Here is a 72089-nt window from a genome sequence, read left to right as displayed (position 1 = left end):
TTTCTACTAGCACTTCTTGCTATCCACCAGATTGCTCCTTTAGGATTTATTGCCCAGAGATCCTGTTTGGGAATACATTTTCTAGGCCATCTTAGTTTCTTTCACTAGTGATATGGGGTTCATAATGGAGAACAGTGGGAACAATGACCCAAAATTTTTATGTATTCTCGCTACTGAGAAAAGTTGATGTTTTGAGATTTTCAGACAAAGGCAGTATTAAGTACAGTATTTACATTTCTGGTTAGGCATAAAGGTTTAACTATGAATCTTTGGATCCTTTCACTCAACTTGTATAGCATAAAAAGTGCTAACAGGTGACCATCTATTGCAGCTAGTAGGTTTTTTTGTAGTGGGGAGGTGTGGATGAGGGCAGATGGTTAGGTTCCTGAAGGTGTGGAGAAGAGAAAAAATCCATTATGGAGTGTAATTTTCTATCCCAGTTGTTTTGTAATTCCTGTAACGAAAAAAAAGCCCAAATTACTTTACAAATCTTGCAAATATTTTCTTATGAAAAAAGTTCAATGTCAACTATACAAGCAGTAATCCCACTGAAAACATTTGATAACAGATTTAACAGAGGTTTTAGAAAGCCATTAGGTATCCTTGGCTTGGTTTTTCTTTTCTGCTGGTTCAGTAACAAATCAGTCAAATAATTGTAACTTTGTTAATTCACATATTCATATACAACTGTGTTGTCTTGCAACGATTTTGAAAAAAACCTCAGCTAAAATATATTGATGTTCTAAAGAGATTCTCAGTTATTTTTGATGGAATGATTGCTCTAAATATATTTTAGGGCAAACTCTAGCTGAACAGTTTAAACTATCTGCAGTCCTTGTTTCAGTTAAGCAAGTTCAGATATTTGCTTTGTTTTGAACTAGAACCCAGGTAGAGCTAGAGCTCAGCTGGGAGGGTGTGAATTACCACTGACTGTTGTTATGGCCTCAAAAAGGATAATAATTGAGATACTTTAAACCCAATCTCTGTATATTAAAGCTACAATCCAGTCAATTAGCATATGATTTGCTGGCTAATTATGGAACTTGACTAGAGAATTTAAAATACAGAATATATTAGGGAAAATTTGTAAAATCCTTTCTCCAAGTCCTCATATAAAGGACTTATATAACAGCATGCTTTGTTTAAAGAAAGACTCTTAATGTTGCCTCTCCACCTGGGCAAGGAATTGTATCCCACAATTCTAAACAGGTTACTGCTTTTGAAGCCAAGGTAAGGCAAAGCCCAGTCAGACCTTAAATGTGTTTTGTTGAAGAGATGTAATGCTATTGAATGAAAATGTCCCAGATGGGCACAGTTCCTCAGTCAGCTAAATTCTCATTATGTTACTCTGGAAACCAATAATTAATTGCAAACATATTATGAGCTATAGTGAGGTCTTTTATTGAAGAATTATGCGCAGTAGCTACTGAGGTATATTGAAGATAGTCTGAGAAGAGAACTGTAGAAGCCATGAATTTATGCAAGGGAATATGTTCATTCTTGACAGTTCCCTACAGGAAATTTTACAAGAAATAAAATTCCCAGGTATCTCTCTTTTAGGTTAGTTCAGTATATCACTGAGTATTAGAAGACTATTTTGTAACATGATTTTATTGAGCCTTTTTAATTACTTTTCCTTATATTGGAGTTATTCAACTAATCTACAGGTAATTACTCTCTATCTGCCTTTGTAAACTTCTGCATTTGAACTCATGGCAAGGAGATGTAGATATTATCTATCTCTATTCACAGAGTATCAGTGGATGAGCTATTTTACAGTAAGTACCAGGTGTAAAAGGTATGATGACTTAAATTTAGAGCTATCTCTTCAGAAACAACAGTATAAAGTCACCTTTTTAAAGAAGTGTACCCAGAGTTATTAAAAGGAAATGATTTTTGAAAGAATAATATCTTTACAAAGAATCCTGAAACTATGAATTAGCAGAGGCAGAAGTTTTGAATCAGTTTACATCATGTCATAGGAAGCCAAATCAGGTGACAACCTGGAACTATTTAAAGACTAGATTCACTAATCTAAATATGGTCCCTGTGTGCCACTCAGCTGATCATCAGTGGGTGAGATGCAGAAAAAAACTGTAAGAAAAGATCCCTGGCATAAGGCAAACTAACTAGTGCCCTCAAGACCCTTGAGGAGTTGGAGTAGTGTAATGTTCATGTGTGGGGGTGACATGCTGCTGTGTTTGTCAGTCCTTCTTTGCACTGAAGAGTCTGGCAGTCAGATGATAAAGAGTGCCTTAAGGATCCCGCAATGCTCTATGAGAAAAGCTACTAAATAAGAGCTCTGAATGGTGCATAATCACAGTGGCAGAACATGCTTCTGCATTTCCCACTGAGCTCTGAGCACAGACAAATACCCTATTGCAATTTAGTAGTTACTATTCTTCATGGTTTAACGACATTGGACATTGCATTACTCTCTCACCATGAATTCCAGATGATCAGTTATTAATGTTTATTCTTGACATTTCAGTGTATAATGTACTATGCCCAAAACATCTCAGATATAATGTATTACTCTTTTATTTAAGTACTTACCTTTTTTTTTTTTTTTAAGAAATATCACAGCTAAGTATGTTTGGTTCTCTCTTCCTGAAATGGACTCATATGGATTTTCTTGGTAGTGGTTCTGAACAGGTAAAAGCTTTTTAGATCTTCTCAGTGAAGGGAAGGTATGTATTAACCTAGCTTTTTCTGTGCTTTTGAATGCTTTCCCCCCCTCCTGTGATGACAGGGAGAAGGAAGAAGGACAGAAGATGGATTCTGGCACTTCAGTGCTATGAGAACTAGGGATGATTCTCTCCTTGAACAGCCTTCCTTACCCCACTCTGTTGGGAAAGTAGCAGACACTGGTATCAAAGATGGTGTTATTACAGCATCAATTATTTCTCCCTTGTTTTCTAACTGCCTCTGGCTGCAAATCTTGAATATGATTTGATTTTCGTCTCACAGCTCTGAAAACCTGTGAGTTACTCTGAGTTTCAAGCATCTTTACTTGCAATTGAAAGTCATGTTGGTTTGACAAGAAGACATTCTGAAGTAATTTTGTTAAAAACCTGTGAAGCCCTGTGGGTATTTAAGAAAGTTTTACAATATTGATTTAAACTGGAATTAAACTAAATGGTATTGATATGACCTAGATTAGATTGAATCATAATGTTCATACAAGGTTTTGTTGTGGTTTAACAATGCATTACTAAGCTAATATAAAAAGTAAATTCATTTAACTTTAATTATACGATAAATATTTTTTAAAGCCATATATGCTCTGAAATTTAGATAAGGTGCCTGGATTCCTTATTGTTTTTCAGCTCACATTTCCTTCAGTCAATGGGTCAGCATATTCCTTAGATAGTCTATTTTATAAATGAACATTAAGTAAATACTTTACTGACAGGTCTTAGAAATAATTAGAGGCAAAGAGGTGATTTAGGAAGGAAACCATAGTGTAAGAATTCTGACGAACTTCATCAGAATGTTAAGAAAGCTAACGTTAAAAATGTTAAGAACTGGTCTTCCAGATAATTATTTCATAAAACTTTGTAGTTGGAAAATGCATTGCTTTTTGGCATTTTTCTATTTCAGGGAATTTTTTTAATTCTACAGAAAAATCACCAGCCTTTAAAAAAAACTGAATGAAATATTTCCATTAGGGAAAAATTATGTTAATGATTTACAATGTTTAACATTTAGTGAAGAATTAGCAGCACTATTTATCTCTGTGTGTGTGTGTGTGTCTACTTTCTCTACGGACCAAAACCTAACGATACGACAGATACTCCGTGACATGAGGCTGTCAGGATCTATAACTCCCCAGAAGCTCATACACAGGTTACAGCTGGCAGGTATCCCACGTGCCTGCACTGCCTTGGAGAAAACCAAGCAGAGCCTTGAACATCAGAGCTAAAGCCTTGGCATTGCTAGATGCTAAATCCAGCATCTCTGGGTTTGCTGATGCACACCTGTATGCCAGGTCTCTAATGCTCAGACTTTTAGGCCCCCTACTTGGTCTGATGAGGCTGCCAGACCTTTTTACATCAGGATTACAGATCTTGAAGATGATGGTCTTTTGGGAACTCCCTATATTAGGATGACTCAAAATGGTGGGTACAGATTGTCAGAATCCCTCTTTTTGCTACAAGAGTTTTCAGACCTGTGTTTTTTTGGTGCTATGTGATACAAAACCAGTTCTTTTGGGGTGTCCTGTTATAAAACAAGTTCATTACAATAGGACAGCTGATTTTCCCTTTCCTGGACTCCCAGCCCCATCTGAACAAATAATTTTAATGCAGAAGATTAATAGATAAACATTATTACCAGAAGCTAGAATTATACTTTAGGCCCTGATTCAGAGATAAGATCTTACAGGCAGGCTATAACCAGAAAAGATGTGATGCAATGCTATTTAATTGTTGACCTTTGAAATATATTGGCCATTACATAACTACTTCTTTGGCTGAGTCAGTTCTTCCCTAGTTGGGGAACAGAGAAGGGCAGGGGTGCATAAATGCAGAATCTCACTTAATCTTCCAAGAAATAGTGAGGCTGCAGGGAGTGTGGGGTGCTGTTGGGAATCTGACATCCCTTCAGTCAGAACAATACAGCATGAAAGCAGTAAAGGTGTTTTTACTGCACGGAGGCTCGGTGAGCAGGAACAGATGATCTCACTGGGAAAATTACTGTTACTATTTCACTATGAGCAGGTAGCCACCTTCAGAAATGTATTACTGTCATAGTAGTTGATATCAAAATAATACCTAATTCACAGTGAATTGCTGTCTTTAATGACGATTCCGAGAATGCAAGGGTAGTAAAGTCATAAATCCTATACAATGATGATTGCAGAACAGTGAACTACTGTCATTGCAATGGCTCTTATCTAATCAAGCACATAATTTGTTTGAATGTATTAGGCCATTTTAAATCCATTGGGTTTATTGTGCTTGCCAGTAATCTAACCTATAACTTGACTCTCAACCTAACCTTGTTGTACAGTGTAGTATAAATCTACTACAATAAATAAACATCTATTTGAAACAAAGTCTCTAAAACCAGAATAACTGGAAATGGATACATTTCTACTCTTGGATATTAATACATCTTACTTCGAGAAACAGGAACTGTACAGGATTCATTCTGGACATGGTGTAAATAGGAAACCGAACTGAAACCTAGATGTCTGGAAAATCTGAAACCAAGCAATTACACAGTACACTGTGCAAGGAGATGCAGTTCTCATTAATTCATTCCCTTTAGCTGAGAGTTAACCTGTGGCAGACAAATATCTCTTTTTTTACTGATCTCTCTCTTTTTTTTATTTCCAAATATCATCATATTTGGTATTGATACAGTTAGTTCATCAACACTTTAATCTGAGAAAAGATGAGTTTCCTACCTAAAGTCTTCCCTGTACTCAGAGCTAGCTGCAGCATTAAATAGAAACATTATTTCTGTAGTAGTGGGTGATGCTCTGTGCATTTAAACTGCTGTTTTCTAGCTGTAGGCACATGCTGGTATGGATGAAGTGATTTTTTTTTCAAGAAACTTCCTTTTAGCAGTAAAAGAAAATAACAGCAGGCCATCTCATCCTGGTAGTTAAGTGTCTCCTTATATTTCCCCTGCTGAAGAACTGCTACACATCTGGAAAAACATCTTGAAAGGAAAGTTCTATATCCTTTTAATATTTTTTACATAATTTTCCAGTGCTATCCTGTATGCCCTATTTTTCAAAGGATACCCAGGCAACCATTACAGCTCATTTTCAAAGACAGATATTAATTACAGTTGTAACTAAATCTATTGGTTATATAAAAGAAGAGAAATCTTTACAAATAAGAAAAAACACGCAACTGCAGCAGTGTGAAAAGGCAAAGTCTGTGCTGCAGTAGGTTGGAAAGTGAAAATTATAAAGCATGTAAGTAAAAGGAGTTGATGAGTATCAAAGAAACTACAGGACTTTGCCAATGGGAAGACACAGATAACAAAGCGTACCTTTACACATTCCTATGGTGACTTACTAGTGCATGATCTACTGTTTGCTAAATTCTGGCTATTCCTAATGCAACATCACTTATTGATAGCAAAGTTTAGCTAAACTTTAGCTTAGCAATCAGGGCTATAGGAGGCTTTCACATTCCGCCAGTGACTTCTCTTGTCTAGGAATTTGTTTGTAATCTTGTTTTCTGGTAACAGCTTAATAACCACCTTTCCTTGCAGTCACTCTTCAGATAAAATGTTAATGACATTTCACACTTTCTCTCCTTCCCTTTTTAAACTCAAGTTGTTCAAGAAAGAGGGTAGGGATTCCCTTAACAATAGTCCTTTCTTCTAGTGTGGCTGCAGGAAACTAAACTCAGTAACTGCTTTGCGGTTCATACTGATGACAAACTACCTCAAATCTGAATATTTCCATCTGTACTTGTTTCTGCCTGGTCAGGATCATGAAAGATCATTGAAATCTAAAACTTTCTCATGATATCTCCTATTCCAAAGATCCTTAATGGATTCAATAATGTCTTTGTAAAATACTGAGAAGTAGGTAAATCACCCTTAAATCCTTATAAATCCCTGGCAAGGAGGTATATCTCTACTATATGTACACTTTGCCTGTGAATTCAGGATCTTGGAATGGCACTTTTTAAATTTTTTTTCCTCAATAGATTCACTAGACATATTTATGCCATATAGAAGTATATTGAATTTATCTTGTGTCTACATTTCTTCACTATTTTTATTAAAGGATTTGTTATGTTATCAACATTTCTGTCATCTTATTATACCTTATTGACTTTTTCTCAGCCTAGAAGTTGTTCAATAAAACTTGTCACATTTAAAATGTATTCTTCCAAATATAGCATTTCATTGAACCAAAGTGAAAAGACATCTCAATTTTTGATAACACAGTAAATACATTGCACAAGACTATAATAAGTATCCAAGAAGTGAAATATGCGTATCTGTTCCTGTGCAAGCAGAGAGCAGCAGAACAAATTAAATGGTGGTATTCTGTGTTACTGAGTCTGTCTAAATGACGCTGCGAGAAAAAAGAAGTTAAACACCACCATAAATGGTGTATGAATTCTTAAAAAAAAAGAAATGGTTGATGGGATTTAGAAGCCAAAGATTTAGCAAATAAAATTCTAAATAATCCCATTTTCTTTTCTGGAGGCACTGATCCCCTTTATGCCTGTCCACAGGCGTGCTGTTCTGCCAGCAGTTCAGCTGGGGTGCAAGTGCACATTGCTGGCTCATGTCCAGACTCTCATCCACCAGCACTCCCAAGTCCTTCTCGTCAGGGCTGCTTTCAATCTGTTCATCACTCAGCCTATACTGATATCGTTGCCCGACCCAGGTGCAGCACCTTGCACTTGGTCTTATTAAAACTCATGGGATTCCCATGGACCCGCTTCTCGAGCTTGTCCAGGTCCCTCTGGGTGGCATCCCATCCTTCATGTGTGTCAACTGCATCAATCAGCTTGGTGTAGTCTGCAAATTTGCTGACACTCAATCCCTTTATCTGTGTCATTATTGAAGGTATTAAATAACACTGATCCCAGTATGGATCCCTGAGGGAGACCACTTGTCATATACTTAAAAATGAAGCAGAAAAATAGTATCTTCTACCCTGTCTCTATAAATAACAAAAATATGTTAGATTTTGAGGCAGAATAAAATTACCAAGTAATTTGAAGACTCAGTAGTGATTATTTTAGCCTTTTAAAAACTTCAGTATTTAAAAATTATCTTGGATAACTTAAGGTGGAACTGTGAAGTCTCCTTTCTCAGTGCCAGTGAAGTCAACACTTAAACAATAAAGAGTTCTGCCATGCTTTTCTCTCAGTCTCTCTTCTGCTAAGTATTTTGCCATGATTTAAATAATTTAGTCAAAATGAATGGGACAAAGAAGAATCCTCTAGTCTGGTTGCTGGCAAATGCAAGTGGATAAAAAGTAGGTTATCCCCTTTGCTTAAGGGAGCACCTAGTTATTTATACAGAATGTAACACAGTGAAGAGGAGAATGAGAGCGTACATACCAGTCCCCAAGTATCCAGTATGACTATTGCACTCATGAGACGTGAAGACCATTGTTCACATATTCATAAGAAAGGGAAAAATTTATACAGATTTTCTAACTTCTATACAGGTACTACTGTACACTAAACTCTCAAATGGAAGAAAAACATTCCGATTTCAGGAAAACATTTTTTCCTGATAAAAAACATTTGGTAAACAATTACCAAATTCACAATCTTGTGATGACTTGACTTTTGTTGAAATGATTTTCAACAAAACTATTATTCTCATTCCCTGAAATTAACCTACTTGTAATAATAAGTCTTGTAAGGAGTGCGGTGCCACTCAAAGAAAATTTGATTGCACTTAAGTTGATTGTAAATAGAAGTAGACTTTAAGTAGTACAATTTTTATCCAAAATATGTAACATGCATCCTAGAAAATGTACAAAATAGTGATATGTTAGCTGCAGTAAATACTATTTAAGATCATTGGTTTAGATTTAAGTATTAAGATTTTAGTAAGTTATTCAAGAAATTTTATTTCAGTGTTCTTCTGAAGGCATATTTGTTATTTTAATAGAGTAATAAAACATTATGTAAAAGCAATTTACGCAGCTAGAAGATAAACAGGATTTTACCAATTAGGTGGTCACATGATAAAATTATACAAAAAAGTTTCAATTGCTTGTGTACATTTTGCATCAACAAACAATTAAAATCTGTACTAGACTGTCAGGTCTTCGATAAGGATATTTCTGGGATCAAACCTTGAATTTCTAATGCTGCCTCTGAGCAAACTATTGAGAAATCAATGAGAAATCAATGAAACTTTATTGGTTGTTTGCAATAAACCAAAAATTTGTGAACAACCCATTTCAGATTTCTGTTTCTGGAAATTTTAGAATCATTTATGTGTGAATTACAATAAACATTTTCTAAATTCCTTCATGAAATAATACAGGAATATGGTTTGAAACATTAACACCCACTATTTTTAAAATAAACTCTCAAGTCACAGCATATTGTTCTACGAAAACATGATGGTTTTCTTTTTAACTAGGAAGCTCATTAGGATCGCTGAATGTATGTCTCTGAAAAAATAGGAATGGTCAGCTATTTTCAAGCAAAGATCTGTGGGATCCCTAATCTAACATCAAGAAAATCTGTCACTGAAATACTCAGAATGGCAATGATTCTGCCTATGAGAGTGGGAACAACCGACAGAGATTTCTTTTGAAGTCCTGCTTTCAGTGTGGCAGCTATCTGAGTTTTGATAAATGTTCCAGGCTTCTTCCTAGGGTTAACCAACTCTGACTGCTGTTTCCGTGTTGTACCATCCTTGGATGAGCTAGTGCCTTTCAGGGACCTGTGTCTGCTTGGAGAAAGTAAAGAAACATATTTAACTGAACTTCCTGAACTTGCATTCACGTATAAAAAAGAATTTTCATTCAACTCCTGAGATCTTTATTCTTCACTAAATCTCCTGCTGTGCTTTCTGTTATAAACAGTCTGTAAAAAGAGCTTCAAATTTTTTTGTGAAATCATATGGAGAATTTAGTACTTTGAGATTTTTAAAGAACTGTCACTCTTAATTACTAGATCATTAATTTAAAAAAAAAAAAGGGGAGGAGGGAAAGGACATTGAGTGATCTCCGTGTAACCATTTTAATTGTCCATCCTGGAAAACAATGCTGATCAGCAGTCTATGATGGGATATTAAGTATTATTTGTCAAAAATATCCTGTGATCCTTCACAAATCACTTTGTAACATGAGGGTGCCAGTACTGCCTTGCAATTTTAGTGAAGCTAACATAAGTATAAAGACTGTACCAGAACATGTTAACTTCTTCAATAACTTTATCATTAGGAGATGAAGTTATATACACAATGTGGTAGATATTGGGTATCATGCCAGGTATAATCATATTATAGCTGAGAATTAATTCATTCAATGTTGCTGTATGCTGTTATTATGAAGAATTAAAAAAAGGGCACTGGTTCCAGCTGTCACCAATATCAGTAAGGTTTAAAAACTGCAATCAGCAGCCCTGAGATAACTCTTTGTTTGTTTAATGCTGATCAGAGTAGTTCTTTAAAGGTCAGAGAAGGATGAGATCCTACAAATTCATTTCTTCATTCCTTGGCTCCATAATTCTAATATGAAGACCATAACTTAATACTTCCCTTTTTTATAGCATGAATGCATAAAATAATAATAAAATTAAAATTTATAGGCAAATAACACTATGAAAATACTAATTTGCAACTAAAGTAAATAATATTTGAGGGTTGGACTGTTGCAGTTATCTCTATACTTTCTCTTTGTTCGATCATAAGTTTGTTACTTATGAATACAAGTTTTTTGGTTTTTTTCCTTGGTATAAACAAAATTAACTACGTTATGACAGCAGTCATAAACATTAGACTGCATATTATAATGGCTGAAGGAAGTATATTTTCCATTCTCCATCAGAGATTTTTTCATGCTTAAAAAATAACAATTTTATTTATATACATTTTTGGAACATATTTTAAGTTATTACTTTAAGTTATTTTATTTTCATCAGAAACAATTCTTAAGCTCTGACTTCCTTACTGTTTTTAATATGACTTCTTGTTCATCATTTTTTGAGTAAAGAAAAAATTTGTTTTGTTACTAATAATGTACTATCAAAAATGTGTCTTACTAGATCATCAGTCTTTGATCTAGCAAATAAATAACAATCTACATATTTTTCCATAACAACTGCTTAATACAAAACATGAAGAACACCCAGCATTTAGCTGTGGAAGCTATTCAATCTCTTGCCTGAGCAATCATAACTCAGTTTTCAGTCACACTTCTAATCTATTGTACTTTATCGCAATGAATTTAAGCTTCATAGTTCTTTATAAAGAAGATTATGTATAGCAGGTAAAATAGCATATATTCCACAGGGTAATTTTTAGTTCCTAATGTCAAATCACTACCCGTTTTAAAAAGCAAGTTATTCTGGAACAGAATTATATGAGGTGACTCACTGCTAAATTTTATCTCCTCTAAGGTGAAGTTCTTTCAAAAAGAGGTAGCTGAGAAGGTGTAATTACATATACTTTATTTTTAACCCATTTTCTTCTAATTTCTTTGCCCACACTTCTCTGCTCTGAGTAAGCACTGTCGCTTTTATACCATCTCTAACTTTAATCTCTTTAGGATCTAAATCTTAAAATATTTAACACAGGGATTTAGGCAAAATTTCTGAAACACAAGCTCTGTGAATGGTATGGGTGAATGCTGTATTACATTGTCCAAACGCTGACTTTGTATCCACTTGTTTATTTCAAATAACACCCTTGGTCTTGAGCTTTATTTAGATGTCTCTTCTAATATTTTTGAGACATCATAAAAAAAGAGAAATTAAGACTTCCATGGAAAATAGTAAATGGTCAGACTCTATATTTAAATATACTTCCAGGTTTTTTGGGATTTTCAAAGATTCTTTTGCTGGCTGGTAATTTCTTTCATATACATCTTCTTTTCATTGATCTTTACCCTTCCATTTTCAAAGAATCACAGAACTGTAGAATCAACTAGATTGGAAAAGACTTCTGAGATCATCTAGTCCAACCCATGACCAAATACCAACTTGTCAACAAGACCATGGCACTAAGTGCCATATCCAGTCTCTTCTTTAACACCTCCAGGGACCGTGACACCCTTCCCTGGGCAGCCCATTCCAAAGCCCAATCACTCTCTCTGTAAAGAAGTTCTCCCAATGTCTAACCCAAACCTCCTCTGGTGCAGCTTAAGACTCTGCCCTCTTGTCTTGTCACTAGCTGCCTGGAAGAAAAGACTGCCCCTAGTTGGCTACAACCTCCTTTCAGGTAGTTGTAGAAAGTGATGATGTCTCCCTTGAGCCTCCTCTTCTCCAGGCTAAACAACTCAAGCTCCCTAAGCAACTCATCAGAGCTCCAGTGGTTTTCAAAGGCTGCTAAAGCCTATCTCTGTGCACAGGTAACAGTGTAAAAATGCAAATTTTCAACCTAAAATGAATGAACCTGCCTGTTTATTACTGTATTTTATGAATACAGTTGATCTAAATTTAGCTGTGCTTTACAGAAGAGTTGACATTGCCAAATGAGAGGATTCCTCTGGATAAACCACCTATTAAAATCTTACCAACTACTGTTACCTATCAGTAATAATATTGGACATATTTACAGGCCCTTGCATAGTAAATTCTTCTATTCCTCCAAAGATCTGGTAGTAGACAGTAACTGCCTCAGGAGAAAAGAACAATAGTGATGATTCAATGAGTCTTGATTTTTAATTTTTTAAGTCTGAGCCATGAGACAATAGCAGTAAGGTAACTTTTTAATTTTCTAGTTCTTTCTGTTTTTCTTGATATTTTGACTTCCTAAATCTATACAATTGATGTTACTTGTGTTGATAATGCAGCTGTGCCTTCAAAGGATTGCCCACTGCCTTTAACACAGCTTTGCTCCTGACAGACGTCTGATTCCTAACAGTTATTTCAATATATAATTAAAAAAATAAGAATTTTGTATTTCTATGAGAATTTCTCAAACCAAGATGAGACCCGAAGTCGTTCTAATGATTTTCCACAATGCTGTGTGCTTTTAGCTTATTAGTAGTTGACCACAGCTGATGAAATTTAAGGCTGCACTTAAATAACTGAGCCTCAAGAAAAGGTATCTTTTCTGTTACATAAACTTCATCAGTTGTAAGATGTAAACCTTGGCATTTTGCTAGATCCAGTATTACCTATGAAGTATACATATCTGCCCATCCTATTGTACTTGCTAAATACCCTGTTATCTCTTCCTACTTGACACAGATCTATTCATAGTCGTGCTGATGGCACCTCACAGGGAGCCTACTGAATCTGTTTCACTCTGGGTCGTGTTTTGACACTGTTTGAAAACAGCTGCAGTTTCAGGGTGATTATGTGGTTTCTACTCTATTTCATCCTGGAGAAAACATGCTACACTGTTCCATAGCGCTTCTCGTTTGTTTCAGACAGCTATCTGTGATTTCAACAGCATGGAAAACCTCACATTATTTATTCATTTCAACAATACTTTTAAATAACATTTTCCAACTGATGTCTGCTAGATATTAAGAAGCTGCTCACCTTACTGGTGTGTTGTTAGCTTGTATCTCAAATCTGATTATTGTCTTAAGTATGGGTGAAACTATATTAAAGGTGAGAGATACTAAAGATATTAAATGCTTTACTGTTCTTTCTATTCTCCATGATCTTGATTACTTATCAATCAGAATCAACTAGTTCAAATTCCTGGTTCTTATGTCAAAAGCATTAAATAGTTGAAGATGTGATTTGTTTCTTCTTTTATTGGAAATTTTTCTATAAATGTACATGACTTTGTGCTGATAACACTTACAAGTGAATCTTGAGATTTTAGAGTCAGTATGCTGTGGAACAAGGGGATAGGTTTTTTGCCATTCTTTTGGTAAGACATAGCCTCTACATATTTAGTATAATGCCATACTTGTTAACATCAATACAGACAACACGCAGTGGTACGATGCTGTTGTCTTTGGTGGTGGTGCTTGCAAAGTTTGTTAGCCTTTCAAGTCCACCTTGTTCTCAGTAGTCCTCTGTTTTGTTTGTTTGTTTGTTTAATATTTTTATTCAATAAGTTTTCCGGTATGCTTATATAACAATGTAGGGGTGGAGGTCTTGGGGGTAATTACGCCACAATCCTCCTAGTTTGAAGAGTGCTCCTTATTCAATACATCTGATGTCTTAGGTCTAAGAGTCATCTCTAATTCACTCCTCAAAACCTCCTACTCTCTTCTGCTGGAATATTTAGAAATACTCCCTTGGAAAATATACTATTTCCCCCTTCCATACAGCAGTTCCAGATTTCTTATTCTACTTTTCCTCCTTTCTGACCATAATGCTAAATTAGTTTCCCACCTCTAGTTTGAATTCCTCCATTGTACCCTTCTTTTGTAATTTGAAATAGCTTTACTTAACATGCAAAATACTGTGGGGAGGGTGGATATGCTATATAAACAATGTATATATATATTGTATACTGTATATATATATATATACTGTATATTTTAAAAACAAATGTTCGTTTTTTTTTCTTCCTTGCTGCTGGCTCTAAATCCTATCAAGCATTACCTTAAATGTCTCTCAAGTGTTTATGCTTTCAGGGTTGAAATTCTTCTGCATTTTTGTGACCTATTGAACTCTGCTTCCCTGTCTTTCTATCTTCTTAATGGTTCCTGGCATGGCCCTGTCAATATTACTAGTCCCCCTTGGCCAGCCTTGTTGCTTGCCTCTTGCATTTCTTCTGCATCCATCACGATGTTTCCTTCCCTAATTTTCTGCGTTGATGAGCTGCCCATTTCTGCCTCACTAGTACCAAAAAAACCCAGAACCCAAGTGACTGTCCCTTTTGTCCTGTGTACCTACATAGAGAGTAGAAACATAAACTATTTCAAGTAAATAGAATAGTGAGTTATTTGAACTGATTCTAATACACTGAGAAACTAACTAAATTATCAGTGTATGTGAATGACTCAATAGAGGCATGGAACCAACCTCTTAATTACCTGTTTTACCTTTTCGTATTTATAGAAATATAGTATGAGGTACTTGAAACAATTGCTGATGCAAGTGTCTAAATTCCTCTTGGGAACATTGTTGTGTGCTTTTTCTCAATGTCTTATGACTTGTGAAGAATAGATGAGCAAAATTTTAAAAATCTGCAGTTTCAATTGATGTTTTTAAATCATAGATACTTGAAAAAAAATCATGTAATATTCAATAGAAAATATTTCTCATGTTTTCTCACACTTGTGTGGTTTATTTACTTGGAGTTTTTTTCTGCACTGGTTATGGTACATAGTTCCTGTATTGGTTTTGTGCATATGAACCTTCAGAGTACAGAAAGACAATGCTACACATTAAAAAATGAAGTAGATTTACGTGCCATATTTTCTCAGTTAAATCTTCCCTTGCAGAGGAAGAAGTTATAGATTCGTCTTCCCCAGCGTTCTGGGTTCTCTTTAGTTTGGGAGGTTTAAGTGCAAGGATGTAAATAAAAGAAAATGTAAGAATGTGCTTCTTTGGAGGGGTTATTTTTGTCATCTTTTTCAGTTGAGAGCAGTATGATTTAGTGGCTTAAATTTGAGCTAACTAAATGGAAATTCCAGCTGACAGCTAATGACTTGTGAAACTCACTTGAAAAAGTCTTGTATGATGTCATCATGACAACTCTTGGCTTTAACTATGGGTAATAATAACTGGTGCTTTGGAAGGATGTCTTCCTTCCAAAATTACTGACTGCGACTGTGAATGGAATTTGGTAGACTCCACTTCACAGGTCTTTCTCTAATTATTGACTGCTGGCCAAAAGACTGGTTCAGAATCAGAAATAAATAAGGCTATAAGGAGGTGATCAAAAGCATTAATAGTTCTACCTTTGAATAATTTCTATGGACCTTACAGCTCCTAAAGCCGGTACACAGACAAAATGCACTTCTGGTCTGAAGAGTGGAGCTTGCAGACATACCATCCTATCACCTGAAGAGTACTGCAACTGAGGGCATGAACTACAGTCCTTTGTGATTGCCTTCATTTTCCACTGAAAAATCAGTACCCAAAGATATGGTCTCCTGCTCTAGCTCTTAATTTGTGGGGAGAAATACCACTGAAATGGAATTCTGATGTCAGACCAATAAATAATATTGTCCTTTTCATACTATCTGCATTCCATGTTCTTATGTTATAAATCCTTGTTTTTTTCACTTGAGAGTGTTCATATAACAGGCAGTTCAAGCCCTCTTTAATTTTACATTTATGTCTTGGCCTGCAGCTGAACATGTAATTCTAGATGAGTCATCACTCAGATGAATAAAGTTCACAGTTATGTGGAATACCTAGTGTCACAGCTCTTTGAGAATAATATTTCTGAAAATGCATTTAGTATTAACTCTCAGCCAATGTGACATAAAATTGTGCTGGTTTGCTGTGAGAGCAATCAGTTTAAAACTTGGGTCTTAACCTTTACCATATTGGAGGGAAGGAACCTTAATATGACAAAAATTGGTTAATAAAAATTATAGTCTTGTATTTGTCCAAATTAACATGTGAAGAGAAGAAAAATGATTAATTGGTATTCAGAGCCACTTGGGTTGCACCTATCAGTACAAAGTCACACAGTACCTATGCAAAAGGATGTGCTGCTTCTGAGTCCAAACTGCTGCACTAGCTCAGGTGTTTCTACAGCAGCTGGGCAAGACCAGTGCTCTGAATGCCCAGGTGGAACTGAGGAATGCTTGAATGGAGGAATGGGTTTGTGCCTTATGTTTTCTTTCTCCAGTAATTCTTTAAGGAAGACTTCAGTCAGCATTTGTATTTCACCCTTGCCAAATACATATCAGAGCACTTTGAAAGCCAACGTGCTTAACTTAATTCAGTTTCATAGGTTTAAGACAGGAGTTTCGGTGAAATCTATAACAATCAAAAGTAGGCCTGGGCTGATTTGCCTTGTTGGACTGATGGAGAGGCATGTGTTGAGAGGGTGTAGCCTAGACTGCCTGAAGAGAAGCTATGTGCTTTTGACAAGAAGTGCCAAGGCTATGAATGGAGCTTCTGTGACTGTCTCACACTTTCAAAGACTGTGTTCAAAAGCACATTTACGGATTCCGCTGTAGCTAAAAAAGGCAATGGGAAATAATTAATTCTTTGAAAAATGTGCAACCTATGCTGACATTGAAGATGGCTATAATTTGCCACTTTAATAACTTTTATTATATTTGCCACAAACACTACATGATAGAAGAAATTCCTTCTGGATTACATAATGAAATTATTAAAATAACTCAGACATACTTTTAGATGAAATATTAAAAGTGCAAGATTTTTTGGTGCAGGTAATTGTCAGTTTAGCTTAAAACAGTTACAATTTTAATAATTAGGTTTTATAACTGATAGCATGGAATGAATTATGAAAGAAAATTTGAAAACTGAATAAGAAATTATGGGAAGTCCTTTGTATGCAAATCCTTACCTATATGCAACATTATAGACTCAGTCTTTTCAGGTCCTGGCTTTTGAAATCACAGATCTGGAAATGTGATAGTGACTTTTTTTTCTGAGACTGTTACATATTCCATGCATTTCTGATAACGTTGTAAAATCTCTTTCTAGAGAAATATACAAATAAATATTTGAGCTGTCACTTGACTTTGTTCCTGGACATAAATTCCTGAGAAAAAGAACAACACCTGTTTAGATATCAGATGTTAAACAGTGATAAATTTAAATGGCAGGATAGGATGTCTATTTTAGCCCTTCTGTAGTTGACTTTGCTCTTTCTGCCTGCATTAATTTCATGTAAAAATTGCTTCTGTCCTATGAAAATGTTTCTTATAGGCTAAATTCAGCTTAGACACAATACTTTGCAGATGTTGTAGTCATTATAGACATTTCTAAACAATAGTTTTGCAAATGCTTTTATACTTAATGTTTAATATGTTCTTCATTTTTAGTTGTTCAAAATGAGAATGTGTGTTACTTTATATTCTACATGTAGAGTAAGGGTAAACCTGAAGGAACCAACACATCCTCTTTAATTCCAGATTAAAGAAAAAATCACACAGAAACACAAGCATAGGAGACTGGAAGTGGAATTTTGCAATAAATAGTTTTTAATAGACTTCAAGTCTTTCTGAGGAGCTTGACTGTCGGTACTGTTGAAAACCTATAATTCTGTTGAACTAGTCTTTTCACTGTGCTTGAAAATCTGTGAACAGAATTCTCTGCTTCTGTCTAAATCGTGTTTCATTAAGGCATTTTGAGAAGGTGGTTCATGTGTACTTGGGAGGGTTTTTTGTTTGTTTGAACTGCCTGGATAGTCAAAATAAAACAACTGAGGATGATCCTCCCGTCTTTACCAGGACATGCAGGAGCTATCAGCTAATAGCCTCTGTGCCTTCTAAGAGAAGAGGTTTGAAAGAAAATGAGGAGGTTATCCTGGAAAGTTAAGTTCTAGAGAGAAGGTAGGAAAATGGATGCAATCTAAAAAAGGAGATAGAAAAAAGAAATTGGTAGAAAGGGAACTTCTGAAGAATCTGACTGTAAAATTGAGCCTGCAAAATGTGAAGTTTGAAAGTTTAAGAATGGGGAATCTCCTTTGCCCATTCTCCAGGAAAAATAATGGTTATTTCTAAATGAAATAAAAGAAATTACTTTCAACTCATTTTCTATCCCAGGTTAAATGAGAAGCACACATCCTTTGTCTCTCCTAACATTACTGTTTTTTAAAATACCAATAACGTGGAATCCTTGTAATCTCTATTTTTGGGTTCGCATAGGTACAACCACACAGATGAGCTGGTAGGAAAAAATACATGCCCTTTGTTCTGTTGGAGAATTTGTTGAAAAGGAGTTATCACTCTGAAAATTGAGGATCTGAAAAATCCTCGTCTTCTCCCCTTCCAAGTTTCCAATGTAATGTAAATAGGTCATGCTTGTCAGCATGGTTGAGCAAAAGCTTATGCCACTGAATGATGCTTTTTCCTTGTGTTAAATGCAATCAATAAAGAACTTGTAAAAATGGCTGGTGGGAGAAGTGTGAAGGGAAAATATCAATCAGTTTCTCAATTTAATGGCTCTATGTTAAGAGAAATTAAGTACAGTAAACCTCACAATCATTTATATGAACTTGATTATTTTTGCTTCTTAATGTTAGCACACAGATGGATAAACACATCATGTGGTGGGTGAGCAATTGGCTCACAGTTCGAGCACAGAGGGTAATTAATAGTGAGTAGGGGAAACATCAGACTTGGGACCTAAGTCTAATGAGGTTCCACAGGGCTCCATCTCAGGCCCTTTGCTCTTCAACATCTTCATAAATGCCTTGGACACAGAACTGGAAGGGATATTGAGCAAGTTTGCAGATCACCAAAACTGGGAGGAGCTGTTGACTCCCTCAAAGGCAGGGAGGCCCTGCAGAGGGACCTTGACAAATTAAAGGAGTGGGCAGTTACCAACCATATGAAGTTCAACAAGGGAAAGTGCCGGAGTCTGCACCTGGGATGGGGCAACCCTGGATGTTTGTACAAACTGGGGAAGGAGATGGTGGAAAGCAGTGCCATGGAAAGGGACCTACGGGTCCTGGTTGACAGCAAGTTGAATATGAGTCAGCAGTGCCCTGGCAGCCAGGAGGGCCAACTGTGTCCTGGGGGGTATCAGGCAAAGCATTACCAGCCTGTCGAGAGAGGGGATTGTCCCGCTCTGCTCTGCACTGGTTTAGCCTCACCTTGAATATTGTGTGCAGTTTGGGGCATCGCAATATAAGAAAGATATTGAGTTGTTAGAGAGCATCCAAAGGAGGGCAACGAAGATGGGAAAGGGCCTTGAGGGGAAGTCATACGAGGAACAGCTGAGGTCACTTTGTTTGTTTAGCCTGGAGGAGACTGAGGAGAGACCTCATTGCAGTCTACAATTTGTTTGTGAGGGGAAGAGGAGAAGCAGGCACTGATCTCTTCTCTATGGTGACCAGTGACAGCAGCTGAGAGAAAGGCCTGAAGTTGTGTCAGGGAGGTTTAGGCTGGATATTAGAAAAAGGTTCTTCACCCAGAGGGGGGTTGTGCCTGGAACAGGCTCCCCGGGGAAGTGGTCACAACACCAAGTCTGACAGAGTTCAAAAAGCATTTGGACAATACTCTTGGGCACATGATGTGACTCTTGAGGATGGTCTTGTACAGGGCCAGGAGTTGGATTCGATAATCCCTGTGGGTCCCTTCCAACTTGATATATTCTGTGATTCTCTGATTCTATGATTAGATGAAACCATCAATACAATTCAAAAAATATGCAAACTACAATGAGTAAAATCATAAAGGTGTATTTAATATATTTTTTCTCAAAATTTCCACTGACACCTATTCAACAATTAAGTTATTTTTCAAACAAGCAACAGGTATGAGTTGTCTGGGAATATTGAGATAACATCCATAGATGCCTGCAGGAATTGTAGTCGAATTTTTGTATGTAACTGGCTACTAAGAGGCCTTTCAAGTTCCCTGCACCTTGCGGCTCTTGTGGAATAGCAGGGTTTTTGGATGTGTTTTGAACCAAAATGTGCTGGTTCCTTATGATCCAAGTAAGAAAAACATTCAAACTCTGTAAAGTGTCTGGTGGGGTTTTGAACTAACACTATTAAGAGAGAAAAGTATACAGAATTTTGCTTCCTTTTAGATATTGGGAACCCTGAGTTATGCAGCATTGAATGGTTTAACTATCAGGGCTCCGCACACCATGCAAACCCCATCCATAAAAAGAGTTATCTAATTTTGATCATTTGAGCTATTATAGGATTTTCTTACAAGAAAATAACTCTGTTCATCGCTGCCACCCTTTCAAAAAGAAAGGGTTTTAATATAAGAACTTCTTGCTGCAGTTTTAGATAAAAGCAAGGATACCAAGGTGGAGTAATTGTCTTTACCACCTGCAGGTTCCTTTTTCAATGAGCTGGCCAAGCTCGTTCTGAAGACAAGGTCTGTGGGACACGAAATACAGCCAGAGGGCCAGGGGCAGTGCAGCTCAGCCCAGGTGGTACCCAGAGGTACTTCTATTAACTGCTGTGTGGGTCGTTAACTCCTTGATGTACGATAGCCTCCCAGTCAGGATCATTGCAACATTTTATAGGGAATCATTGGACTGAAACAGGAGATGCCACATGAATGAAGAAGAGATTTGTGTTCATGATAAAAAAAAATCAGCTGTAGTAAAGAATTACAGGAATTAGATCAGTTTTGTGGTAAGTGAATTACTTGTCTAGTGGTTAGAACAGAATTTATCAGCTTGTAACTGAAAAAAAAAAGAAATTAAAAATCTCTTTCCCTCTAATATTTGTATGTGAAAGCCTCTGAAAGTACAAGACTTCCCAGCTTTCACTGTCCAATAGTACTTGTGATTCTGTTGCCCTATTTTAGGAAAATAGCTATTGTATTAATAATAGAGTATGAAATAAGATGTGAGTGGGAGGATCAGTACATCAAGAATGCCAAAACTTGTAAGAGATAACTATAATTAAATCTTAGGCTATCTTTCAATATCTTTGCAGTCAAAATGGGATCAAATACGACATAAACATCAACATTGTTGGCTGCATAACCTAATAGCCTCCGGAATCTAAGAGGTGTGGCCCAGTAATAAGGTTCTGAAGAATAAAGATTCTTTCCTAAAAATGTTAGTAAGATGTCGTGTGTGGTGGTTTCACTCTAGGCCTTCCTGGAGACCAACTTGTAACCAGGAAGGAACTAGAAAAGTGATCACGGAAGTATTCCATGCTATTCCTTTACGTAACTTGAGGTATAAATAAAGCCAGCGGGAGGCATCTCGCTCTCTTCCTTTCTGGCGAGGTTCGAGAACGGCGGGTCCCTGTTTTGGTCTGGTTTATCTGGAGCCGAGGCCTACAGTGACTACCGTTATCTGCCACGCGTGAGGGGAGAGCCTTGGGCCGTGTCTAGCCATCCTGCCTGTTCGAAGGGAAGTGGTGAGATTTTTGCTAGTTTGCCTTTGGTCGGCTGGTTGGCTTGTTCGGTCCTTGCCCCTTTTTGTCCTTCTCCCTTCCCCTTTCCCCCCCCACCCCCCCCTCCTGGTGTGTGGTATTCTCCTTTTGTGTATCTGTCTCATATGTAATATATATATATATATATATATATGCTATAGCTTTGGCTGCTTGTTTTTTTTTTCTTTTCCCTCTCTGGGAGGCGGGTCCTTGTTGTTGAGTTTTGGGGACTTGGCAGGAAGCCAGCTCGAAACTTGCACAACATTTTTGGTGTCAGGAGTGGGATTGAAGGAGTCTTCCATATTTTCCTCGATGGTTCTTATCCAAGCACACATAGTGTCCACGCTTGGTTCCTCCATCTTTGGATTATATACAGGTATCAAGCAGGAAATATATGGTTTAGGGGCACCTTGAATTACCTTTTTCCACATTGGTTGCGTGCAGGGAACATTCTCAGGAACTTGGATGTCATAATAATCTGGATCAGAATAGATGATCTCCAGCATGGCCAATTCCCGTAGGTATTGGATGCCTTCTTCCGCAGTCCTCCACCTTCTTGAAGAACTCTTCAGGGACTCCTTAAATGGGTATTTCACTCTCACCGCGTGGAGGATTTGGAGCCAAAGACTGGACGCCATTTTCTCTCTCCCCATTTCTTGCTCTATCACAGGGTCTCGAGCAATGGATCCCAACTGTCGTGCTTCATCACCTTCAATTACATGACTATCAGCTCCCTTGTCCCAGCATCGCACCAGCCAGGTGAGGACTTCTTCACCAGGCAAGTGCATATAATCTCTCCGTAAATCTCGAAGCTCTCTTGTGGTCAGTGATTGTGTAATTTCGCTTTCTCGCATTATTTCTTGTCCATCTCTCCCACGTAGAATCTTTTCCACCTCTCTCTTTACTCTTCCACTCCTACGTGGGACTGCTCCCACTTCCTCCCTATATCTCTCATGTGGAGGTGGAGACTGAGCATGCCGTGGGGATAAGCTTCTATATTGTTCACGCCGCGGAGATGGTTTCCTATGCTGTTCATACTGTGGGGATGGACTCCTACGCCGTTCGCACCGCGGAGATGGACTTCTGCGTTGTTCACACCGTGGAGATGGACTTCTATGCCATTCATGCCGTGGGGATGGACTCCTGCGTTGTTCGCGATACCCAGTGGGTGGAGGTAGTGAGTAAACTTTCACGTGCTGAGATAAGGGCCTCCTCCTCCAATCATTCACACCTCCAAGAGAAGGTTGGGTCTGGAGGGGTAGGGATAATTCCCCCTCCAATTGAGGGGGATGCTTTGGCTCCTTCTTTGCGTCTTTTGTTACACTGAATGTGTAGTCAGGATATAAATCATCAAGCGACAATATACCACCGGCCGTTTGTGCTGTTGCTTTCTTTTCTCTTGATGCTGTTCTGTATTCCTTTGGGTGTGCCCCTAGTTCTTTTGGATGTGCTCCTTCCCGTGTAGCCGTTTCTTCCTCTCTGGTAGCTGCTTCTTCTCTTCCAATCGCTCCTTCCTCAGTCACAACCACTACTTCCTCTCTCGCAGTCGCGCCTTCATCACTTGCTGTTGCTCCTTCTCCCATTGCTGCCGCTCCTTCGTCCACTACGTCTTGAGTGAATTGGATAGGTTCTTCTGTTCCTTCTTCTTCTTCTTCTTCTTCTTCTTCTTCTTCTCTTTCTTCTGTGCATTCTGGTTGGGGAGATGGGTCCGTAAGTTCCTTGATCTCTCTTACCCACGTCTTCTTCTTCTTCACAGGGGCAATGATGACCTTCCGGTTCTTAGCTTGAGTCCCGGTTCTAGTGGGCTTAGTAGAAATGGCATTGACTTCAAGTTGTGTTTGGACCCCAACTTCTGTGGACCTAATAGGGACATCCCTGGTTTCAAGTGGCGTGGTTTGGGTTTCTGTGTCGACCTTAACCCTTTGAAGGTGGTCTATGGCAGCTCGATAAGCATTAGCCAGGCCCCAGCACAAAGCGGAGAATTGCATATTTGGATCTTTGTAGGAAAAACACCCTTCTGCCAAACAGTGGGCCATCTCACCAGAATCAAACATTTGTTCTGGTGTGAACTCCCAATTAATGGGGGGTGACACATGTCCTACTAATCTACCGAAATCTCCCCAAGCTCCATACCACCTGGGGACTGGCTTGTCTGCAGCCCTTTCCAAAGTTCCAGCGAGTCCCTTTGAGGTGTGATCTTTCCTACAAGAGGGAAGGCAACGGAACCCCATTCTTCCAAGTTTAAGTAGCACTTCCAGTACCTTTATCAATGACAGTACTGTTGCAATAAGATTTATATAGTAATTAGAGCCGATTTTAACCATGGGGATCTCCTTTACCAAACCTTCGATGTCAAAATTAAAGGATGGAAGCAATTCGTTCCATCCATCCTCAAGGTCTGGATGTCTCCCTATACGGTAGCCTAACACAGGTGTAAAGATGGCTAGAATTATAAGACAAATTAATAAGGTTCTGAAGAATAAAGATTCTTTCCTAAAAATGTTAGTAAGATGTCGTGGCTTTGGAAAGTCTATGTTTTTGTTTCCGTTTCCTGTTCACAGACCTGTTTGGGAGCTATGCTGTTAGCTTTCTCCAGCAAAGCTCCTACTGCAGTCTCTTTAAGAGACAAGCCTGTAACCACTTTAATATGTTAAAACTTCTTGTAAGCAGTTTCAGGTCTCTCAATCACTTGCACAAGTTCTGATTTAGGTGTGCTGTGCAATTTGTAATTTAAAATGCAATAAATATGCAATAAATGGACTTACCACATGGACCACTTTCTAAGTAATTATCGAAATATAAATATGTTGAAATTTTAAAAACCCCAAAACCAACTTTTTTTTTATTAGATTTAATTAAAATGTGATAGTTTCCTTCTGAACAACTTAATCTTGAGGAAGAGCTGCAAGTAGTAATTTTTAAACTTAACAACCATACAATCTACTCAGAAACTATCAAATTACTTCTGAAATTAAAATCCCATCTATGGAATTTCAAATAAACCAAATAAGACTTGGTTTTATCAACTGTTAGACATGGCTTTTAAAATAGTGACAGGTATTTTGTAAGGGAATTTTCGACAGAAATTATAAAGCAATTAATATTTCATTGCCCAAGTATATGCCGAGGGGAACAGATGACAAAAGGGATGAGTTTAAATAAAAATTAAGCATCTTCAATTCATCTTTTCTGCTATAATCATGCATATAACAACATAGTTTTGGAAGTGAGATCTCTGGTGTTACACTGGGTATAAGTAAATAGCTCCTAAACTACAAAACCAGTTAAGTGAATAGAAAATAAAGACTTGAACAGAGCTGTTAAGAAAAGGAAGGTATTGTGAACATGTCACTGACACGTATCTCAGTAGGTGCATACAACTCAGGATGATAGTTCTGTCCATCTGAGACTTCTTAGAGAACATAAGGGCAGAGGAAACTTCTTCAGCTTCATCAGGAACTTTCTTGTGATGATTTTTATGAATGCTAAAGACTTCATGAAAGAACCAGATGTCAATTACACTAGAATAAACCCTGAGTAATAAAAAGTTATTTCAGTTTTATATTTATGAAACTGTATTTTGTATGTTTCTATTGTTTGCTGCTTATCGTGTGCTTTCTAAAAGCACATATACTGCTTGAGTAACAAACGATGTGTAAGAACAAAAAGTCTGTAAGACAATGCAGCAAAAATTATGCTAAATCTATAACTGAGAAATGAGTACAGATACAGTGGGATGATGGAGCACATCTATATTTAATAACACCTAGGGGATTTTGTGTCTTAAACTATATGACAATTTGATAGGAAAAGGTCATACTTTCTTTATATATGGTATCTAATTCATATAACGTAATCCGCGTTTGTGAGCTTCCAGACTTTCTGGATGGAGAGGAATACAAACATTAGAGGAAATATTTTAACACGGATTTAGTGCAGTAGCTGGAGTGAGCAAAGATGTAAACAATGTAAAATGGAAGAACAAGCAAAGGGCCCTGTTCTCCCAAGTACAATGTTCTTTCCTGCTGCAGAAGCAATCTGAGGAATAAATATCCACTTAACACCAGGAATTTGATCTTTATGCAATTTGTACGTGCAATAGAAAGGCATCACATACAAGGGATGGAATAACTGGTGTAGCCTAATGCTTTTTTCTATCAGAGCTTGGGAGAGGGCTAGAATTAGAATTCTGGAAATCAATTCATACAAGTACCACTAATCTAGCTGAAACAGGGAAAAACAGAGTAGAGGCAAACATATATATCATAATGCAGATCATTATCCATGCCTCATCCTGAGTGATAGAACAAAGATTCTCAAAAAGTATTTCAAAAGGCATAAAACAAGAGCCTTCAAACATTTAAGTGTAAACTTCTAACTTCAACACTTAATTAGTATAAAAATAAATTAAATATAGATTTTCGATTTTTTGACTGCAATAATGTTTTTTGTGTATCACATCTTATTTTCTTAAATTATTTACAAATTCTTAACATTGTCTGTATTAGCTATGCATTTAGAAAACAAGTAGGTCTACCAAAACCTGGTAACAACTGTCTACTACCTAGTTTAATAACTAAAGTATTTGGAACCTGAAGAAGTTCCTGATGTAAACTCTTAGAGCAATATGGCCTGATAATTTTGGCAAAACACCTTGTCCTAGTTCAGTCTAACTGGACTTGATTTCCTGGTTGTTTTTTTTTAACACCTATTTGCATCTACTTTTGTGTATTACATTCCACAGTCTATTTCATTTGTAAACTTAGCAAAACAGGTATTTGTGATAATCGTATACTACAAAGTTAATATTCAGTTTATTTGATTCTATAATTTGCTTTGATTTTATAATACATAATTTCCACTGGTAGGTTTGTTTGAGTGCTGATTTTCCTCTCAAGAACACTATTTTTTAATCAAATGGCTGTAAGCTAGATTATTATTAAAATTATTTTTATACAAATCATGGCTATTTGAATTTTGGTCATCTAACACAAAGAAGTTATGTATAAAGACTGTCATCTTTGCTGTTCTGATATGATTTCTGCAAAGGCATTTTCCTGTTGAGAGAAAGTCAAGCAACATTATATATTCTTGAGGGACCATCTGATATGCTCAATAATATCTTGTTTAACATCATATCTACAAGTATATAAGTCAGAATTGCAAAGACATTTTCCCCTATATAGGAAATGGTAATTTTTTTCTTTTTCCTCTTTTTATAATCATTAGTATTTGTATGCAGGTTTAGTCTTATCATTCAATCCTCTCCAACTGTTTCTCTTCATAGATTCACTTCTCTTTGTATCAACTTCATTGTTCCCTATAGCTTCCCGAGGAGGGGAAGTGGAGAGGGAGGTGTTGATCTCTTCTCCCTGGTATCCAGTGACAGAACACGTGGGAATGGTACAAAGGTTCATCAGAGGAGCTTCAGACTGGACGTTTAGATGGCATTTCTTTACCATCACTGAGAGGTGGTAATATACTGGAACGGGCTTCCTAGAGACATGGACAATACCCCAGGCCTGTCAGTGTGTTAAAGGCCTTTGGATACTGCCCTTAACAAATTTTCTTTAACTTTTGGTCATCCCTGAAAGGTCAGACAGTTGGATTAGATGATTGTTTTAAGTCCCTTCAAACTGAAATATTCTAGTCAAGTCTAGTCTACCTTATTCATGTATTCTTCTGCAGTTCTGTTTATTAATGTAGACACAAATAGTATTCAGTGGCCTTGAAGCCAACTGACAGAATGGTCTGATTCCTGGTCTAGGATGTTATCCTGTTTTACCATCCAAAACACAGTGACTGACTCGAAACTTTTTTCCTACTAAATACCAGATGTGTACAGGAATTGCTTGAAGAGTGCTAGTTCATCTGAATAAAAATTGTGTCTGGGGCAATCCTAAAAACTTAACAGTATTGATGATCAAGTGCCAGTGCCTGAGAATGTTCTCTGCAATTCTAATTTACTGATCTAAGTAAAGCTTTAGAGTATTTGACTCTAGGGGTGTACTTTGACTTTAGAGTAGGTGTACTGAAGGGAACAATTCCATAAGATGATTCCCCTTCTTATGCACTCTATTTTGAGGCTGACTACTTATTTATTAGTATTAATTGTAGGGATCTAGCTAAATGAACATGAGAAGGGAAGGGACTGTGTCAGCAAGTCATAGTGAGTGTGAGAAGTGCACTGTACCAAAGCACAGACCATGGGTCTCCTTTATAATACTGGTCTTCCAGCTCTACTGGAATAAGGGCAATAAGGATATTAAGGATCTCCTATGAAGCATTTAGCTTTATAAAAGATCTCATACTTAAATCAAACATGACTGCTATCCTAATACATATTATTGATGTCTTTATTTGATTTTAATGAAAAGTTCCCTTCAGACAACAAAAGACTGACCTGGCTTTTTTTCTTTTTTTTTTGGTCCTTTTCTGTTTCGCTTTATGTCTATGATGTTTCTTCATTCCTTATTTTGTTTTGTTGCAAAATACGCCTCTTGGAAGACATTCCTTCATGATATCTGCACATGAAGTGTCTATTATTTTAAGATCCTGATTATGAGGGAGACTTTAAGACACTCAGGTGTTTGCTAAATAATGCAGTGTGGATGATGGCCTGAAGAATGGAGATTTGTGTCAGAAAAATGCTTATTTGTCAAAAAACCCCAGGATGTCAAGTGATGTTCAGAATCATACTTATTTTATCAGTGATGGCACTTGCCTGACCCTGAAGTATTCAGCCTCTTGATTCAAATTATACTACAGTATGACTGTTGGTGTTGGTAGGAAGTTCTCTGGTACCTATGAACAAGAAATGGGAAGATATATGTAGTCATATATATATATATATATATATATATGTATATAGGTATATATATTTATCCTAAAACATTCAGCCCTTTCTTTTATGCAATAATCATTGACAGAAAAGAATAATACAACACCAGATAAACTAATAGGATGGTACAGTATGGCAATTCCCAAATTTTGTTCCTTTCCTCTTCCTCTACACAGTGCAGTCTACAGGAAAATGAAATATCTCCAGTTCCACCCATGCATAACTTTCCCTTGCGGGGCCTGGACATTTGTAATGGCTCTGCTCCTAGAAGTGATTCTAAACACTCATAGGCAGCCATTTCTTTGCTCTGTAAAAGCCACTGGCTGATTCATGTCTTTGGTTGTGTAACTACTGATTGGCATTTTTAGTAAAACCCTTTTAGCTTAGCCTTTTTCCTCTGATTTGTGATTTGGCCCAAAGAAAAAATGTCCTAGTTTAGCTATGACCTACTTGTAGTTAAATTGACAGCTTGCTCTTTGCATAGGTTTCCTTATTAAAATCAAAGAGTGTCCTCAAGCCACCAAGTTTTGAAGCAACCCCTAAAGGTGTCTTAATATCATTGAGGGAATTACAGGGCAATTTCAGATATGTAGCACTTCTAAAGCATTTTGCAGGACAGGAAACTGTAGCCAACTCAAAATGTCAATATGCATATCATAAATATTAACACAGGAGCTAGTCTCTGTGGAAGGATATACTCTGTAAGAGCATCAATAAGAAATATATTGTAATCTTTCTTCCAAATGCAAAGTTAGCAAATATCCTCAATTAACATGGATGATTTTTCTTCTAGTGACCATATGTAGTGGGTTTCTGTGGCTGGGTTTTGGTAGCGGGGGCGGGGGATGCTGCAGGGGTGGCTTCTGTTAGAAGCTGCTAGAAGCTTCCACTGTCCGGTGGGGTCAATGCCAGCCGGCTCCAGGATGGGCTTCCTGCTGCGGGCCAAGGCCAAGCCAATCAGGAGTGATAGTAATGCCTCTGCGATAACATATTTAAGAACAGAAAGGTATTGTGCAGAAAGAATTCCAGCCAGGGAAGAGTGGAGTGAGAACACGGGAACAACAATGTAGACACCAAGATCAGTGCAAAAGGAGGGGGAAGAGATGCTCCAGGTATTGGAGCTGAGGCCCCTGCAGCCTGTGGTGCAGACTATGGTGGAGCAGGTGGGTGCATGAAGGAGGCTGTGACCCTGTGGGTGGCCCAGAATGGAGCAGAGTCCTGCCAGCAACCTGCAGGCCTGGAGGAAGGAGCCAACACTGGAGCAGGTTTTTCCCAGGGTAGGACTTGTGGCCCCTATGGGGGATCCACATCGGTACAGCACACTGGTGAAGAACTGCACCCCATGGAGGAGTGACCCACGGGACAGCAGTTTGGGAAGAACTGCTGCCCGAGGGATGGACTCAGGGTGGAGAGGTCCATCAAGGATTGTCTCCCGTGGGAGGGACCCCACAGGAGCAGGGGAAGGACTCCTCTCCCTGAGCAGCAGCATAAACAACAACTGATTGTAACTCCCATTCCCTGTCCCCCTGCACCGCTGGGAGGGAGGAGGGAGAACATGGAAGGGAGGAGGGGTGGGGGGAAGGTGTTTTTAAGGTTATTTTATTTCTCACTCTTTTACTCTGATCCTGTTAGTAATAAATTTAAGTAATATCCCCACTTTGAGTCTGTTTTGCCTGTGAAGGTAATCAGTAAGTGACCTCTCCCAGCTGTTATCTTAACTCATGAATCCTTAGCCCTATTTTTTCTTTCTCCTCTGTCCCGTTGCAGAGGAAGAGTGAGAGAGTGGCTTTAGTGGGTATCTGGCATCCAACCAGGGTCAACCCACTACACCATGACTTTGACAGTTTTTATAGTACTTTTTGCCATACTCAAAATTATGGTTTTTTTTTTAAATTTAGTTTTTGTTTTCATCTTGCTTCAAAGAATATGAAATATGATGATTTTCATATTTTAATTGTTTTCTTGTAGAGTAATTTTCTAGTGACAAAAAAAATTCCTCCCATCTATTTTTTCTTGTATGGTAGCAATGTTTTCCTTTTTGTTTCTTTTCTTTTTTCTCTTCAGCACTCTCCCTACATGAAATTTTATCACAAAAGAAAACTGAATGCATAATGATCAGGTGGTACAGTGTAAGCATATTCTTCTTGTATGCCTGGATTTTGCACTGCATAATTCAGAGGATTTTTGAATGCAGATTGATTGGCATGATATTTCCTTTAGTGAGCTCAGCCTTTTTTTTATTATTTTTATCCTATAATTCGCTGTTAGCAGCTGCATATTCATTCTCCTGTCAAAGAGCAAGAAAAGAAGCATTTTCTGTGGTGTTTTTGTTCTTTTTTAAACTCAATGTCTGAACTGCAGTTGAATATTGAGGTATCTCAGTTACTAGGTCAAGAGAAAATATGACTATTTTGGATACCATAGCATCCTATTCTCTGGTCTCTTTTCAATAACAGTTTAAGATGTGTAAAACTATATTATTTATTTAACTGGGAGAAGGAAGAAGAGGGGGATGCTCTGCCCCAGAAGTGATGAGGTTTATGGTCCTTAATTTCTAGGTAGGTTGGTTAATTAGTCTTGCACTCAGAAAGCCAAGAAATTCTTCTTTTGACCCTTGAAAAGGCATTCTTGTTATGACGAGTCCAACAGTGCTGGGAAATACAGGTGTTAAATTAGGTTTATTTTAGAACGCCCAGGAGTCTTCTAGGTAGTCTGGATTTAGGCTTTGCTAAGTTGTGGTTCCTGCTCTGGCTAAATCTTAAAAGGGTAGGTGAGGAGCAAGCCCCATACTAGCATAGTGCTACACTGACTGAGGAGGGTTCCTTACTAATGTGGAGATGGCCTAATGTGTGTTTTTAGTTACATAGAGCACAAACTTGTGTATGTCCCATGTGGTTGTGCTTACTTCTTGCTTTATTCAGTGGAAGAGCAGGAATTAGAAAGCAGAGATATACGCGCTCTGCATCACGGAGGTTCCAGAGGGAGTAGAAGTAAAGTCAACTTAAAGCACACCCTACAAGGAAGCAGAAACATTTTAGCTTTTGAAAAACTCCAACTTACAGCAGCAATAAGAGGTGTATTGATATTGGTTGGGGTGCCTGACACTCCAGAGGACATCATCTACCCACTTATCAACTGTTGTTTTGCCCACTGCAAGGTGCTGCAAAGGCAATCTGGGCTTTTCAGGACTCTATGCCAGTTAAGAAAAAGAATTTGCAGTTTTCAAGGTGATGCAAAAAGCGTAAAAGTGTTTTGTTTCTAATCTTTTGAGTCCTTTTAAATTCTGATCACATATTGATGGCTGTAATGTATGATGGGTTGACTGTATACCAGGGACCCACCAAAGCCACTCTATCGCTCCCCTCTGCAAGTGGACCTGGGAGAGAAAATATCATGAAAAGCTAATAGTTGAGATAAGGACAGAGAGAGATCACTCACCAATTACCATCACGGGCAAACCAGACTTGACTTGGGGATATTAATTGAATTTATTACCAGTCAAAATCAGAGCAGGATAGTATGAAGTAAATCAAATCTTAAAAACACCTTCCCTCCATCCCTCTCTCTTTCCCAGACTCTACCTCCTCTTCTTCAGTGGTGCAGGGAGAGTGGTTACAGGAGTGGTGGTTATGGTCAGTCCATCACAGGTTGTTTCTGCTGCTGTTCTTGGAGAAGACTCCTACTCCTGCTCCCTGTGGGGTCCCTCCCATGGGAGACAGTCCTCCACGAACTTCTCCAGCATGAGTCCATCCCATGGGCAACAGTTCTTCACAAACTGCTCCAACTTGAGTCTCTTTCCACGGGGTGCAGTCCACTGCTCTATGCAGGTTCCCCACATGACCGCAAGGAAAACTTGCTCCGGTGTAGGTTCCTCTCTCCATGGGTCTGCAGGACCCTGCCAGAAGCCTTTTACAGCATGAGCTTCCCATGAAGCCACAGCCTTCTTTTGGGCATCCACTTGCTCTGGTGTAAGTCTCCTCTGTGGGCTGCAGGTGGATCTCTACACCCTCGCTGATGTCCGTGGGCTGCAGGGGGGCAGCCTGCCTCCCATGGTCTGCACCACAGGCAATCTCAGCTCTGGCACCAGGAGCACCTCTTGACTCTCCTGCACTGACCTGGGGGTCTGCAGAGTTGTTCCTCTCAAATATTCTCACTCCTCTCTTCTCTGGGTGCAATTATATCTGGGCAATAACGTTTATTTGTTCTTAAATGTATAAGCACAGGGGTGCTATTACCATTGCTGATGGGCTTGGCCTTGGCCAGATGCAGGTCTTGTAGCCATCTGGCATTGGCTCTCTCAGACATGGGGAAAGCTTTTGGCAGCTTCTCAGAAAACCAACTCCTGTAGCCCCTCCATTACCAAAACCCAGCCACACAAACCCAAAACACAGTACCAGAAGCTGAGAAGCATATTGCTGCTACTGTACTCATAAAGTACAAAACTATAAACAGCTTCAGAAATATTTATAGCATCAATTTTGTTTTTCCTAACAAATTCCACTTCCTCCAAGTTTTGAGAGTAAGGAAATGGTTCTGTCTTTATTGTGCCATCTGTTCATGACAAGGGATAGAAAGGACTTGAGAATGCTGAGCTTTTGTTGTAAGTGTCAAGCTAATGCTACCTTGGGGAAAAATATTTTGAAACTATCCTTGAAGTTACCTTGATGGATTAGAATTGTAACAACTGAAAAGTTACATGAGAGAGCTGACAGGCTGCTGACCTGCTTTGCTGAAATAACAATGATCAGAGAAGCTATTTTCAGTGGTTAATTTAATTCTTCTGACAAGTATGAAGAAGTATAGATGTTGAAGGTCAAATTCTGCTAAGAAGTTCTGATATGCTGCTTATGTCCAGAGATCCACCAGCAACTAGAGATCAAACTCTTGTGTCTTTCTCTCTGACAACAGAGATATGCACCTCAAATATATAGAACCAGTTATCTAAGTGGATGCAGAACTTTGCTGCATTATACAGTTACAGTATCACTGAAGTGTTGTCTTCCCCCTGAAAAAAGGTAATCTTATTTCGAAATTGCTTAACAGCCCCCCTAAACAAAAATTTTAAAAATCTCTTTCCTTTATTTTTCTTTTTACCTTCATAAATTCACTTTCTCTGACAATAAGTTTTTTTTTTAAGGGAGTTAGAAGACTTCCCATTTATATTTGTGAGGGTTTGATGTTTGATTTTTGTTTTGTTTTGTTTTGTTTTGTTTTCATTTTTGTATACCATACTTTCATCTTTGCATACCATCCTACTGATCAAGGTCAGACGCAGAACCTTGCCATCAGACTGGCTTTATGGACACTCAAGAACCTAGCCCTTTCTCCTAGTTTTTTCTTTCTTCTGTTTCCTGTCCTCTGTTATTCTCCTTTCCAGATTTACCTCTGCTTATGTAGCCTCTCCTATCTTGAAATTTCTTTGTTTATCAAAATCAAACTAAAATTTCATATTACCTCACTGGAAATTTTTTATTTGAGATTTTTAATGCTACATTGGAATGGAGGACGTGGCAGTGGTATCACCCTTTATTTACAAAACTCTTCCTTTGTGAAGATAAGAAAAATATCCAAGAAAATAAAAATCTTTTGTCATCCATCAGCAAACTTACAAGTACTGTGAATTTAATTTTTCTCAATCTCTCCTCTTGGATTTCATTTCTAAGAAAATATTGTGATCCAAACCTTAAAAATCTTTGTGCTGTATCTCTCTGGTTTTTACTCTTTTCTTAGTTATGTTAGTTTTCAATGTCACTGCAGTATGAACCACCTCTAGGTGATATTCAAGAGGGATCATATTTAACGAAGTGATTGGACATTACAAAGTAGCTGAATTTAGGCAAATATTTATTTCATAGGGGTTTTTCCCCATTTTTTAAATTGTTCATAGCAAGAACCTGATGAGTTTTGTAAAACTGCTTGAAGACTAGCAAACAACATCTCCTGCTCAACTTTCCAAGATAATTCCCCTAATTAAAAGAAAAAAAATTAAAAATAAAGAACTAAAATGTGTATGAGAAATAACAAGTTGACTTGTGAGTAGTACAAATCATAGAAGTCTGTGTGGACTGGAGAAGCAGAATCTACTCTCCTGTATTGCTTCATGCCCACATTTTTTAATATACTTAGATATATGTTTACTTATATCAATTTGAAATTCTGTATGTTTATTTTTCTTTACTTCTTTCACAATTTCCTAGGCCCCTCACAGGTAAAAGAGAGATAAAGTTCATGCTTAGAAGGTAGAAAAAATATCTACTGAGCATTCTGTAGCTGATATGTATTTCATTCTTGTGAAATACAGGGTTTAGGGATGGATGCCAAAGGAACTCAAGCTTTTTATCCTCTTCCCTTTTTTCCTGGATTTGGACCCAGACTGTAATTTCTAACCTGAGGCTGCAAAGATATTTACAAATGAATGCCCAGAGATATGTTATTGACACTCCAGTCTTCATTTTATGTGTTACATGAGAATTATTGACCATATATTGAATTAGTACTGAACACTCAGAGAAAGCTGCATTGGTAAGATCCTCCAAGCCTGCACAAATGTGAAAATAAATTTGGTTTCAAATACAATTATTTGTTCTAGGCAACAAACAACTGCCTCTAAGGATTTGCTTCTGAGGTTGGCTTCACCTTTTTACACTGGTTCAACTCTGCCAAGCACAGTTAGCCTCTTTTCTCCCAGAAGAAAGACTGTGCTTCACATATCAATTACAGAATGTCTTTGAGTCTCTAATTAAATTGTCTCTATTGTAATTATATGAATTTTAAAAATAAATCTTGAAAACCTCTTTGAACATCTGTGAAAAATCCAACATTTTATTAAGAGTTTAGCTGCAAATTGTTAGAGATTCTTATCATTAGGTATGACACATGGCTTATAACAGAGTAGGTTAAATGAGTAGTGCTGTGTTACACTTGATACACACTTAGTAGGAACACTGTGGTATGATACTTATCTGTCTCATTTTCTTGTCAAGTCAGTTCATTTCAAGGGTGACTGTTAGGGTTTTTCATTGTACCCAGAAAGTAGCTCTTGGGACACCATAATGGAACAGAAGGTGTACTGCATGTGTAGTAATTCTCTGTGACTAATATTTTTAAGCTAGGAAAAGTTCTTGAAATAGTAAAAAAAAAACAGATGAGAAACCAAGTCCACATGTGTTGAGTCAGAGGAAGACTCATTCAACCTACAGTCCTGCCTCTGCCCCCCAATGTGTTTTGAAAAACCCTGCGAGCATGTAGCGGAACTTTGGCACTCACTGGTAATTTGGGTTGAAGGGATTAATCAGCAGAGAATTCTTTGTGTTTGCTTTTTAATAAAAATTTAACCTGGTTGAATTCTTAAGCATGCATATGTATTAGATTTTGACACATTAGGCACGAACTGTGCCCCATTAACCATTTTGCAGTCTTTTTGTTCTAAGGCATTTTTAGTGAATTTTACACACCACAAAGAGCTTGTTCATTTTCTGGTCTGGTCAAAAACTCTTTAAATACCTTATAGACCTCGTGATTTGCTGCTGATCGTTTTATGAGTTTGCTTTAAAGACTTTTCTACTTACATTTCAATCTAGTACAGATATGTTCAGCATCTTCCCTGGAAATAAATGCTTCTGGCATGGGAATCTCTCCAAATTTCAGCAGAGCAAACAGGGAAGATATATTTCCCTTCATACTCTGGTGTAGCTTACCTCCTCCGAAGATTTTCTTTATATTTTGATAATCTATTGGCACTCTACCCCCTGGTACACATTTTTCTTCCAATGCATTTGGAAAAGGATTTAGAAGCTGTGGATGCTTCATTCCTGAAAGTGTTTAAGGCCAGTTTGGAGGGGGCTCTGCGCAACCTTTTCTAGTGCAAGGTGCTCCTGTCCATGGAAGGGTGATTGGAACTAGGTGATCTTTCAGGTCCCTTCCATCACAAACTGTTCCATGATTCTATGAAAATATTTTCCCCCAAGAATCTTTCATAATTTCTAGTAAGCTTCATTATCTTACTCATTAGGAATACTGACAGTTTTTAATGTGAAATTGTTTCCTGAGACGTGCAATGTATCACCTCTGAGATTCGAATATCTGGGCATTTATTTTATATATATATTTGTCAAATCCTGTAAAAAGGGATTTTCATTGAACAACTACTCAGAAAACCCTCAGAGGAGTAACAACTCTTTGGCTGATTTTTCAAAAAATACAAAAATATTCAAAATTCCTGACACTGAAGAGATGGATTTTATTTTTTTATTTATTTCAGTTATAGTTTATTACAAAGAAATAGCTTAAAACCTTGAATAAAGTGTAATGGATTTAAAGCTATATACAAAAAAAAGAAAAAAGTTTATTTTATTTTTACTGGTACTTAATAGATGCTATTTAATCAGAATGGGAAAAAACTACTTGAATAATATTTATAGCAGATACTTCGTAACGTTATTCGATACATAATAATGCTAAATAACTGTACAAATAACACCATTAACAAAGCCACTGAATAGTATTCAACTACATTCTAATATGAACTCTCTTCTATAATTGCTATTCTGGTTATTAATGGTCTCTAAATTAATTACTGTGCTACACTGACAGTCTACTTAGTGGTTCTTCCTCTGTTATCTACTGCCTCTTAGATTACAGTTTTGCCAAAGGCTCACTTCTGCAAGTATTTCTACATTGCAATATGTCATACATAAAAATTCTGTTGTAGCTACAAATTCATTTTTATCAATATATTAGAAATATACTTCAAATCTTTACAAATTGCTTTTCTTACTGCATCTGACATGCTTAGCTATAAAATCACTTTATTTTTTAAAATATAGTTGTTTTGGGTTTTTTTCCCGCATGCATTATATTTTCTCATAAAACAGAATTTAGAAATAATGTATTATTTATAAAAAGCCAACCTTTGTTACCAAAGGTGTGAAACAAAACATTGGTCTTTTAGGAAAAAAAGGTTACTTTCTTACTTTCCTGGTTTGCTTTCCATTTCAGTCATTGTCATTTGGTAAAAATTTATCTTTCCAAAGAGAAAGAGATTGCTCAATAATCAGAATGTAAGGATAATAATTTGCTAAGTAGAAAGGACAAATATGAAAAGAAAATTAGTGGATGAGTTTTCTATAGTGGAAAGAGCATTATTCTGTTTTGCTGTGAAGTACTGTCGGCTTCATGTATCTTTTTTCACAAAGATAATGAATTAACTGCAATTTAATTAATGCAGAAGACCAGCCATGAAGTTTATTATTGAATACTCTATTAAACTGTGGCAGTTTGAGCCACATTAGAAATCCAAAATCCAATTTCCAGGTTTCGCCCCACCCCTTCCCACAATTTATCCTTACACCAAACAGAAACTTTCAGGCCAGAGTCTTCTGTAGGGGAAGAGGAAAGTATATACATTTATTTACACAAATAAATATACTGTACAAACTAAAAGCAGCTATATACATATATATATATATATATTACATTTCTATCGGTCCTTTAAGCTCCTCCCTTTAACTTTAGTCCAGGACAAGCCTTTCAAGGCTGCTGGGTAACGTAGTCTCTCTCTCATGGGAGTGTTCAGGGCCCGAACACTCCCCCCTCACCAAGCTCCAGCTGTTTGTGGAAGTTTTGCCTCCTCACGAAGTCCAAGAAGGTAGTTTTGAGTCTTTTTTCCTCCGTCCTGTGTCATTTCTGCTGTGTGATCTTTCCCTCTCGGTCTCACACCTCGGTTCGTAGGCTGCTGCAGTGTAGTTCAGCTTATCAAGCGTCCTCCGAGTCAGTTTTCGGCTGCCCCCAGTCAGCTTTGGCAGGCAGCTCCCGAGCTCTTGGCCCGTCTCCAATTTCACCTGGGATTCTTCTCCTGAGCGCCGAGCCTCCTCCTCTGGCCCATCTCTTGGATCAGCTTCAATGCTGAGCCTCTCCTCCACTTTACAGTGGAGGGAAAGAAAAAGCCCCCTCAGCTTAACTGCAGAAAGGAGGGGAAAGAGAGAGCTTGGTTGCAAAGCCTGCCTCTCTTCTCTTACCTCAGGTGCTGTGAATCCCTTCCTTCACAGCACACACTCCAAATGCTGCCTCTTAACTCCGGCCTAGGCAGAGCTGGGGGCCGCAGGGCTCCCCTTCCCCCTCGAAGGGGAAAAGAGGGAGCCCAGCCACCCCCTGACATTCTCCACCTACACGCAGCAGACACCAACAGCAGAACTGCCAACAGCTTCCAGTGCTGTGTATATATGATTTTCCAGCAGAAGAGAACAACATGAGTGGTGATTGGCTCTCCAGGGAACACTGTCCTAGCACCCAATCACCTCTGAGCCCCCCGAACTCTCAGGGGGGACCAATTTCAAACTATGACATCAACATCACTCTGTGCTTATTTTTTTTTTTTATTTTTCCTCACGTGTTAAATGTAAGTTGAGGCAATGAGTTCTTCAGCTTGGTGAATTCTGGTTTGAGTTGTCCATATTTTGATTGGTCATTTATTGGTGTTCTTGAATATTATCTGATTTTCTCTAGAGTGTGAAGAAAAGAATCATGTTCACAATGACTGGACTGTTTCTCAAGTTGTAATGAGTAGTGAAGTCTTAGGTGCTTTCAGAAAGGACTGGACAAATAAATGGAAGGAAAAAAAATCACCAAAACTTATTTAACATGAAGTCATTACATGGTTAATGTGCTGATTGAAACACTCATAACTGGAGCAGAAGGGGAGTATTGCTAATCTGTATTTTACATTCTTGTCTATATATCTTCTATTTGTGATCTCTAGATATAGGAAGGTTTGCTGACTGGACCTTCTTTCTTCTATTAGAATTTGTAAATTGGATTGTTGACAAAAATTACTTAGACACTTGTGGAAGTGTTTTTGAATTATCATTATCTGGTGGAGGTTTATCTTTAAAGTGAATATCTGCTTCTTTATTTAGTGTCTTATTTAGTTTAGCTTTCTGGACATTTGAAAGTAGACATAAAAGTCAAACACAGCTTAAAGTGGCTAATTCCACTTTTTCTCATAATCAGTAGGAATAATAACAACAGAAATATCTGATTCCTGGTTCTGGTGCAACACAGGAATATTGTACTTTTAAGACGAACAAGTTGTGGGAAGAGTAAAAAAATCAGAAATATTTATATCTTTGAAAGTGTATCAATTTTATTTTTCCCTCTTTAGCACAGTAAGACACTTCATATTTTGTATCTCCTTTGACTTTACATTTTCTTTCATTTTTTTTCCCAGCCCTAAATATTTATTTGAATTAGCCTAGAATTGAACAACTAAATTCATTTGTGTTCCTCTGTTATTTACACCCCGATCCCTCTTTATCTCAGTTGGAAATTTTCAAGAACTCCTTTCTTTTTTAAGTTTCACTGGGGACAATGAGGACAACCTTGGGACAGGGGAAGGGTTTGTTCTCTTTCTTTTTTTAATATATGCATTTATTTTCTGCTGTACATTATACTTAAAAAGGGGTATCTGTTCTAAAAAGGGTATTGAAATTTTGAGAGCATAAAAAATATCTTATCAGTATGAGCAACAGGACAGGGAGAATTTAGGGCCTGAACTGCTGGTTTTCTATCATGTCTATCATCAAAGAAAGTAAGAATTTTTTCTTTTGTAATTTATAGAGACACATATTCTTTTCTTAGCTTTATTCTTATTTGGTCTTTTCATCCTTGATTGTTTTGGAATTAACAGTATTTTAGAATAAGAAGGGAACGAACAACCATCTCACTTTAAAAGAAGTACTCCACCAGAAACACTCCTCTGAACTTCCATTAATTTTAATTCTTACTTTGTGCTTTTTTTTTCTTGATTACAGAATTGTATCAAATAACCTATTCCATTACTTAGTGCAGCCAAAAATATTTGTTAAAAAAGTGAGACTGTGTCATGTTCAAACACACGTCTGGTTACATTCTTACTCATATCTGTACAAATGTCTATGAGAGATGTTTGTATTTGCTAATTATTTTTGGAAAAAAATAATGTAATGGTTCAATTCTTTAATTGACTTGTTTTTATATCCTACTGACTGTTATAATTCGAAGCACCTACTGCTTTAATCTTCTCCTGAAATTGAACCACATTTTAAAGCTTCAGTACTTGACAAAATTTTTATCAATTACATGCCCTGCTCTTCAAAATATCTGAAGAATTCATGTCAACATCTGACCTGGAACTGTGGTAAAGGATTTTAAGCACAGCAACTGACTGACAAAGAATTTCAGGGACCCTCAAAATACTAAAATTCTTCAAAAATGTATATTTATTAATATTTTAATGTCTTAATCAACAGTGAGGCATCTGAACATGGTACAATTAAAAGGAACAAAAACGTAGCTTTGGAAACCTTAATTCCAGATTCAGACTTCAAAATCTAAGCTGGATGACTCTTTTAAATTACTCAAAATTGAATAGTGTCCTGAAATATAAAAATATTGTCCTGTTTATATAGGGTATAAAAATGCTTGCTTATGGGCTTAATATTGTTTGATTTTTTTCTATATAATGCTTTAGCAATTCATTGGAGTTTGCATCTCTGAAGTAATGCATATAAAACTATACTTCTTAAATTTATTGGTATCATCCAACAAATTCTGCTAAGGTGTTTATAATATCTTTTAAACAAAATTGTGATAGGTATTCCACAGTATTCTGATCCAGTGCTCTTTGCCATATAATCAACAAAAGCAACATGTTTGTAATGGAAGGCTGATCAGAGTCCCATTTGAATCAGACCTTCACAAAAGTTTTCTTGTGAAGGTGGAGAAAAAATATATTAGTCAGGTGATCTCATGGCCATGCTGTTAGTGCCTTTGACCAATTACGTCATTGATTCTAGCTTGTTTATTATATAATGTTCAAGGAGGTCAGATTTGTGCAGACATAAATTACTCGGGCATGGTGCATGCTGCTTGCTCCAGCTGAGTAATGTTGAACATCTGGGCAGAGTCTCTTTGTGCTAGTCTGTTGCACAACAGATTCAGAAATGCTAAGCAGCAAGTAAGCTCTGCCTCAGGATAGTGGTGTTGATGTTGATAATATTGGTGTGCCCAAAGGAATTAGCATGCTTTCTTAGACTCTGGTCCAACACGTTTTTATTCATGTGAGTAAAATTTTCTCACTGGAATATTCCTATGGTAATCAACAAACCTCATGGCAGTAAAAAGATAACAAACCCAACTAACTATTAACCATAAAGAAATCCCTCCTCCTAAAATTCCCATAGTCAAGAGATGTTTTTTAATGTGTCTCCCTAAGCAGAGGCAGTTAAGGCTTATGCAACTGTGCTTTCTCTTTCTGTTTCTGTCTCTGGGTATCTTCTTCCCTACAATTTTCAGTCTATTCACTATGTTGGTTGAAATTAGAAAGAATGGCAAGAGGTCCCTGAGTATTACAGGCTTTATAGCTATAATCAGCCCAGTAGAAAAGAGATTAATGAGTCTGAGCTCGTACCTAAACCTTCACTTCAATAAACACCAACGCTCTACACGGGCGGGACACCAAGAATAAAAAACCTTGCTTGGTACGTACTTAACAGTCATGTAAATCTAAAACATTATTCCTAATATGGGACACCAGTCATTATTTCTCTTGCTCACTGAAATACTCGGTTTGCTTAAAAAATTGGCACTACGTGAAATAAATTGTATGTTTCTAACTACAAATATACTGAAAATTTTTATGTGTTCCAATGTTATCAAAATTGCAAATATTCTCTACATTCTTTCTAGACCTTTATTTGGAAAAAAAAAATCTAAATAATGAGTAGTTGCTAGCAGGTTACTGGGAACTTCTGGACATCCCAGTGGAGAACAGGACTCACAGCCAAAATATATAAAGGACAGACAACCTTTAAATTTGCATAAATCAGTCAAATTTTGTATATGAAATGCAACTCCAGGCCCCTGTAAAGTAGGGGAAAAAAGGAATTGAGAAAAGGTGCTCTATTCCTCCTGGAGATGTAGGACTACCTTGTGATCTCAGTTATGTATGAAATCTCATTTTAAAATGCCATTTAGTTCAGTAGGGACTACGGTGCCTAAGAAAAACAAAAGTAGAATTTTTAGGCAATTTTTCATTCATTCTCATCAAAATTAAATGATTGGGTATTCTTTTACATATATTATTATATTACTACATGTATTTTTTTTGTCTTGATTTCTCACATTCCCCTCTTCTCCCTCAGCCCTCACTTTTTCATGTATTGCAGTAATCAAATAGCCCTTGGCACTAAAAACCTCTTGAGCAGGTTTTGAAATGTGCAATTTCAAAAAAGAGTTCTCAGGGGACCTCTTGTATCATGCGTACAATAACATTTTCTCTAAAAATTTTGAATCTTGAAAAGACTTTATACATAATACCTTTTTTCCTCATTTTTATATTACTGTTCTCTACTGAACATAAAAATAAATAGACAAGATTCCCCAAATCAAACATTATTCTTTTGTTTTCAGAACATTCATGCACTGAGCAGTTAGGCAAAAACACCGTTGTTGGTAATTATTTACTTTTATGTTTAAATAGCATACACTTATGTACCATAAGTTACAAATAAAACCTACAAAGTATATATGGGATAACTTTGGCAGAAAAACATGTGAATTATTAAAACAAGTCTTAGTTTCAGTTTATATTTTGCAAAATCTTGGCTCAGCACAGCAGCATATGTGATATGTGTGTGTGTGTGTATGTATCCCTAAACACATATATAACACATTCATAGACACATAGAGACAGGTATACCTGTGCATGTGTGTATATGTATGTATATGTAAAACAATACTATCTACAAAGTTTGTGGAGTATATACCTTCAATGAGAAAATCTGGGTTTAAAAATGACTTGCAGGTTTGAGTATTTAGCTCAGGAATTTGTTTCAAGGTTTCTACTCTGAATTGAGAGTTTGACTTTGTCCTTCAGAATGAGATTTTCTCAAACTGGCCAGTTCTGTGTGCTTTGTTTCTGTTTATGTTTTCCCTAATTCCACTTAAATTGGCTTAGTTGTTCAAAATTAAGCTACCTTATGCTTATACAGTAGAGCAGTAACCATTTACTTGGAGCTATGTGAAACTTGTCCTTTCATCTGCTCTTTTTTTGTGCAGAATAGGAGTCTGAATGTATCTTTGAATTATCCTCATAGCAATTAACATTTTCTTGAGAGGCTGAAACAACTACTTTTGGAAGCAAATTAAGCAGCTATGGGAATTCTTTTGTTCCTACACCATTATGCTATTCATTCTAAAAAGTGTTTTATGTCACTTTGATTCACAGTAGGTATGAAGCATCTCCTCATGTCTAAGAATTCCTCTTTGTTGTCCATATTTCATAGCATTTGGATTTCACAAATATTGAATTTCAGTTTTCATCCTTCTTTCCAAAAGATTTGGGAGAAGAAAAGAAAGGACACGGCTCCATCCTAGCATTGACAATGATCTTAAGGAAAATATGCAGACATTTTATACATGAAGGAAAGATTCTATTCAGAATTCCAGTTTAATTTCCCTTCTCTCAAAAAGAGAGAACAAAATAAAAGCTATTAAAAAAAAAGGAGAAAATAAAAAAAAAGAAAGCATAATTGTCTCAGTACAATAGTTTGAAAAAGACCTTTAGAAGAACACTTCCCATTTCAGGGACTTCTGCTTGTGGTCTGTTTATGTTCATGAGCCATCTGTTAGTCAGCTCCTCCTGTTCTTTTAGTTCCAGCAATGTTGACAATGTCAGGAGTCCAGCTTGCTGTCCACCTCCCCTCAATATGTAGCAGTATTTGTTTGACTTGAAAAATCATTTATATGAAACATAAGAAAAACTTTGTTTATATGACTGAGTGCCTGATTTGGCATTTTATTTGTTCATTGACTGGGAACTACTGAACAAGAGTGCAATCACGGGCAGTTACTTTGACTTAGAAATTTGAGATGCTTGTTCTACAGTCTGCATCTTTTATTGTTGTTTGTTTTTTCTTTTAAATTTCAATTTTCTATTCTACTACTTCCTCTTCATTCTCCTCACTACAGGGGTTCCATCTTTGTTTTACGATTGCTCATTTCGTCCTTTTCCAGTATTGCTGCAGCACTTCACGGTCTGACGTCGTTGTTTTGGAGTTTCTTCTCAATATAAATCTTCACCTCTCAGAATTCATTCCATCTTGTATTCAAATCTATGTCTCACAATGAGTTTCATAATTATAGATAAAACTTATGAATTTTAGGTAAATGTAAACTTCTGCAAAGAAGCACCTCTGTCGCAGTGTTAGGAGATATTTGTCTTTCAGAAGCGTCATGGCCTTGGAAAAAATATACTTACTGTGCTGTCTTAGCTAGGCTTAGCTTCACACTGTTTCAGTTGCTTTATGTACAATAACTCATCTTTTTGCTTCCTCTTTCTCACATTCCACTACATCCATGATTGAATTGTGCAGTGTGTCCAGTGAATTTTGCCTGTCAAAGGGCTTTAGATGCTTCTGTTTTCTCACTACCAACATTATCTTTCCAGAGGCTCATTTTTTCTGTAATTTCTGTCCCAAGTATCTCTGTGGATACCACCTCTTACAGAATAGGATTTTAGCTAGCCCCCTGGTAAGAAGAGATTTATTAGCAATGTGATTTCTTATGTGAATTCAGTTATGGGTTGCAGCTCCCAGCAAATTCCCAGCATTCCTAGGAGAGGCTCTGATCAGTTCTGTTAAGAAGGCCATACTGTATTATTTAAAATGTCATAGGCTGATAGTAAGCTCCTCAAATAGGGGCAGCCTCTTTCTTGAAGGACAATTCAGTCCTTCATCTAGAAATCACATGTGAATTTTGTTTAAGCTCTATGTACATTACTGTCATGTAGTCATCCTGGAAGAGAAGAATAGCTTAAGTAGAAAGCTATATATATAATACAAGAGAGATTTTCTTTTACAGTAAGCCTTACAAAATTTAGGAGGAATAGAATAAGGAACTTAATATGGTGATAAACAATGTAAACTAGATTTTGAGTTGATGCGCATACAGGATATAAAGGTAGAGATTCTGACGCATTAATGTCTTGTGTCTCTGCCTGCAATTTCTGATTCTGACTGAGCAGTTTCTACTGTGCAGTGGTGTATTGAAGCAACAGCCAGTGGTACCCAAGCTCTACAGTGTTTTCAATTTGAAAATCCACAGCTAGCTGTGGGATGGATGCAAACGCAGAGTGGGGTCAGTGCAGACTGCAGGTGCATTGAAATTGAGCTAATTATATGCAATCAGTAGGCTTATATAGGTATGGAGTACACCTACACAGTGAGTGAGTGCAGTGTTTACTCAAAAGGGAAGTGTCCAGGTAATCCTGGAATCTGGAGATTCCTCTAAGCAGTACTTACAAGCACAGTTCTGAGAGCTTAGAATTGCAAATCCTGTAGGAAAAGAAAGTGTTTTTAAATTCATAGCTATATCCATGGCTCAGCTACGTTTGAATGCCCTTTCACTATTAAAAAGCATACTTTTCAGAAAGAAAAATGTATATGTTGGGGAGACTGGGCTTCACTACAGTGTATCACTCTTGTAAGGCTTAAAAATAAACAGACCATAGAAAAACAACTAATAATGACCCTGCTTTCCAAAGAGTGGAAAGCTCTTGGTTGTCGTAAAAAAGCCAAAACCTGATCATTTTATTCTTCTATTTAAGCTCTAATTTTCTTTTGCTCCTTTTCATTCTTTGATTCAGTTTTTAACTATTGCCTCTCATTCATGTGCTTACATGAGAGTGATTGTAAAGTGGTTGATACTGACTGTATTCCTTATCTCAAACTCAGCCAAATATCTAAGTAGATTCTAGCGTGAGCAGCAGGAGTGTAGAACACAGAAGCAGAGAAGAGGGGTCGACCTACAGAAAATAAGGTTTGCATGACTTGCAGTAAGTAGTAGCAGGGAAATACTGGTTTCTCAGAGATGTGCATAAAAAGACAAAAAGGAGCAATAATCAATTTTAATATTTATTATTGTATATTTTTTTCCATTGCTTTGAGTATATTGAGCCAGAGGCTTTTTTATTCTTCAGTATCTGTACACATGAAGAAGGAGCACAGAACATACTGTATAGATATTGAACAGTATAGGTATTTATAGGTCTCGTAACACTTGCAAGAATGTTTCATTAGCTAACAGGCTTAATTTTAAAAAGACTGATTTTTTTGTTATTATTTTTGGTGGGAATGATGCATAAGAAAAAAAATGCAGAGAGAGAACTATCTACTGTTTACATGTTTTTCCATATACGAAAATATTGTTTCTGAAAATAATTGTTGACTAAGTAGCAAAACAAGGTAAAACTCAAATTACTTATGCAAATGTCAGTTGAAAAAAAGTCATTAAAGTGAGCCACATGAACTGTCTGAATTGCTGAGAGAAGTGAACCAATAGAATGAAACTTTTACTGAACAGTTTGCAGCAAAACCAGGCCAACATACTAGTCATACTAGTAACATTTATGTTTCAATATCTTGATATTGATTGCCAAAGAATTCAAGCATGACATCTTTCACTCACAGTATTTTTTGAGACTATTATTATTCTTTTATTACCTTAATATTTCTGTGCATTTATCATATTCATGTGACTTGAAAAACCTTCAAAAAAGTGGAACTGATTTAGTCAGTTTAAAACATTTTTGGGAAAAAAACAAAGATAAGATCCCCTTACCAGAACTCATTTGAATTTAAATATGGCTGCAAAGATAAAGAATGAAGACGGAGATAGCATTGTTCTCTATAAGCACACATTGCACAACAAGCATTGTTTGAAATCAATATAGTACTAAAGTTCCAAGAAGACAGTGAACACTGGAACTGAGGTTATTTGTGAAGTCCTATGTAGTTTCTTGTATCTTCCTCTGCTTACAGTGGCTATATGTTATGACATACCATGTAACTAACAAAATTTTTCTCTCCTATTCTTCATCCCCAGAAAAGAGGATTTCTGCCTCTTTTAAACTGCAGAATAGATAGAGTGTTGTTAATGAGTAGGTATTTCATAGTTCTTTTTTGTGTACTTGTTCTACATCTCTCCTCCTGGAACTGTTTTCCTGTTTTTCCCCTCCTCTTTTTTATTTTATTATAAGGCGGTGGTGGAAAAACTTGTTTGTAAAAATGATTATTACATCAGTCTATATGCATCATTACTCTGATATCTAAGAATTTCAGAACCGTTATTTATCTTTCTTATCTCTTCTTACAAGGGGCTTGTATTAGATGATTTAAAACAAGTGAATCACTAAAAAATGTATAATATATTTATGATTTTCAGTGCAATACACAGTTTCTGATATACTCTGCAAAATGAACACTTTATCTAGCACTTTATATATTTTAACGTTGCTTCTGTTGAGTGCTACTGCAAGCAGTAGTGTAGTTCTCAGCAGTAGCGCTGATTGGGTATTTGAGACTTGTATTGGGCATGGAGAAAGTGTGGAATACAAAACTGATAAAGATAAAAAGACCAATGGTTATGTCTAATAAGTTTCATGTACTGCTTTATTGTTGCTTTCAAGATATGAAAATAAAAAGTTAAAATGAAACTAAAGTTGACATTGAATTGAATTGGCAATGATATTTTCAGAATGCAGTACTTTCCATGCAACCGTCAAAACTGCTTCTCATACTTGTGGGGTCTTTTTAATCTTCAAAATGTAATTTATTTTTTTTAAAAGTATTTCAATTGAGACATTTTTCTTAGAATTTCCATTAATTAAAAAAAAAAAAACCAACACAAAAAAACCAAACAAACCAAACCCCAAACCTGACAGTAAAAAAAAAAAAACAACACCCAAAACAGAGTCTAGTAGTCAGTTGGTTGTGGTGAGTTCTTGAAAGAGAAATTCACTCCTGACATATGTGCAGAAGCAGCCTCTAAATTTATACTTGTATACTCTATGAAAACAAAAGATAGGAAGTGTAAATATGCCCTATGGGTTGAGCAATAGACATAAATAAATTTCTAATTGCCCATGATTGCAGGAAGCTTTCAATTGTCAGGAAGACTTTGACAGGTTACAGACATGTTGGGTTGTGTGGCTCTGTCCCCAGCTGTGCGGCATCTCCCAGTTTCCTGTGAGAATGTGAGACAGTGACAAGTTTTAAGGAGTAAGGTGGTGCAGAGCTCCTTTTGACTACGCCATGGGGACAGTCCTGCTGCCTACAGGACCATGATATGGTATGGGCTGGGGCTACGTGTGTTTTCTTAATTTGGTCAATGTCCTAGTACAAAAGTACAACCCTCTCAGTCTGACTGATAGAGGGGGAGATCCAGAGCAAGTCATGATCTGATCACATTCTTGTCCATAGCTGATGCTGTCAAAAACAGGAGGAGAATCAGCAACCACAGCTGATACTCTCTGTCACCACATGCAAACCCTGTCTCCCTGCGCAGACTCTCTCACCCTCAGGCCAGGAGTGTCCATTCCACATCTCTCAGACAGGCAGGAGATACCCTTCCAGGGCCAACCACTAACCTCCTTGTGGTATAGGACACCTGAGGTATTCTGCCAGCTGTGACATGGCCATAGAATCACTAAGGTCTATGCCAAGAACTCATGTGTGGCCCAGCCCCACCTTGGTCACCCACGAGAAAGGTTGGGGATCTCCCTTTGCCCAAGGCTGTGGGGAACTTCTAGCCCCCTGCAAGATAATGACAGGGGCTGCCTTATCTGTCCTTTAGAGCACTGTCCTCCATTTAACTTGGTTTTGACGGAGGTAGAAGACAGGAGCATGGTCATGTCCCTGTTAAGGCATCTGCCTGTAGTATACAGAACAAGGAAAAGAGGAGCAGCCTGCCTCTCTGTTTGCTTCTCCACGCCTTTGTTCGTGTGCATATCGATCTGTTAGCCTTGACTGGTGCATCCCTTTTTATATACATGTTGGGCTGGCCCCCTCACCAACCCCTGCCATGTCATGGCCACCGTCAGTATTCTGCCTATTGCAGTATGTCCACAGCATCACCAAGGCCAGTACCAGGAGTTGGTGGCATCACTCTGTGACATGACAATGACCCTCTGAATATCAGGAAAAGTTGCTTTATTGTGAGGGTGACTGAGCCCTAGCACAGGTGTCCCCAAGAGGTTGTGGATTCTCCATCCTTGGAGATATTCAAAAGCTGTCTGGAGATAGCCCTGGACAACATGCTCTAGGTGGCATGGCTTGAGTAGCAGAAGGGTTGACCCAATGACCTCCAGAGTTCTCTTCCAGTCTCAAACACTGTGTGATTCTGTGAAAACCCAGAAAATACTTATTTAATTACTTCCCTCTGACATTGCAAGTCTCTTAGCCTTTGTCTTGGAAAAAATAATATAAATGATTTAACACAAGAATTTGCTTGCAGAATCAAAGTTATCATGCTGTCTGAATGCCCAAAGTGCTTAAGTGGGAGTCACTTTTTTTCAGTAGGGTTTTTTTCCCCTCCCCAGAATTAATTTTCTTGCACACTATTTGACCTCATAATCTGAGGACTTAAATGTGGTTCCACAGACAACAATATTTGTTATAAAGGACTTTGATTAATCTTCTCAGGATGGTCAATGTCATGCAGCAAATTTGATCTTGTACAGATATATGTGAGCACTTCACCTAAAAGCTTGCTTTCTTTAATAATTTCTTTACTCAGTGTTCTTTGAATACAGTGTTTGAGCATTATGCAGATTCTTGGCTTTAAGGAAAACTAACTAAAGGAAAAGCACAATGTATCTAATCATATGACATACTGATACACAGATGGATCCTGAGCATGGATTTGTGATTTGTATTCGATATTACAAATCTTCTGCTACCTCAACTGAAAGAGTAGTGACTAGTAGTATGGGTAATCACTCTCTGGTACATCAGTATTAACAAAAATTGCATACTTATGTTGGACTGCAAAAGTTACTGCTAGACTTAGAACATTTGGGATTATGGTCAGGAAAACCAGTGTTGCTGTTGAGAACTCCTCACTCGATCACAAAGTACTTTTGTGAGACAAACTTCTTGCTGCACTGTCCTTTCTACCTGTCTTAGCAAAGCTTCTTCCCTTTGTCCTTGCTCTTCACCTGTTCTCTCTCTCTCCATGAACCATAATCTCCAGTTTAAATCTCTGTTCCAAACCCATACCAACCCCAACGTTCTTTCTGAGTAAATCTCTCTAGCTTCTTATGTGAGCTGTGCTTTACCTGCTTTACTGTTCATTGACTATGTTCATTTTCTCTGCCTTCCCATTCAGTTACTGCTTTTCTGGTGTCAATCTCTTTTAATTATGTAGGTAACCCCAGTTCTTCCCGTACAGTTATCTTTCCTTATCCTGACTTCCATGCTCTTTGTTTTCTCATCTCCCACCCCAATTATCAATCAGATTTTTTATTTCTTCCTTCTCAATCTCATTCTTAAGGTATTAATGCAAACAGACCCATCTGTGACACAGTGTTAGTCCTCTTTGAAATTTAATTGTGTTTTTTGCCTTAATTCTTATAAATAGGGATCTTTATGAGCACAAGTGGAAGGTGAATTTTGGTCTGATTTGGGAGGTTTTTAGAGACGGAATTAAAAAACTTTTCAAGGTAACTCAAGGTTTGCCACTCTAATATGCAATTGAAACCTAGGGATTTATACATGTGTGATTTAGTCAATACAAGACATTTGAAAATACTTAGTGATAATACAGTGTTTGGTGACCTTTTTTTCCATCAAATTATAGCAAGTTTGCACTAATTATGTGTGAAACTCGATTCCCCCAGACCCTAGGCAGCTACGTTTCACCAGATTGTTAAATGGAACATTGTTAAAGAGACTGATTCACAGTCCCTAACTCAAAACACAAAACTTCTTGCTTATTTTAAAATAAATTTGTTAAGATTTGTTTTATATGGGCTATCATCTCCTAGTTTCACTCACAGAAGATGGACAGAGGTAACTGAAAAGCAGGATATTAGAAAGATGGCTGTTGCCCAGACTTCATTATAGGCGACTCTAACAATCTCTTTTATGATAAAGTGAAGCACACAGGAAATTTATCTATGCAGCCATTTATAAACAGATCCAGGCTGGCTTTGGCCATCATCCCAATCTGGCCAGAGGTAAAACCATTCCAATCCAAAATATATATAGCTGCTTGAGCGTGACACTACCCTGACTAGTCACTTAGCCTGGGCCAATTAACACATGATGAGATGGCTATCCTACATCACAGAAGTGTTATGTTCCTAAACAGCTTCATGCAAGGTCAAAACAAGCTAGGGTCTTTTAATAGGGACTGCTTCAACTTCACAAGGCTTGTGGCAGTGATATAATAAAAAGCACAGCTTGTTCTGGATAACCAGTGCTATTGTTAGATGAGGATAAAAGTGCAAGAGCCAATTAACACATGCTCTCATCTCAAGTGTTTTACAGGCTTACAAAATGTTAGGGTTTTTTTAATGTCAACTGCCAAAATTTACCCAGGTGCTCTCAGAGCAAATGATAAAGTAGGCCATTTCAGGAAGCTTAAACTCAGTTTTTCCATACTGTAAGCTGCTTAATCATGTACTCACCAGTGAGCATGTGTCATCATTGAAATTTAGTATTTACTGAGTGCCTTCCTTTTTTAAGAAATCTAAAATATAAATTTGCATCTAGGGAAGAACCCCTTGGAATGAAAATCTGGGTAGCTAAACAGGAATTTTATTGTTTCCATAGATCTTTATGCTGACATATGAAATGTAAAGTGTCTTTTTTGTTTGTAATATGCCTGCTAACTCATTGCTTCTATCTTGCAATTAACTGCAGTGGTAAAAATTAGAGAGGGTAAAAAGTGGCTTTCCTATAGAAAAAATATACACTGACCCACTTTCATTCTGCCATACCAGTGAAGGGTTTTTTCCATGATTTTGTAAGAAGCAAATACATATCTGAATCTCAGAGAATACCTTTGTTGGTGCCCTCATAATGCTCCAAGCACTTTTTAGAACCGAACTGTAGAATTTACTTCTGCTTTGACAAATCTCTCTTGGCATTTTTGAGACCTACTTTTAGGTGTTGTAGTGTTACATATGGAAGCACCTGCTTAGCCCTACTGTGGGACTCTGTGTACCTTTCTTATTTGCCCAGTCTTGACACATGATTGATATTCTCACTTACCAACATGCACACCACTGGTACCTTTGAGGTTTTTATTTTTCTCAACCTGAAGATCAAAGAGAGTTGTTGCCTCAAACTGAACCATGTTAGTATATATCAACTAACTGCTAATTATTAGCTAAATAGCTAATGTTATTTCTTTGCATAGTTATATATATACAGGTACCTTTAGGCTTTTTGTTGCTGTAGTGATAAGGGATAAATCAGATCTTTAAAGAAAAAAGAAAAAAACGAAGGGAAGTGAATTGGGGAAGTATTTAGTGTTTGTTATTGAAATTCCAGAATGGATTATTTTAGCTCTGTGAGCTACGAAGTCTTTCAGTGTATGAATAGAATCACATCTTTATATAATACAGAAGAAATTTTGCACTAGCCAAAGAAATAAAAATATTAAATGATCAATGGAAAATGGTTGAAGTCATGTTGATATTCCATATACATATCATAAAACTAATTGTTCTTATATGCAATTTGTTTATAATTTAAATTCTTCCTCTTATCCCTCAATGATGTTGTAATTTTTGGACCCTATATGTTATTAGTTTTGCCAGTAGTGTGGAAAGTTGCTTTGGAAGGACTAGCTGTGGTATATTAAAAGAAAACAGTAAAAGTTGAAATGTTTTGAGGAAAGAACGTGACAAAGGAAGATATTTTTGCTCTTTGTACCATATTTTCCACTTTCTTTTCCTGCTATAGATGACTGATGTGTCAGAAAAACTCACGATAAAGAAATAGGGAATACTGGAAGAGAAAAGGAGGAATGAAAGAGTATAGTGTTTTTTGAGAAAAAAAATCTCCTAAGAAAGCATTATTTCTCAAAGATTGACTATATTATTTATGATTGTCCAAAGCGACAAGGGGTACAGGTTTCAGCTAGGATCACTAAGACAGTAGTGATTCTTGAAAGCTCTTTGAATTCAGGAATTATTCAAAGTTAATGGTGGGCAAACAGCAAGCAGAATAGCTTTTCAGTGACTTATTTTGTTGCTTAAGCACTATAAATTTCTCTCCTAAGAAACATGCTGTTATTTTATTTGATTTAAATGAGAGACAATGACACTTATGGTGAGTATACAGAGCATTTGAACAAATTAGCAAAGAAGTTGCTGCATCCGTATGTGTGTTACTTCAGGGATTAGTTGAATCCAATCAATGAGGCAAATGCCTAGATTTAAATATCCCACAGATTTGAGGCGATTTATGGAGTTGTCTATGTTCAGAATGGACGTTTACCAAAAGAATAAAAAACTGAAATAACCCAGTGCATTTTAAATCTGAATCTGAATACTCGTTTCAGTGCAATGTAACTCATCTTCTAACAGTAGCAAAATAAGGTGCAGTTTTCAGAACTAGTAACTTAATAAGTAAACTATGAAGATTTGTAACTTTCAAAAACTTGTAAAATTTGTATGTTTGGTTGCGATATCCAATGTCTGTTGTATCTTTTCAAAGCTTTAGCACATATTAATGCTTTTTTCCATACAAGGAAACAAACTAACAAAATTTTCTCTCATAAGAGAACAGAAGGGTTACATGGATATTTTGACTAACAAAGTCTTCCGGTGGAAGACCTTATGCAATAGTTAAGAGATACCTAGAAGGAAGAAACTGGAGATATGTCAACATATTCCTTTGTAAAATAAAGCTGATGAATGAATGTCAAAGCTGATTCACTAATATTTTCGAAGGACTGTCCTGCCAGGTGCCTATGGACCATCAGCACAGATGAACTTGAAGTTCTGGGCATGTTGGGGATATGCCAACTCACTGTTACACGTGATGGAGCACTCTTTTCCTGGAGGTGTCTGAACACCTGTCTGCCCATAGGGTTTTCTGGCTTTTACACTTCTGATTCTCTCCACCATCCCACCAGATGGAGAGTGAGCAAGTGCTTGTGTGGTGCTAAGCTTTTGCCTGAGGTTAAACCATGACATTCATTCATGGTAATTTCAAGTATTTGTGTCTGAAATTCTGCGATTAATTTGTCTCATTGTATTAATTTGTACCTCTGAAATGCAATAGACAGCATTGTTTAGATGCTTATATGGTTTTAATCTTCAGAGGCTTCATACATTTAATTTTAAAAAGATATAAATGTTCCAAATCCTCAGTGCTAGAAATAGGACACAGTGTTCTTCAAATACATATGTATGGCAACAATAGAGTTCTTACAGCAAGGCCACAGTTGATTTAGCACTTACACTCCACTAGAAAGTAGTCAGAAGAGTAGCCATTACTGTATGACTTACCTGACACTGCAGATAGAATGAACTTCTGCAGACATGCATGAGAACTCTGGTTGTCACTAACTTATGACTGATAGTGTAAGATGGCTAAATGATTAACTTAGTGTTTGCATGCCTTGAAAACGGATACTAGATAACTATGAAATCTGACAGTATATTCAAGGCAACATACATAAAATACACTAATGTGGCATTTAAATTGGTCAAAACTGTCAGCATTTTAAGGGAATGCTTTTCTGTGTCTTCTACATCCTGCCACAACTAAAAGTTTCAAGGTCTTATTTTTCACTGTGTTATCAAAGATCACTAAGAAGAGGGAAGTGTGCATTTTTCAGATTTGGAATTGACAGGTTTCACATTGTAGTGCCAAGCAGTATTTTAATTTTGACTGTATGGACATGTTTTCTGTGTCCTGGAGTACATATTTGAACAATGAGAGGGATTTGTTTGTTTGTGGTTGACTAAGTTAATAAATTTGTAGTGTAAGATGTATGTCTTTAATTAAATTGTTTGAAGACAATGGTGAAATATGCATATAAAGAAAAGAGTAAGAAGGTAACAAATTTTGTATATTTTTGTTACCCTTGTATTGTAGTCAATACAGTTCTCTGAGCTTATATTTAATAGTGATAATATATTTCAAGACTTGATGCCTGAAGTTAATTGTGAAAATTTCTGCTAGATAAATACTGGATAACTAGTAGTTCTTGACTAAAGAGTTATACTTTAACTAAGTGTAAAGATGGCATTTACACTGATTATAACAACACTATGAAATATTAGTAGAAAATTGAAAATTAATTTGGGTTTAAATTTGGTTTGGCTTGATTTTTTTTTTTAAGTGGTCTTCCTTATTCCATTAACTGTTTCTTGTTGGTTTGTTCAAGTTTTTTTGTTAGTTTTTTTAAGTTAAAATTCTCATATTTTTGTTGAGCTTTTCAGATGGAAAGAACATAGCAAATTCTGATGAATTTGAAATCTATGCAACACAGTAGAAAACAATGACACTCTCTGGGGCCTGAAATCCACGAAATTTAGTAGCAAAAAAATAATACCACTCTTTGAGACAAAAACAAATGATAAGATTTAGATGTATAGAGTGCCCTTGTAGTATGGAACCTAATTATTTTTTGTATAATGCAACCATCCCCACCTTAGAAACAATGTCTCAGTTACTTTCAAAAGAATTATAGTAAAGACAAATTTTAATTTTTATGGAAGTGGATTCAATAATCTTTACACTTCCATATCATATGTTGTGCCCAACTCAATGATTTTTTTTCTCATCTATAAATATAAGAAATCTTTTTATTTCATTTTTTTTCCATGTCTGACCAAAGTTTCATGATTATCTATCTGTTTAATGAAACTATTGCCATTTTACAAAAATATATTAGAGATTTTTGCTACTGTTATTTCACTCTTTAATCTTGTTTAGCCACTGAAAATCGTCAGAACAGGAAGGCTCTTTTTCCAGTTGTAACCCGGGTTTTTTTTCATTTATGCTTTTCTTTGCCCAATAGAATTCTCAGTCATTATCTCAAATCACTAAAAAAATCATCTCCAGTCACACATTGCCATTCGTTGGCACACATGTGTGTGTGTTACTTTCTTTTAGGTTTTGACAATACCAGCGAGACTTGATTATGGTAATGAGTGATTCCAGTCTACCTACAGTTTGCTTTTGGTGTCAAGGGAGCATTCAAAGTTTTGAAAGTTACTTTTTGTTTTAATCTCTAGAGATTTCATCATTAACTGTCCCCTCAAGTCTCTCAGTGCACGCCATGATTTGGGTTTTCAAAGAAGCCTCAATACTTCTAAAGGTTCAGCACCTGGTTCCTTTTAATGTTTTTTGAAGGTCTGTATCTGAATCTGGTTTTGTCACTAGGGAACCTTGATTATTCGAGGGACTTTTAATTTTCACTCTTTTGTTAGCTATCCAACCATCCATATACAGTTGCATTTTCAGGCAACTTGCCCAGAGACAGCTTCATTTAATCCTCCCTCATTTTTATTTGGGTGTTTCATGCCTCACTCCTCAGAAAAACTCCACTCTGTGCCTTTTCTTTTTCCCCCTCCTTATTTTTTCCCCTCCCATAAAGTTTGTTTGATATTATTTACAAGAATTATAAGATTATAGATGTGGGTTTATGAAAATGAAACTGCTATAGCTACTAATGGCATTTGGAATAAAGCAATTGAAGCATCTTTAGCTTTTATTTTGCTAAACTATATTTAACCTTGGGATATTTTTCAGAATAGTCATGTTTTCACTTGTGTCCACATTAGGAATATAGCCCTAGTCCTCAGTCTCTTCCAGTATGTGCACAGCACCACTGACAAGTATGATCGAAAAGGTTACTGTGAGCTTCCCGGGCTCCTTGTATCTGTTAGCACATGGGTATGAGTCAACATTGGCTTGTATTTGCCAACAACCTCAGATGACAAGCTCAGCATGTGGGGTTGCCTCATTCCTGATCTTGCTAAAGGCTGAGTTTTCTTCTGTGTTGCAATATGAGCTAGGACAATGTAAGAATGATGACAAAGTGACTTGACTTCTCACATGGAAGCCCTCCCAGGGCCCTGGGCTGGCTCTACTAGCTGTAGAGTTTCTTCCATCATCAAGTTGATGAAAATGCCTTAATTTAATCACATTTGACTTCACTGAGAAATACTTGGACTAGTGTACAATTTTTTTTCCATCCAGCTAATTTTTTTAAAGCCTGAATAGTACAGCTGAAGAATTGAAAACAACAACTGGAGAAACACTCTTTTGAGTCTTAACTAACTCCTTACTTATTAAAGCCTTGTATTCCATCTAGGTATAACCTGATATTCTACTCACATGATGTATGAGTGATGAGAGGTGGAGTAGAAACCGTTCAGGTTTCAGCAGTTTCTTAGAGATTCATTCATTTAGTCTCCAACACTGTGGAGAGCTCGTGTTGCTGCAAAGAGACAACCATAAACATCTGAGAGGCAGAGCTCTGTGGAGAGAGCAGGAGTTATGCTGAGAGATGGCATCAGCAGCTTCTGGTGTCCTTGGGAAGCTGCTGTAGCTTGACAGCTCCTTCCATCAGCAGTCTGGAGGAGGACTTAGCCAGAGCCCTTGTAGAATGCAGAATGGTTAGGTACAGCTGACACTTGGGGAAGTAATCACAAGGGTCAGAAAAGAGCTGCCAGGGAAAGGGGTCAAGATTAATAGATAGATGCACTTAGGTCTGCCTGCAATAGTTAGGAGTTGCTGGTCAGGTTGATGCATCTTCCTTCAGGAAAAAGATGCCTTCTTTAGAATTGTTAAATCAGAAAACCAGATATATTAGCTCCAGGTAAAGCTTTCTGAATCCCACTCTTAAAATATAGTCTAACTAAAATTCTGGTTTTATGCTTTCATTTACCCATGAATCTTTATTTGGGCTTCAGTGTCACCAACAGAGAGTTTACTTTTCTCCTCATCTATATGGATGGACTTCAGATATTTCTTCTACCATATTAAATCCTATACTTATCCCAGATAGTTTTGATTGTTGTACTACCTTCAAGATTCTGTCAGACAGCATAGCAAATAAGATGAATAAATATGATTGATTGATACTGAACATGACATATCAACTTTGTGCTCTGGCATGTAAATTGAGCAATGCAAACACTAGAAATAGACATTCAGCAAAGGCACTTTTGGGCTGGGATGCTAACTTTGTTTTAGTGGTTTTGCTTTTGACAAATTTTTGACAAAGTAACAGTGTCATCTTCAGCAGTATTCAAGACTCTGATTTTGTGCATTGTTGATTTATGGGTCTGGCTAGAAAAAAAATCAAATTATCTTCTATTGTATGCATTTAATAAATAGCAAATATTTGTTCCTGTTAGCAAAATGGCTATAGCTTGTATATATTTATTTTGAGAATATCTGCTCACTTGTCTTCACCAATAATTTTTGGCTAATGGAGTACTTAAAAGTTTTGCTTTGGATATTTATGTCTTATTTGGCAGGTATTATTTCTATACTTGTGCTGATGATTTAAATATTTAAAAGAGTACAAAACAATGATTATTTTTATCAGTGGCAAAAGAAACAAAACAAACAGAAACAAAATTTGAGCTGGGTACATAATTCCCTTTAAACTTCTCAGAAAATGGAATGCAGCAGGCACACCTCCATAAGGCCACTGCGTCATTAATGCAGATCTGTGTGTGCAGACCCAGCGAAAGCTCCCAAAGGAATCCACAGTCAAATGTCTGTCAAATCAACCAGAGCATTGGATAGGAGTTCATGAAGGTTTAATGTCAGGGATGAGAGAGCAATTGGTATCTGATCTGACATGAAGTTAAAGTGGCAAAGGCAATCTAATACAGCATCAAACATGACAGAAAAAACTTAAACTTTCAATCATGTTTAATGTCTGAAGCAGCTGGGGGGAGGGAACTGATGCAAACCCAGTGCTTCAAGTCAGGATGCAGCATTTGTGACCTAGTACTAGAAGACTTAAGGCTGTATTTGCCATATTATTCTACCATGCTTCTAGTTAAATTCAGGGACAATATAACCACAGGAACCCACTGCTTATCCCAATGAGTTTGAACCCTAAAGAACAGAGGAAACATGCATGCATGTCAGAATACGAAGTTAACAACTTTCATGAGGGATAGGCTATCATCCATGTGATGATGTAGGTTGGGTAGGTGATAGGTACAAAACAGGATACTTCAAACCCGTAACAGACAGAAAAAGATGGTGCCTTTTATTTCACTACATATATTTGCATCTGAAATTTCCCCCCCTCTTTTTTTTTTTCAATTTAACTCTATCATTACTTTCTGTGACATTAGAAGCAGATAAAATGCTCTTATGGGCTCTATTAGAGTCCTAATCCACAGCAAAATGGTATCTAAAGGACTTCCTGCACCTGAGATTAGTCCTTTGATTGCTAGCCCTTAATAGATTTCTCTTCTACAAACTTCTCCCATTGCTTTTTAAACTCATGTAAAGGTTTATCATCCACATCCCCTTGTGTCAGGATTCCACAGAATTGCTATGAGCTATCAAGAATTTATATTTTGTTTGGTGGGTTGCTTTTAGCTACACTAGTTCAACGTCTTTAGTCTTATTTGGACTAGTCCTTCCTTTTTTATCTTTTCAGTGTAACATATGACTTTATAAGGGTGGGCTTTCCCTTTATTAGCTGTCTCTTTTCACAATTTGAACAACCCTCATGACTGTCCTTGATTATCTAATCTTTTCCTAGTTCCTTTTTTGAGATAGTTCTGGGGGTAGTAGGAACTGCAAAGAACACCCAGGATAATTTTATACAATATAATATAATATCATATTATATGCTGTATTTTTATTCTTTTTTTAAATTTTATTTTCTTTTTTACTGCTCCCGAGTATTGAGCTGACATTTTCATTGAACAGTTTATTACAGGCCCATTCTAAAGATCTCATCTCTGTGTGGAAAAAGTAATCTCAGAGCTCATCACTTTGTATGTAAAATTGGGATTTTTTTTTTCCAAATGTGCACCAGTGTGAGTTTACCTACACTGATTTCATCATTATCAGTTTATTTCTTCTTGCCCTTCTTTCTATTGCCTTGAATAACTATCATCAGCAAATTTTATCTTCTCGTGGCTTCCTCCTCCCTTTTTTCAAATGGTTTATGAAAGTGTTGAAAAGTCCTGAAACAGCAAAGATCCTGTATGACGCCACTTTATTTATTAGCTAAATGAGCTTGAAGTTCAGCCACTAAAACTATATTAGGCTATTTATCTGTTTCCTTATTGAATTTCCCCCCTTCTTTAATAATATAGGTGCTGAATTTTATTTAGGTGCTCATGTATTTCTTAAATACCAAATTTTTAACAACCTTGAGCAGATATGATTAGTCAAGGATACAATTTGACAGACTTCCTTGAACCATGTAAGGTTTTTTTTTCTGCTTAGCTAGACTCTTAGTATTTTTTACAGAGAAAATTTACAGAAGCCTCATGGTTTTCCAGAGATTTTATAGATGTGATATGATGTGATACGAGTGGGAGCAGTTACCAACAATATAAATAATGTATGTAAACAGTACTAGCATTCTTTATGTGTTCAGTTTCCATATTATGTGGTTGCGGACAACGTTTGTGCAGGGAGGTTGATCCTAAAGTTCAATGAAACCATTAGAAAAACTTGAATTATCTTCATTTCAGAAGCATAGTTATAAATTAAGGAAGAAAATATCTCCTGATCTACAGGTATTAATAAATTAGATGGTCTTAGGAAATCCATCAAGATAGCATTTAAAATTTTAGATTCAATTGCAAAATTGTTTCTGTAAAAATTGTTGCATCAAGGGATGCATTTATGTATACATTTTTTGCTGATAGGTCTTGTAGTATATGGTAACTATAATAATAAAAATAGAGTTTACTTACTTGTTGATTAATGGACAGTTTTGAAAAGTCTGTAGCTAAGACAAATGATGAACACTTAAGAGAGCTCCTTAGAAGGACGCCTATAAGGAAAAGTCAGTGAAAAGCCCAGGAAACTTTGGGAAAGAAATGCAAAAATATATTGGGGCAGTAGAAGGGTAACACTTAAGTGAGGGTGTGTCCAAGGTCACAGAAGTAAGTTGGAAAGACACAATAGCTGAGAAAGCGGGCAAAGAGGGAATAAGAAAAAACCCTTCTGTCACACCAGAGGATCTGAACTCAGCCCTAAGATCTGGGAATGGGCTGCCCAGAGAGGTGGTGGATTCACCATCCCTGGAGATTTTTAAACGCAGATTGGACGTGGCACTGAGTGCCATGATCTAGTAAATGGACTGGATTTGGACCAAGGGTTGGACTCGATGATCTCGGAGGTCTTTTCCAACCCAATCGATTCTATGATTCTATGATTCTATGATTCAATAGAGCTATTAAGTGCACTGGAGTGATCTTGTGAAACTCTGGTTAATAAATGTGCGTACACGAATGTGCAGAAGGACATGTGTGTATGCATGAGCTATGCAAAATCTCTTCTGAAAAAAAGCAAATGTAACCTGTCATTGAGGATGAGCAGCACGGCAGACAGACTGGAATGTTCGATTCCCATGAAGGGGTCAGTGGCTGTGAATATAAAATATAACCTGAGGGCCAAGGGAGAAAGTGCTGCAGGATGGTGAGATGTGGGGAGTCCTAAAATATATGGGATTTTGGAAATCTAGCAAGTGTCTGGATATGTAGATCTTCAACAGATCTGTGACAAAAGTTTATCTGAAAAGGTTTTTTTAGAAGTGCCTAGTTTGAAAGTATTTCCAATAAGTAAGAGTATGAAATAGGGCATACGGTGACTTTCAGCCAGTTTTGATCAAAGCTCAATACCAGGGCTGTGTTTTTGGGTGACAGATGATTCACATTCTATTTTTTAACATTTATACATCTGGGTTTCAATGCAGTATTTGGCACTTTTGGTTGCACTAGATTAGACTGTTACATTATAGTTCAATTCAAAATGTTATTTTAAAATACATATATTAAATTCATTGAACTAGGCAGGTTCCCAAACCTTCACAGTAGCTCTCTCTTGTAATGCTTTTCTGTTTGAAAGTAGAACATGTCAGATAATATCTGGAAATGAAGATTTAAGGTAGTCATAATCTTATTTGAACAATAGAAATAATCACATCAGGCTAATGTTCTAGGGATTACAGATTCAATCACTTTAATACTTTTTTGAAATGTGCTTTCACACCAGAGGTAGGTCGGTGTGCATTTAATGGGGGAAAAATATAACATCTGAAGAATCAAGTATTTTTTTGTTGTTATTGTACTTTAATAAAATTAATTTTAGGGTCACTGGGATTTGATCAAACAATTCCCTTAAAATCAATCAAGGACATTGATGTCTGTTGTTAACACTTTTGCAAAAACAATGAAACAGCAAAAGAGAAAAATTTTATTTCAACAATAATATTTTCATTAAGACTGAAACATTGTACAGGAACATGTTGAACTCATCCAAATTTCAGACAGGAAAGGTCATTATCTTTTTTGCTTCTAAACTAGAAAAGACTAGATTAAGTTTAACTGTATGTATGTTACCAATGGTGATGTGTGTTCCATCTCGTCCAGGCTTTATTTTTATGCCAACAAAACAAAGTAGTTTTTCATTACGTAAGTGAATAGTGAAAGTGAATAGTTTCTGAACAGAATTAATTTAGAAGAACCATTATGCAATGACAATTTCAAAATCACTGAACTGACATACAGATGAATTGCAGTGGTTTTATTCTACTTTTTAGGCTTATGTTTTTTAAGCTGCTAGAGTGTGTTCCATATGTTCAGTGGAACACAAGCTGTTTTCCACACAGTTCTATGTCAACAAAACTGAATATTCAAAGTATTGTTTAAACTCCTAAAAACTTCAAAGTATACTTAAAATTAGTAGAATGTCCCAGATCACAATTACAGTCCCAGATCAAAATAACACTCTAAAATTGCTAATTGTTATAAACTCTAACAATGAAGTCCCCATGACTTTAAGTGGGTGTCCTGAAGATTTTTAAGCATTTAAAACCAAAGGATTTTCTCTGTGTTTACATATCTGTTGGTTTTTCCAAAAGAACCTTTCTTTGGCTGAGACATTTATTCCATGAAGGTATCCTGTGTTGGCTTGAAGGTATAAAGATTAGAAAAATCTAGAACTCCGTTATCAGTGACAGTTTGTTTTAATGGCTGACCATGTATCCTGTTAGAAATGTGTGCATCATTTGCCATTTGAAATAGCCATCAGCTGCTAAACACTCATTCTTGTCATACCTTCTTCTACTAGACTGAATGGTCTTTTAGTACCCCATATATCTGAAGTATATATATATTGCATTCAATGCCACTCTTAATGTTTCTTTGTTAAGCTAAGTGGGTTGAGCTGTGTCATCTGCAGGAATGCATTTTCTACTCCACAAGTAATACTTGTCACTGTCTTCCATTTTCTCTCTGTTTTTTCCACCCCTTTTTCCATAATGTGGACTAGAGAACTTTTTATGTTATTCTGATACATCTCACTACTATCACATACATATAACAACTATTCCCTTCTTCATAGAACTGCAGATTATGTTGTCAGTTTTTGCAACAAAACTGCATTGACAGTTTGTGTCAAATTGTCTGTATGCTGTACATGTGTTATTTTTATGGTACAGTCTTAATTCTGGCAATTATGAACTCTTTTTCTCAGTATATAAGTTTTCATTTGCAAAGATAATTTCATTTTGTTTAATTCAGTTCAACCCAGTTCCCTATTTACTGTTATTTCAGTTGCTTTTTCTTTGGTCAATTTTATGGTATAAATGTTTGTTTAATGCTTGCTTAGAGACATGTGATCAAAATGATAAATAAGACTCTGGTACAGAAAGGTGTGTATGTAAATGCTTAGCTTTTTCAGAAACTAAAAAATAAATAGAGTACTTTTGCAAATCTCATTTGTTATTCCATGGTTCAAAAAGTACATTTCCAAATTTTTGAATCAAAAATTTATGGAAATCTTCAGGTCTGCCGATGAACTTTCTGGTTCCCACAGAAACCTTCAAGTTCCCAGAGAACATATCAGCACAGTCAGCCTAACATACTGAGGTACATCGAAAATAAAAAAAAAAGGAGCTGGTAAATGTGAAAAAGAATTTAATTTCAAACTTGTGTTTGCAATGTAATAAATGTTCATGGCTTTAAACTATCGTGTCCACTTTTTGAATTTTTTTTCTAGCCTTTGGTACACATAAAAAAAAAGTGAGAAAAGTCTCTTTTTTTTTTTCAAATTTGTTTCCCTGTTTTGCTATTCATTTCCTTACTGACAGTAGCAAAAGGGAAAAAAAATAAAAATTAGGACATAAGTGGAGTAGTTCTCTCAGTCATGTGAAGAAATTATAATTTATTACAACTACTATTGTTGCAATGATTATTTGAGACTAAATCTTCTGTAATTTTTTTTAAAACTTCTAATTCTTTTGGAAAAAAAGGTAAAAAATAGACTCCCCAAATGAAGTCTAACTTTAGCAAAATTTTGTCAGATATAATGTTTAAAGCAATGGTGAGCATTAGAAAAATTTAAAGGGAGAAGTTTTGGGCCCCTCACCCCTGGCAAACTGTAGAACATCACTGTAAAATCTGAGCCCTTTCTAATTACCAATGGTGTAAAACAAGGCTGCGTTCTTGCACCAACCCTAATCACAATCTTTTTCAGCATGATGCTCCAAAGGGCCACTGCAGACCTCAATGATCAGGACGGTATCTACATTCGATACCATACTGATGGAAGCCTTTTCAACCTAAGGCGACTGAAGGCCCACACCAAGACCTTAAACCATCTTGTCCGGGAGCTCCTTTATGCTGTTGACGCCGCCCTTGTGGCCCACACAGAAGCAGCTCTGCAGCGTTTAACATCCTGCTTTGCAGACACTGCTGAGCTCTTTGGGCTGGAAGTCAGCTTAAAGAAGACAGAAGTTCTCTATCAACCTGTACCTCGGGAAGTCCCCCATCATCCCCATATCACCATTGGCCAATCAGAGCTCAAATCAGTCCAGCAGTTTAATTACCTAGGTAGCCTCATCTCCTCGGATGGTAAGATTGACGGAGAGATAGACAACAGGTTAGCAAAGGCATACAGTGCCTTCGGAAAGCTTCATAAAAGAGTTTGGTGAAATAAACACTTGAAGAAAAGTACAAAGATCAGTGTTTACAGAGTCATAGTGCTGTCTACTCTCTTATATGGATCTGAATCATAAGTCATCTACCGCCACCACCTGCGTCTCCTAGAACGCTTCCACCAACGCTGTCTCCGTACAATCCTAAACATTCACTAGTCAGATTATGTGACCAATACATCTGTTCTAGAACAAGCAGCAGTCACAAGTATTGAGGCCATGTTGCTGAGAACACAGCTGCGTTGGGCAGGGCACGTCTCAAGGATGAAGGACCACCGCCTCCCTAAGATCTTGCTTTATGGTGAACTTGCCACTGGCTGCTGCAAGAGAGGAGCCCCGAAGAGAAGATACAAGGACTCCCTGAAACAACATCTCAGCCTTGGCCATATTGATCAACATAACTGGTCTACTCTGGCCTCCAACTGGGTGACCTGGAGACACACCATCTATAACGCCGCTGCTTCCTTTGAGAATGCACGCAGGATCACTCTCGAGGAGAAAAGACAATGCAGAAAGGTTTTCAAGATTTTTGTAGCAGAAGAATGGCAACATGATTTTGTAACAGGCAAGACCATATTTATGAAATTCCTCTCTTCTTCTCTGCTTATTTTTAAGTTTTGATTGAGCACTGCCTTAAAATAAATTCTCCAATAATTGAACAAAAGTTTGTATTATCTCTTGAATAATTCAATCAATATATTCCACTACCTACAAAATTAGTTAATCAGCAAAATATTTGTCAGTCTATTCAACCATACAATATTTTTATTCTAATCTTAAGTAATATGCAAGAAATTTTCTTCCATTTTGAAAGATGTTATGCAGATGAAAGGAGCCTTCGATGTAAATTTTTAAAGAAAAGAATGTATGTGCTTGACTATTGAACAGTTCCTTTTAATCTTAAAATTGCTTAGGGTACTAATACTTCTCTGTTCTAATGCAATCAATTTGAATGGAAATAATTTATTCTATTGAAGTAGAACTCTAAGTAAAACTTGCTAACCTGCTGAAATGCATTTACTTGGCACAAACTATGCTGTAAACCTTCATCCAAATTTTTGAGCAGTAGTTCAATTAGAGTTCATTGTAAGTTGAAAACTGTTATAAATGTGGTTTAGGATAAGGACTGAAAAATACCAGTTGTAAAATATAGAAATTATATGATGGTTTTATAGATAATAATAAAAATGTGATTTGGAGTTTGATTTTTTTCCTCACGCATGGACTCAGCACATGAGATTTTCTCTTTATAGAAGTTTGGCACAAATTTGAGAAATCTGTGAAAAGTCCTGCATATACACGGGTCATATTTCTTTTTTATATTAATAGTAATGAATATTTATGATAGCTGAATCTTCATGCCCCATATGCTTTTATTCTATTAGGTTAAAAAAAAAATCTTACCTTCGCTACAGCAAGACCTGAATCAAGACCCAGGTTTTCTTTAGTCAGTTGCCTGTAATTGGCACTTGATCCAGACTTAGTTAACCATGCCAGTAATAGGTTCCTGCATTTCTTAAGTTAATACATATTTTTGAGAGCCCAATGCCTGTGTCTGCCTACGTATATATAAAGACAAGGGCACTTTATTTGGTCCCAGCATTAAGCCTCCATTTCCTTTGGGAAGTACTGTAGATGTATATACATGTACTACTTTTCCTGAGCTCAAGAAATATCACTTGTGCACTATACAACCTTAAAAAATGGGTTTTTTAGAGAATGCAGGATAGAAATTATTCATGTTTCTATGAATATAGATACTTCTGACTAATAAAGCCAGGAGGAACTGTGAACTGCTTCATCCTCTCTCTGCATGCTTCATTGCTTTTCTTAAAAAGTGAGAATAATGATTTCCTACCTTGCTTTTCCTAAGAGTCCCACGGAGCTGAATGCTTGTAATACTGTACTATTCCAGGCACTGTGGTGATAAGGTCCATGTACTGGACCCTTCTCTCAACTCAAGACTACCAATACCAGAATTGTAAACCCTGTTTACTTTGTTTGGAGGCTTACCTGCTGCAGTAAATCCCAGTCTGTTAACCACCCACTGGAAATATGCATGCTAATGATCCCACTCAGCCTGATTTATTCTTAGTGAGACACCAAGGTGGGCAAACTGGGCTGAAGTCAGCTCACCAGCCTAATTTCTGCAGATTGGGCATAGCCAAGGAGTCCTAGAAGGAAGAGGACTAGCTTATACTCAGCCCTGCAATAGAAGCGCAGGTACAAGAAAGGAACACATATAGTTCCAGATAAATTTTTACTTATCCAGTTTAATGTTACTGATGATCTCTTCAGCAGTTCTCTTCCCAGTTATTCTTCAGTCCGACTGAATGGGCCTGTAAACAGCAAATAACAACTTGTGAAACAAACGTGCATATGTCTGCTAGTCACCAGCTCTGCTCATGGGAGTTTCAAAAGCCTTGTCTGACCAGTCCTGACATATGGAGCTGCTCAGGGATGAATCATGAAAGAAACATATGGATCAAACATTTATGGCATTAAGAGTCTTACTGAAGCAGAAGGTGGCCTGTGTAGGCCTATAGGGATGATTCAGAGTCACCCCTACATTTTCTTGAGGGTGAGAGGAAACTTTATTCCGTTTAATGTCATATTTGCAAACTCACCACTGCTTTTATATCTGTTTAAAAAGTTCACTATAAGATTGCTTGGAGAAAAACAGCATGACTTGGTAATTAAGGTGCAGGTTTAGTTTGTGTAGCTGATGGCATTCCTTCGAACCACACTGATCAAACCTCATGTCTTTCCAGATGCAGGGCTACCAAAGCAATTTTATGCACAGCAAGGCTACAGATTTATGTACCTTCTCCAGGCTGTATTCTTATTACTGAAGTCATCCAGTCTCTAGCTGTTGAATTTTTTCAAAAACCCTGCTCAATATCTGACATTTAAAAAAAGAAAAAAAAATATGCAGAGAACAAGTTCAGTACTCTGCCTTCCACTGAGGATGTTGAAATCTGCCAAGTTAAACCAAAAAACTCTCATAATTAAGGCTAGTGTTTTTTTACACCATAAGCAATCTTCAAACCCCACTTACTCCTGCTGTAATGGAAGTAGCTGAAACAAGAAAAAGGCAGAGATTAATACACTGTCTGCACTGCTGGTCTGCCCATCTACTCCCTGCTTTCCAGCTGCTGGGGGATGAGGATGAAATCGCAGGCCCTGTGAGAGTGGTTTTCAAGTGGTCCTGAACTGGAACTTTTATTTCTGATGCAAACTAAGAAGCTTTTGACAAGGCAGCTATTGGCATCTGGCATTTTTTAGCAAGAACACATGAATTTGAAAGCCATTTCCTTTCACGTTTGAGGAAAATCACAAAAGGTAAACTGATATAATGGATGTATTATAAATAGAAATAAAACACACATGGCTAATTCTTAGCTAGAAATTTCATGAAGCTTCTTTGATATTGTATCCACACATGTGTATATAAGTTATATATAGTTAATTCTGTATTTGAATATGTGCATCTAATTCATATGCACTACTCATAATTCAGTCACATAATGTGATGCACATTCACTACGCTGTGTGGTAATCACAATCATTTTAATTTAGCTTCCATTTTTCTTTCAGACTCTTTCTTGTTGATTTCAGTTGCAGTTTCTTCTAACAAAAAAAATTCTCTGAGAATTTTAGGAATCATAAAGTAAGTAAAAATTCAGAATAGTTTTTAGTTAACTTATTTTTCTGGAAAAAAAAGGGAGTTTTTCATAATTTATTGACTTTAAAATTGTTTTGATAAGATTTGGTTTTAATACTACAAATTTGGGAGTTTTGGCTTTTTCTGAGTGTTCTGGGGATTTTTGGTTTTGTTTTTTATTTGGTTGGTTTGTTTTGGTTTTGGTTTTGTTTTTGTGAGGTTTGTTTGTTTGTTTGGGGATTTGGAGGGTTGGTTTATTTGCTTGTTTGGTTTGGGGGGGTTTATAGGTAAGTTAAAGCTTCCCACCATATTATTTTGGCTTGTATGCAATAAATTGTTTATCTCAGATTTTACAATTTCTCTAAAATCCATTTTTTCAAGCATTTTCCAAAGCATTAGTCCCAACCTTGAAGTGAGATACATATATGTATGGGAACTGTTAAATTCCCTCCAGAGATCTTTTAGTCTTAGCCTTTGTGTTAAGCAACAAACACTTAGATCACATAGACATGGATTACTATAAATTGTGAACACATAATTTAATTATTTTGGAGGTGTGATTGTAGAACTGGCAAATTATTTTTTATTAATTTGCTCATGTCTCTATCTCCTGTCCATGGATAGATGCTGTAAAAGAGATTTCTTTCTTACATAGATGAGAAAATCCACTTGATTTAAAACCAAGTGAACTTTATTTACCTAGATGAATTAATACCTTCCCTTCTAGGAAGACTAAAGTAGTGAATTATACCTAGTCTTGGGCTGAGGGTGGTCATCTAGGAAAGGGAGCTATCTCTAAGGAGAGGGAACAAGAAAAGAGTGAAGGGGACAGAAATCTTTCTAACTATAGTCCTCCAAACAAACTCTCAGCAGTTTTTTTTCTGTCACAACTTCTTAGTCTCTTTAAACTCTCCAAGCCGAGCCCACCAGAAAGTTGCTATAATAGTTCATGGTCAAAGACGTGGTGGATACACCCATCAAAGAGAAGCAGCCCAGGATGCAATTTATAAATGTTTGCCTTCAGCCCAGACCTATGCATACTAAATAGCCTAAACAAGGTAGGTGTGTAAATATTCTATAACTTCATGAAGAACGTCAAATCCATCATATTGTATACTCACAACTAATTTAGGATAAGCTTGTTTAAAGCTATTTGTTTGAAAATACAGAGAGATGATTAATAGTGAATAAGAACCAATTTTAGCAGTATGGATTACTGATGTATGTCAATCTAGTAAACTATTGTTTCCAAATTTGAAACAGGTCAAAGTTTTCAGTCTTTTAAACATTGCTATCAGAGTGATCTCTAATTCTCTTAAAAGACATGTATATATTTCCATATATATACATATATATGTATAATCAGTTGCAATAAGTTGAAGACAACTGCAATTATGAATCATGTTAGTAAACCTTGCTAAGAAACAGGATATCTTAGCTTAAAATTCTGCTAATGATGTAGCTGTTGGTTAACTGGTAATGCATACAAAGTGTGTATAGGTCTGCTTGTGTAAAACTGCAAAGATACACTGTGGGAATTGTGCATTTTCCAAGGCAGTATGCCTCCAATCTCTAATAGATCAAAACAATACTGATGTGATACAAATCTTTGTACACCAACAAAAATGTTATAAATAAACAGTATGATTTAAATATAACTTGTGGATTCACTTTGTCTGAATAAGATGTTGGATTGGAAAATCTCAAAGCAAAATCAAAAGAACTCTACCAAAAAAAGAATTTTTTAACATGGTTTGCTTTGGTAAAAAAGGTTTTTTTTCTCTAGTTTGGTTTGTTCTTTGGTTAGGTTCATCCTTCCAAATAGACAAAAAGTAAATATTTTTTAAATATAGAAAATAATATTATTGTGGAGTCAAAGTAACCATGTACAACTTAAATAAGCTTTTTGGCACACACATAACTTTCTAATGGCTATATTTCTTTTGGGTTTGTACCTTTTGTTTTAAAAACAAGAAAAACATGAGCTATTAGAGGTCTTCTTGGGAAACAGCTTCTGCTACCATTCTTATATGTTGTCTAATTTACAGAAATACTTTAACTATATTACTACTGGTCATATAATGTTCTCTGTAGTGTAAAACTTTTTTTCTAACTGTTAATGTAATGGCAGGCCATTTTATAATGTTACTGAGTCCTCAAAGCTGTAGTAAATAAAAAAAAATTAACTTTTCAAGTATCTAGAAAAATGCAGCTTAGATTCAATGGTCTATAGTTTCCTCTGTAAATAAGCAAGCAGCAATCTCTTAATGATCACAGTTAACGAAGTTTGTTTGGAACAAAATATAAAAGAATGAAACATTTTAAGCAATAAATTTATTAATATAGTCAACAAATCTTTTATGCAAAGTTTTAGTTAAGTATAGTTTGGAAGAAAACAAAATTCTGATGTTGATTGAAAACAGACAGTTCAAAGCTCTTAGTACACAATTAACCAATTAAGTCTGATTTATATGAAAAATGGTTTTGTATAAAATCAATGTGACTGCGCCCACACAATCATGGTATTCCTTCTGATATTTCAGTAACTGACCAGTTATCAGATATTTAAAATTAAATCATTGAGCTGTAGATGTTGGCACAAACAATGTAAGTTTATACTACATACATACTATATAAACCTTTTAGTTATACAAGTTTATAAACCTCATTACTTTATAAAAGAATCTTATATGTAGTTTATTTTTCTTTCATTTATTTTTCTCTCTAAATTAAGAGAGAAAATTGCTTTAACTCCAGAAATGATGGATCAAAAAGGTATCTGTAATAGGGCTTGAAAGTCTCTGAGTTGTGAAGTTGTTCTTGTGCTTTTCCCTATGTATCCACCCCTAACCAATGCTGCACATAGGACACAGGGACAGGTGAGTCTTTGTTGTGACTCCTTTTCTACTGCTCTTTGACAGCTAGTATCTCCTGACTTGCATATAACTAACCTCGTGTTCTGTGTTTTTCAGTACATTTACTACT

General features: G+C 36.7%; 1 long non-coding RNA gene across 1 annotated transcript; it reads left to right on the top strand.

Moving 5' to 3' along the window:
* The first annotated feature begins 37990 nt into the window (after positions 1-37990).
* Positions 37991-70156, top strand: LOC108640348. Its single transcript, XR_001921117.2, has 3 exons — positions 37991-38087; positions 69038-69110; positions 70003-70156. It is a non-coding gene; the product is annotated as an uncharacterized LOC108640348 (long non-coding RNA).
* Positions 70157-72089: the final 1933 nt, after the last annotated feature.

The sequence above is a fragment of the Manacus vitellinus genome, unplaced genomic scaffold (genome assembly GCF_001715985.3).
Source record: "Manacus vitellinus isolate BGI_N305 unplaced genomic scaffold, ASM171598v3 scaffold_1_pilon, whole genome shotgun sequence".
Lineage (NCBI taxonomy): Eukaryota > Metazoa > Chordata > Aves > Passeriformes > Pipridae > Manacus > Manacus vitellinus.
Note: the sequence above shows the minus strand (reverse complement) of the source record. Positions and strands in the feature narration are given on the sequence as shown.